We start from the raw sequence: 71,515 nt of genomic DNA on the forward strand, positions 1-71,515 counted from the left end.
TATTAATTCACAGACTTTTATCTGCAGCAAGTCAATTTGATGGAAACAACTCTGATGGGTTATTTCCATCAAATTCTTAGCCGGTAATAGCAGCTTTTGGTCAATTTTTTTTTTTTTTAAGTCAGTAAATAAAGTTGTAACGGCCCAAATTGTACAGGAGAGACTATCTATCAGAGCCTACACCCAAATTGACGCTTCAGCACCATCCTCTCATGCCTAGTACCCAAGTGAGCCTGCTCCTCATTCTCTCACACCTACAACGTCATCGACAAAATGGTACACAGCATCATCTGGATACAGTGCAATTGGAAAGTATTCAGACCCATTCCCTTTTTACACATTTTGTTGCATAACAGCCTTATTCTAAAATGTATTAAATAATTTCCCCCTCAAATCTACACACCATACCCCATAACGACAAAGGAAAAAAAAAAATTTGCAAATTTTATTTAAAAAACTAAAACAGAAATACCTTATTTACATGCAGTTGAAGTCGGAAGTTTACATACACCTTAGCCAAATACATTTAAACTCAGTTTTTCACAATTCCTGTCACGTTCGTCGTATGGTTGAAGAGAGGAGGACCAAGGCGCAGCGTGATATAAATACATTCTTCTATTTATTATAATGAAACGAAGAATACTTAAACAGACTTACAAAAATAACAAACGAATGTGAAGCTATATAATGATAAGTGCAGACACAGGCAACTTACACATAGACAATCACCCACGACATACCCAATGAATATGGCTGCCTAAATATGGTTCCCAATCAGAGACAATGATAAACAGCTGCCTCTAATTGAGAACCAATCTAGGCAGCCATAGACTTACAAACACCTAGACTAGACAAAACCCCATAAACAATACAAAACCCCTAGACATGACAAAAACACCTACATCCCCCATGTCACACCCTGACCTAACTAAAATAATCAAGAAAACAAAGATAACTAAGGCCAGGGCGTGACAATTCCTGACATTTAATCCTAGTAAAAATTCATTGTCTTAGGTCAGTTAGGATCACCACTTTATTTTAAGAATATGAAATGTCAGAATAAATTTCAGCTTTTATTTCTTTCATCACTTTCCCAGAGGGTCAGAAGTTAACATACACGCAATTAGTATTTGGTACGATTGTCTTTAAATTGTTTAACTTGGGTCAAACGTTTCGGGTAGCCTTCCACAAGCTTCCCATAATAAGTTGGGTGAATTTTGGCCAATTCCTCCTGACAGAGCTGGTGTAACTGACTCAGATTTGAAGGCCTCCTTGCTCACACACACTTTTTCGGGTTCTGCCCACAAATTTTCCATAGGATTGAGGTCAGGGCTTTGTGATGGCCACTCCAATACCTTGATTTCGTTGTCCTTAAGCCATTTTCCCACAACTTTGGAAGTATGCTTGGGGTCATTGTCCATTTGGAAGACCCATTTGCGACCAAGCTTTAACTTCCTGACTGGTGTCTTGAGATGTTGCTTCAATATATCCACATAATTTCCCTTCCTCATGACGCCATCTATTTTGTGAAGTGCACCTGTCGCTCCTGCAGCAAAGCACCCCCACAACATGATGCTGCCACCCCTGTGCTTCCCGATTGGGATGGTGTTCTTCAGCTTGCAAGCATTCCCCTTTTTCCTCCAAACATAATGGTCATCATGGCCAAACAGTTCTATTTTTGTTTCATCAGACCAAAGGACATTTCTCCAAAAAGTACCATCTTTGTCCCAATGTGCAGTTGCAAACCGAAGTCTGGCTTTTTTATGGAAGTTTTGGAGCAGTGGCTTCTTCCTTGCTGAGCGACCTTTCAGGTTATGTCGATATAGGATTTGTTTTACTGTGGATATAGATACTTTTGTACCTGTTTCCTCCAGCATATTTACAAGGTCCTTTGCTGTTGTTCTGGGATTGATTTGCGCTTTTCGCACCAAAGTACATTCATCGCTAGTAGACAGAACGCGTCTCCTTCCTGAGCGGTATGACAGCTGCGTGGTCCCATGGTGTTTATACTTGCGTACTATTGTTTGTACAGATGAACGTGGTATCTTCAGGCGTTTGGAAATTGCTCCCAAGGATGAACCAGACTTGTGGAGGTCTGCAATTTTTTTCTCTGAGGTCTTGGCTGATTTCTTTTGATTTTCCCATGATGTCAAGCAAAGAGGCACTGCGTTTGAAGATAGGCCTTTAAATACATCCACAGGTACACCTCCAATTAACTCAAATGATATCAATTAGCCTATCAGAAGCTTCTATAGCCATGACATCATTTTCTGGAATTTTACAAGCTGCTTAAAGGCACAGTCAACTTAGTGTTTGTAAATTTCTGACCCACTGGAATTGTGAAACAGTGAATTATAAGTGAAATAATCTGTCTGTAAACAATTGTTGGAAAAATTACTTGTGGCATGCACAAAGTACATGTCCTAACCGACTTGCCAAAACAAGAAATTTGTGGAGTGGTTGAAAAATGAATTCTAATGATTCCAACCTAAGTGTATGTAAACTTCTGACTTCAACTGTAAGTATTCAGAGCCTTTGCTATGACACTCGAAATTGAGCTCAGGTGCATCCTGTTTCCATTGATCATCCTTGAGATGTATCTACAACTTCATTGGAGTCCCCCTGTGGTAAATTCAATTGATTGTACATGATTTGGAAAGGGACACACTTGTTTATATAAGGTCCCACAGTTGACAGAGCATGTTAGAGCAAAAACCAAGCTGTGAGGTTGAAGGAATTGTCCGTAGAACTCTGAGACAGGATTGTGTCGAGGCACAAATCAGGGGAAGGGTTCCAATAAATGTCTGCAGCATTGAAGGTCCCCAAGAACACAGTGGCTTCCAAATTTCCTAAATGGAAGAAGTATAAAACCCACAAGACGCTTCCTAGAGCTGGCCGCGCAGTCAAACTGAGCAATCGGGGGAGAAGGCCCTTGGTCAGGGAGGGGACCAAGAACCCGATGGTCCCTCTGACAGAGCTCTAGAGTTCCTCTGTGGAGATGGGAGAACCTTCCAGAAGGACAACCATCTCTGCAGCACTACACCAATCGGGCCTTTATGGTAGAGTGGCCAGACGGAAGCCAAGCCTCAATAAAAGGCACATGACAGTCCGCTTGGAGTTTGCCAAAAGGAACCTAAAGTACTTTCCGACCATGAGAAGCAAGATTCTCGGGTCTGATGAAACGAAGATTGAACACTTTGGCTTGAATGTGAAGCGTCACATCTGGAGGACACCTTGCACCATCCCTACGGTGAAGCATGGTGATGGCAGCATCATGCTGTGGGGATGTCAGCGGCAGGGACCCGGGAGACTAGTCAGGTTCGAGCGAAAGATTAACGGAGCAATGTACAGAGAGATCCTTGATGAAAACCTGCTCCAGAGCGCTCAGGACCTCAGACTGGGGCGAAGGTTTCCTTTCCAACAGGACAATGATCCTAAGCACACAGCCAAGACATTGCAGGAGTGGCTTCGAGACAAGTCTCTGAATATCATTGAGTGGCCCAGCCAGAGCCCGGACTTGAATCCGATTGAACATCTCTGGAGAGACCTGATAATATCTGCGCAGTGATGCTCCCCATCCAACCTGACAGAGCTTTAGAGGATCTGCACAGAAGATGTGCCAAACTTGTAGCATCACACCCAAGGAGACTTGAGGCTGTAATCAAAGGTGCTTCTACAATGCACTGAGTAAAGGGTCTGATTACTGTAAATGTGATATTTGCAAACATTTCTAAAAAACACTTTTTTGCTTTGTCATGATGGGGTATTGATGAGGGGGGGAAAAAACTATTTAATCCATTTCAAAATAAGGCTATATCGTAACAACGTGGAAAAAGTCAATGGGTCGGAATACTTTTCCAATGCTCTGTGTACATTTTGAACAGGATTATCTAGTTTGGATGCAATTTCAATGGAATTGATGGAGAAAGAGTGCTCACTTGCTCACTGATTTAAACAACAATATTTAAGTGATATGCCGTTTTAAAACTCCATAGCTGAAAAAAAAAACTAGAAACAAAAGAAGGTAACCCCAAAATGCCAGATGGAGATGTATAAATTAGATATGCATGTAGTCCTTATATTACTGTAGCATAGGCTGCAGCAAATGTAGGTAATAAAATGGAAATACATACCTGACTTTATTGTGCAATCCTGGTGACTTTTTAAATTATTTGTGTATATACAGTATGTCTTTTTTTTTACTGACAAATAAAATCTATCTATCAATAAATCCAACCTGTGCAGCAGCAGTTTGATAAATGGATAGAGACATCTCTTACGAAACAAAAAGTTTAATGACATTCAGAGATTGTCAAGCCAAGCCTTTGATGCTGGGTAAGCCTAAAGTAGGGAGGGATGCGTTTTATTTTTGTCGAGATTGACAGTCTATTTTTTGTGGTGTTGAAAATGCAACCATGATATTGAAATGGTCAAAATCAGTATGTTTTGTTTATTGGTTGTGTTGCACATTGGCATAGAAACATGTTGGTGGAAAATATGCTGCATATATATATATATAGACCTTTAGGTTATTGGTTAGGCTACAGTGAAATGCTTGAGCTTTTAGATAATAATAGCGTAATAGATAGGATAGCCTTTGAATACTGAAGCAGCTCAGATGTAGCCCAATGGCTTCATACTAAGTAGGTAAATCGATTGTAAATAAATGAAAGTGATGGCAATATTTAGCCATCGGTTTTCATTTAAAAAAATGCACCCTTTCTTCCCTTGTTTATAGCATTGCAAACTTTTTAAGCTATGAATATAAAACTATGAAGTTTTCGGTGGTCACAGAGAGACAGATAGAATGAAGACGTTTAGGCCTAGCTGTGTATAGCATAGATTTTCTCTATGTAATGCACACGGTGATCGAACGATGCACTTAGCTGAAAACACATATTGAATGGCATTTTGGTGGGAATTCAGGTATTAAATGTATTGTAAAATTTCACACAAAAAAAGATTATATTGCACACATATACAGTGGGGAGAACAAGTATTGGATACACTGCCGATTTTGCAGGTTTTCCTACTTACAAAGCATGTAGAGGTCTGTAATTTTTTATTATAGGTACACTTCAACTGTGAGAGACGGAATCTAAAACAATAATCCAGAAAATCACATTGTATGATTTTTAAGTAATTAATTTGCATTTTATTGCATTGACATTAGTAGGAAAACCTGCAAAATCGGCAGTGTGTCAAATACTTGTTCTCCCCACTGTATATACATTTTTAAAGTATATCAGGTATTTAAATACTTTGTGATAAAATAAAGAAAATGATATGGCCTCATTTGCATACATTTGCATACATACACTGAGTGTTAAGATGGCAGCCTGTCTCTGCAGGGGGTTTGTTAGAGTTGTTTTGAGCCCTAGGGACTCGTCAGACTGGTCTTTATAGTCATTTGACTCGTTTCTTATCCGTTTATTATTTAGTTTGAGCCTGGTTCAGTATGTTGTTGGAGGATTTGTATGTATTGTACATACCTTTACCTGCTTCAAGAGCCTTAAAATAAAAACTTTGCCCTGCATCTTCTGCTCCCTGCCTCTCTTTGCTCACCAACACCAGCCAGCTTGAACCATCCAGGGCAAGTAAGGGGCCTACCAGCCACTCTTACATGCACAAAAAATGAAATCCCCATTAAAATAAAGTTATCTTTCTTCTCTTTCTTGTGATGTAAGTGTTGAGACGGTGCGTTTAATCCTGACCAAGCGTTATCATTCTTTTAGATGCAACAGAAAGCCAATGTATTCCATTGAGCCTTTTCAGCCATTACTGGAGTGTGTTTGTCAGGTCTTTACAAACGTTTCCGCGGTCCTTACGTCAACGGGGAAAACAAATGGTACAAGCAAGAAAGAGTCGCCAGAGTAAGATTAAATAAATCAATCAGCGAGATTTGAGTGACAAGTGGATTTTGCACCCATCAAACATAGGAAAAAGATGGCTGAAAAGTTGATATCCTCAGGTGGGAACTGATAGTTTACAGTAGCTACTGTATTTATGGATGGATACTATGCTGAAAGAAAGTATTACAATGGCATGTATTATCAAATGGTTGAAAGGCCAATGCTGCTAAAGACAAATTCATTGGTGTAACTTTAGAAAGACTAAAATGAGCCGATGTGTTTGAAATGCCAGGGCCGATTTCTGGTTCCAGTTCGCCCATGAGAAAGAGACAATGTCATAGACCTTGAAGAGGAGACATTGACGTTATATACTGTAAAGTGTTGACAATCTCTGACACCGGTGTTCAAGTCGTTTTCAAGGTGAGATGCTATTGTCTGAGAGTCGGCTGTGTGTGTCTTTGTCTGTGTATGTGCCCGTCTCTCTCTCTCTCTCTCTCTCTCTCTCTCTCTCTCTCTCTCTCTCTCTCTCTCTCTCTCTCTCTCTCTCTCTCTCTCTCTCTCTCTCTCTCTCTGTCTGTCTGTCTGTCTGTCTGTCTGTCTGTCTGTCTGTCTGTCTGTCTGTCTGTCTGTCTGTCTGTCTGTCTGTCTGTCTGTCTGTCTGTCTGTCTGTCTGTCTGTCTGTCTGTCTGTCTGTCTGTCTGTCTCGCCCGCCCGTACGTCCGTCTGTGATTGTACACTCTTAGAACAAAAAGGGGTGATCTAGAACCAAAAAGGATTATTTGTCTCTTTTTCCAAGAGTGTATGTGCATACACTCTCAAAGTGTATGACTGAGAGGGTGGTAGTGCATCACGTCCACCTCTACTGATGCGTTAGCGTGTCAGAGCCCTCACACTCCCATCCAACTCTCGTCTCTGTGACAAGGCTGAGTCACAGAGGCCATAGCCTGTGTCACATCTCTGTCTCTCTCCTATCACAACACAAGCTGCTTCAACATCAGGCCAGCTGCCAGCCATCGCTGCCACACAAGTCACTGTCAAAGACACAGAAACACATAGAAAGAAAGGCAGGTTGAACTCACACAAAGCATCTTAACTGGAAGTCTCTGTTTTCAAGAAGTAAAAAGAATAGTTTCATAATTTACACATCAAAGAAAAAAGTGTAGCTAAACAAATGCATAAACATCTTGACAGCTTTACAAAATGAAATACTAAAGCCACACAATACACATATAAAGTGTTGGTTTCATGAGCTGAAATAAAACATCCTAGACATTTACATATGCACAAAAAGCTTATTTCTCAAAGATTTGGTGCACAAATTTGTTTACATCCCTGTTAGTGAGCATTTCTCCTTTGCTAAGATAATCCATCTGATTAAACAGCATGATCATTACACAGGTGCACCTTGTGATGGGGACAATTAAAGGTCACTCTTAAACGTGCAGTTTTGTCACAAATGCCTCAAGTTTGGAGGGAGCGTGCAATTGACACGCTGACTGCAGGAATGTCCACCAGAACTGTTGCCAGAGAATAGAATCTTAATTTCTCGCACAATTGGTAGGCCGTCATTGTAAATAAGAATTTGTTCTTAACTGACTTGCCTAGTTAAATAAAGGTAAAATTAATAATAGAAACAATTTGGCAGTATGTCCAACCGACCTCACAACCGCTGACCACGTGTAACCACGCCAGCCCAGGACCTCCACATCCGGCTTCTTCATCTGCGGGATCGTCTGAGACCAGCCACTCAGACAGCTGATGAAATTGAGGATTATTTCTGTCTGTAATAAAGCTCTTTTGTGGGGAAAAACTCATTCTGATTGGCTGGGCCTGGCTCCCCACTGGGTAAGCCTGGTTCCCAAGTGGGTGGGACTATGTCCTCCCAGGCCAACCCATGGCCGTACCTATGCCCATTCATGTGAAATCCATAGATTAGGGCCTAATTTATTTCAATTGATTTATTTCCTTATATGAACTGTAACTCGGTAAAACTGTAAATTGTTGCATATTGCGTTTATATTTTTGTTCAGTATATATTGACAAATTATACATACCCTAACTATAAAACATGGGCAAACATCCACCCTGGAGGAAAGTTTATTGTTCTAGAGTAGGCCTGCATCTGTCAATCAACTGATGTCCCGAATCAGCTCATCAACTCAGCCAGGGAAACACAAACAGTGGCCTATTATCAATTTTTACACCTTCCATTATGTCACAATGGATAGGCTAACGGGTAGTCTATTGGAATATAATCAAATAACAAGGGGCCTGGAGCAACCATCAATGGCACTAGATTATCACCAGGTGATGTCTCGTTAAACCATCAATAGAGCTAAATTCACCCACACAGCTGATCTCAATTGCAACCATTATTGGTCACCTCAGTACCGCTCCCTAAAATATGATGTCGGTGTTAAAGCCGATTTATGGTCATTCTGGAATCTGCATTGGCAGTACAGCATTTACTGTGATGCGGCTTCGGCAAAAGTCAGGGCATTCATACGTCATGCTCTTCGAGGAGCAGAACTGTTGTGAAAGAAGTTGTCAAGGCAATGTTTATACAGGATTTACTGCCCCCACCTACCGTCAACCAATCATATATGGAGCTATATGGAGCCTTCCACATTGTTACAAAATTTGTGAGGCGCACAGCGATGCGGTACAGAGCTTTATTTGGCCTCTGGAGGCGCCACAATGGTGTCACACCCTCCCTACAGAGCCTGCGGTCCACATTTCCATATCAAGGATAAAACCAACGTTTACCTTTATGTTAGTCCTGCTTACAACCAAAGTCTTTCAAGATATATTTGCCCTCTGCTTGGTATTGTAATTGGAACAACTTAGTGCGTTTTGAACAGATTATGGGTGATTTCTATTTGACAAGCACTCTGTACAATATTCTTTCATCTACCACGATAAATCTACTGTCGAAATTTACCCAACACTTTGTATAAATGTTAACTAATGTTGGTGTAGCCAACTGGTGGCCCGCGGGCTGAATTTGGCCCATGGGTGGTTTTATTTGTCCCTGATGTTCTGAGCCCCCTGTTTAAAAAAAAACTTTGGGGGGGTCAGAAACAGCAGGAAATCAGTTCCAAGTGATTTTAAATTTGGAAATCTGTTCCCAAGTATTCCCATGCATAATAGAGAGACACGTGATCATATACAAATGTAAGCAAGGTTTGAAATGATGATGTTTTAGTCAAATATATATGTTTCGGCTTCTTTCAGTCAATTTGCAGTCTACAAATTATTTGTAATTATGTTCCAGCCACCCGACCATCCGCTCAAGAAAGACATCGGCCCGTGGCTGAATCTAGTTGATGATCCCTGGTGTAGCCTATTGTTATTATTTTAGTTTTTTCCTATTTATGTTATCCAAAAGTGCCTGGTACAGCCATTTCTTATCAAGATCAGGGGTAAAATATCCCTGCACTGTCCATATTTTAAATGTGTAATTAAATTAAGTCAATTGGGTGTTTTAATTATTAGTGCCAGAAGGACATAGACTGGTATTCAACCCATGCCAAACTGGTAGGCCACTGACCCTAACCACTAGACCACCCCAGGCCACGATTTAACTGAATTTTTACAGGATACACTTGACACTTTTCTGCTGTAACCTAGTGGCTATATAAAACGACTGTTGGTCATGTGTATGGCTGCATTTCAGATACATTTTTGTGCATTTGAATTTTTGCGTAATAGGCCTAGCATTTGAGTGAGCAAGAGTGAAAATGATTTTGATGAGAACAAGCCATGATCCCAATGACTCGACTGCCCACTCATGGATAGAAAGAGAACTGCTCATTTTCAGGGACTCACCAGGCTCATTCGAATTTCCTATGCAGCAGCTAAATTCTCAGCAAAAAAGAGTGATCAAGTTAAGATCCGTACTAGGCATAATCAATGAGTTAGCCAGCTAACTTTGATAAACAACCAAAAATACCTACTGATTTTCAGGAACATTAAGAAAGCCAAACTTCAATGTGTTTTTGGTAGTTGAGTCAATTACAATGCTCATTTCAAGCTATCCTTTCTAAAAAATAAAACAAATATTTCTGAATATTTAGTTAAGTTAGCTGGCTAACTCATCCATTCTGCTTTGTGGTATACCCCTCAGATGTTGCGCCTCTATATTTTTGTGTGACTGTTTTATTGTTGTTGTTATACCTGACAGCCGACCAGGTGTAGAGTGGGGTGAGGGGATGACGGAGATCCGACTCTCGACCACTTGGTGCCCTGTGGTGAGGAAGTTCATGGTCTATCATAGACTCTGTGACAATCAGGGCACCAAAGGATTATTCCCTCTGCGTAACCTTGTTTTACCTCACCTGCTGTCTGCAGTCAAAGAGCAAATGTACTGTAAGGCCCATGACAGAATGATATATAGGATTATAGTACTTAATAACCCAGAGCTTTTTCTGGTCAGGAAAATCTCCAGTCCCTGATAATAAGAGGTGATATTTGGTGAGAGCTGGTTGTCAATAGAGATACAGTCCTTTTTTTTATGAGGACAATATAAAGAGGCCAGGTGTAAAGAGGTCATTCAGGTCATCTACTGTCACCCAGGGTGTCACACACAGAGCTGGCCCTGTCCTGACTCCACTTTGGCAGAAATGCTAAGAATGGACATTTACATTCACAGTTGTGAATGGTGTTTTTTGTTCATTTGTTTGTTTTATCAATTGGACTCAGGCCAGGACCCGCAGAGGGTCTTTGTCATTGGTCAACACCAGTAGGCCTTTGTCATTGGTCAGGGCATGTTCTGTGAACTGTGAAAGAACCTATGAGCATCAGCAACATCATCAGCAGCTCTGCCATTATACTGTGCTAGGGCTACATTTCCTGCAACACGGCAGCTGCATTATCATACTTTACAATACCACAACACAGGGACATGAGCGGGTAAGCCTTCTCTTTCATACCATACAGTACCATACCATACTAACCTACCTTCAATAGGTACCCTACAGTCTTTCTGTTTCACTGAAAACCATGCTGTTCACCTTTGGTTCACCCACCAACCACTGAGTGTGTATCCTGCTATATTGAAAACAGACAGTCCTTCTTGTGGGCAAATTTTGTCATCAAACTTTGGCATTAAAGTCTGGAATTCTCTGGATTTATGGTGCTTTCAAGACAACTGTGAACTTGGGGTGAAAAAACTAGGTTGAATCATCAGGTCAGTGATCTTTAGGTTGGAGCTCTAGAAAGTTCCTGACTTGGAAATCCGAGTTGGATGACCGTTCAAAATGCATTTTCCCAGTCAGAGCTTTTTTTCCCCCCCAAGGTTCCTGAAGTGCGATTTCCCACTTCTTTTTACCTTTATTTAACTTGGCAACTCAGTTATGAACAAATTCTTATTTTCAATGACGGCCCTGGAACTGCCTTGTTCAGGAGCAGAACAACAGATTTTTACCTTGTCAGCTTGGGGATTTGAACTTCCAACCTTTCAGTTATTAGTCCAACACTCTAACCACTAGGCTACCCTGCCACCCCAGGGTAGTCCAACGCTGGATTGACAGCACGGCCAATGTATTCAAACTTTTTTAGCCCATGGTGTTGAATGTTTATCCTTTTAAGATTGGAAAAGAGACCATTAAACCGAGAAATGGATCCACTCCACTAAATAGCAGGCTAGTGATTGCTTTGCAACACTTGCAGTTAGCAACAGACTCCTTCCAAACCACTCATTGTTGAATTTGCGATTTCCGACTTGTTGTGTAATGTTTATGTCCAATGGCCAATGAGCACCAATACGTTTAATCTATAATTTATCTTTATATGACAAAGATTGAAAATTATTTGCCAGTAGATTGTCAACGCGATTCATGATGATGACTGCTTGTCTAGCTTGCTAGCTAAGATTCTGAAAGTATGATGTTGACATGATCAGTCCAGTCAAAGCCACAGTAGATATAATGTGATTTGACATAATTTTATCTGTGGCCAATGACCTTGAGCCTTCTTGGATGGGCACTTCTAATGTAACTCTATGGCAGCATCCAACTTGAATTTTCGAGCTCTCGCCGTAGATTTTGCGGTGACGTAGTGTCCCCATGAGTGACAGAACACTGAGCCAATCATGGCGCAACTAGAGAACATTACCAACCCCCCCTATGCTACATATTTTCTGCTGGCTGCCCCATCACCAAAGAAAGCACTGCACTATGCTGAAACACCTGCATTTTGGAGCTGCCTTACTCATGAAAGCAAAAAAGAAACCATGTTTGTATCTGGCTTCATTATTTTATATTTTTTACATTGTTTGCAAACTGATATGTGACACATGCCAAAATAACATGCAAAACAGGCATCAACCCCCCCAAATATATATATATATTTTTTTTTCGCTAAACAGGTGGGGCTCAAAACAGGTGGGGCAGAGCAGGTCGCCACTGCCCCCTGGCTGCAAGCAGATGTGTGTGTGTGTGTGTTTTTGTGGGAGAGCTGCTCAGTTCTCTCTGGACAAGGTCATCAGGTCTACTCCATGTCTCCACCAGGCATATATCTCTTTATTTATATTTGTGTACTTTATGTGTGTGAGAGTGTCTGTGACCGAGTGAAAGAGAAAATGTAGTGTTTTAGGTTTGGGAGATTTAACCTCAGCTCTTACATTTACATTTACATTTAAGTCATTTAGCAGACGCTCTTATCCAGAGCGACTTACAAGTTGGTGCATTCACCTTATGATGTCCAGTGGAACAACCACTTTACAATAGTGCATCTAACTCTAAGGGGGGGGGGGGGGTTAGAAGGATTACTTTATCCTATCCTAGGTATTCCTTAAAGAGGTGGGGTTTCAGGTGTCTCCGGAAGGTGGTGATTGATTCCGCTGACCTGGTGTCGTGGGGGACGCCAGGTCTCTCACTTGGCTCTGTCTGTTCAGGCCAGGCAGGCCAGGGGAACAGCCCAGGGAACAGGTCTGGGGCTCTGGATGTGGAAACTGGGGCCTGGTGCAACAGAGCAAGGTGACGCCAGACACTACAGAGAGCCTGTTGTTAGGCACTGGGGATAGCAGGGTTATATCCCAAATGGTCCCGTATTCCCTATATAGTGCACTACTTTTGCACAGGGCTTTTGTCAAAAGTACTGTACAACAGGGAACAGGGTGCAATTTGGGACGCAGACCAGGGAGCGCTGGTGGCATAGCTGTGTGTGGTGGGAGCCACTATATCTGGTTCTAGTTAGGAACTCTTTCAGTGGACCCGGGTTGAATTTCATTGTTGTTACCTATGAATAGTCACTTCACCCCCACTTACATGTACAGACTACCTCAACCAGCCTGTACCCCTGCACACTGACTCGGTACCGGTGCCCCCTTTATATAGCCTTGTTATTGTTATTCTTATTGTGTTACTTTTTATTATTACTTTTTATTTTAGCCTACTTGGTAAATGTTTTGTTCTTCTTGAACTGCACTGTTGGTTAAGGGCTTGTAAAGTAAGCATTTCACGGTAAAGTCTACACTTGTTGTATTCGACGCATGTGGCAAATAAAGTTTTATTTGATAACAAGCGGCAGGCGTGAACGCAGCACACACACAGGTGCAGGGAGGAATGACTCATATAGACACACACACATGCACAAGAACACTCTGTTTTCTCTCCCTCTCTCCTTCTCCCTCTCTACCATCTCCACCCACGAACTACGTATATGGTCACATTCTGCGAGCAGTGTGAGCTACAGGGGAGGCAGAGAGGGGAGGCAGAAAGGGCAGGCAGGGGTAGGTGGGAAAGGGGCAGAAAGCTGGGTCTTTGACTAACTTCCTCTCTCACAAAATTCATTTTGAAAGATACATTTTACTCTAAGTTTGAAAATTGGCCTGAAATGTTAGTGCTGCTTTGTTACATAATGTCCATTCTGATTCCGAATGCATCCATCTGGCCTCCAGTGTGTTGGTGTGTGTGTGTGTGTGTGTGTGTGTGTGTGTGTGTGTGTGTGTGTGTGTGTGTGTGTGTGTGTGTGTGTGTGTGTGTGTTCCTTTTGGCTTGGATGCAAGTGTGTGTGTGTGGGCAAGAGCCGGATGGAGAGAGTGGGAAGTAAAAGAAAGCACCATTCAGTTCCACATTCAGTAACACACAGACAGAGAGCCATAGTGTTCCACCAGCACCGGCTGCAATGACACACTCATTGTTGAATCCATGCAGAGCCAGAAACAAACTAAATCTTGGCCAAGCAAACAAGCACAAATGCCATAAACAATGATATACATATCTATGATCAAGCTGACTGCTTATTGGCCACACGGACATTCCATTCAGGCATTTCTCTACAGATGATTGGAGGTAGTAAAAGTATTATGACCACCGTGATGCATGCTGAGGTCAGAGTGCAGGAAAAGGCTATGAGGACGTTGTGAAAACACTCACGCTGCCTCCCCAATATGCTCAACATCTTCGCTATTTCATTCACCGCTGACCAATTGCTGAGCCCTTTTCCAAGTTGTCAAACAGACCATTGAGAAGGGTTTAGTTTAGGCAATAACATGTAACCACACAAAGGAGAAGAGGGAATGGAGTAGGCATGTGGAAAGGAAAAGCACTTGTTGACCGGACTGGAGGGAGGGGAGAGAGGGAGGGATAGAGGGGGGAGCGGCTGGATGGCTTGTTCTTCTCCTACGAATTAGGCCTGTGTACACAGATAGCAGCGGTAGGTAAGGCTTGTCCTGTCTCTCCTCTGAGGATTGTAGACTCACAGGGCCCACCTCCTCCTCTTCTACCACTTTACTACTGGCTGGACACGATACACAGGCCAGGCACAGAACCATCCTACTCAGGTAGAGGAGATGAGAGGATGAAAGGAGGAGAAGGGGAAAGGAGAAGGTGAGAGGGGAAGAGGGGGAAATATAGGCATAAAAGAAGAGCAAAGGGGAGAGGAGGATAGGGGGAAATGAAATTAGGAGGGAACAGGGAGGAAAGGGTAAGAGGAGAGCGGTGGAGGGGAGAGAAGGACAGGAGGAGAGATGTGGGGAGGGGGAAAGAATGTTATCCCTGGGGGCAAAGATATGGACTGATACAGGTGTCTGAATGGGAGCTCAGCAGGGAGAAAATGAAGGGGTGTTGGTGACACACATCTCCCATTCGATCCTAGACACGGGTCAGTTTAGCATTTTTTTCTCTAATGGTTTTGGTTATTAAGCTGATCCTAGATCTTTGCCTAGAGGCAAATTCTACCTTGAGCGTTCCAAACGGGAAGCTCCCTCGTCGCTTACGTAAGAGCAGCTAGATCAATGGCTATAAGCTGGGCCACAAACCAAAGTGTTTGGTCCTGAAGCAAAAATCCCAACATAAAAAAACAACAATTCTGACAGTCTGACTAGGAAATGGTCCTTAAAGCGGCAATCAGCAGTTGAAACGATAACAAAGTGCCCTCCCCACCACAGTTTTGTTCGACGCTGAGGGATAGGGCTGGAGAAATGTAACCACTCTTAAATTCACAGAGCTATGGCTGCAGGGACTGATCACCCATGATATCAAAATATAGTTTTAACCAGTTTGGAGTAAAACAAGCTTATATTTAGGGTTCTGATGAGGTACGAACATTTTACGTAGCTCAAAAAGTTATTATCTTCAAAAATCAATGGGTACATATCAGTGGAGGCTGCTGAGGGGAGGACGGCTCATAATAATGGCTGGAACTGAGTATTATGGCTGGAATGGAGTGAATGGAATGGTAACACGTGTTTGATACCACTCCATTGACTTCATTCCAGCCATTATTATGAGTGGTCCTCCTCTCAGCAGCCTCCACTGGTACATATCATTAATTTATAAATAAATACAAATTATGTAATGACTGCAGATTGCCCCTTTAAGACCACTGCGGTCTACGGCTGGTTATAAATTGTTAATGTGCCCAGATTATATTAGTGACACTGACGTTTAACTCACTGGGTTACAGTATGTTTGTGTAAACAACTTTGCCACCTAGTGGAGAATAGGCACTTGAACAGGATCAATGCCAGCGTCAAATTAGTCCCGTCCACCAGCCGGATACTGTATCTCGCTGTCGAGAGTAATTAGCCTGGGCACAAGGTTAGGATCAAATAGCCTTGGAGAGAGAGAGAGTATAAGGATGATACTCAGATTAGCAATAGGATGACATGTTTAAACAAGTGTGCCCAAAAGAGCTGCTGATATATGCCCCGAATTGCTGACCTGTTAGAAGGCAGCTAGCTGACCCAGCATTGCTCCCTGCCTCCCTCTCTACCCGGCAGGAATGGGACTGCAGAGTCATCACTGTCTTTCTCTCTCTCTGCCCCCTAACCCACCCAACCCCACTCCAGTACACACATGCAACACACATGCGCATAAACACGTGTACAGTACATGCTCATAAAATGTGATTATTTTGTACATCACTTTCATTACAGCTGCTGATTAATTTGCAATGACAATACACCAACATGCATGGTGACATAGCAGTATGAAAAGTACCTTGAACTCTTGAAGTACTCTTCTGAAGGGAGTGGTAAGGTACACATGACATGGTGGAGTGGCTATACTACTATGTGACTAACAGCAACACAATACAAACCTACATACTATTTTCACAGGATTGCATGACAGTGAGTTGTCATAAACACAGTCCTTTGAAATCTCATTCAAATCTCATTTTGGGATTTCCGTTTCATCTTCTTTAAAAAAATGTAAACAGTCAAACGGTATGTGCTTTAAGTTAAGTAACATCCAGTAGTACATCAAGGTGGTCAGAATGACGATTGTGTGTGAATTACTCCGCTAAACCCTCTTATTCTCAATCTCACTCAGGGTCACTGTGGAGATAAAACCGAACCAGATGATATTGATATTGGTCAGGAAATGAAAGAGAAGGGATAACGCAGAAGCAAAAGGCTAAGTCCCAAATGGCACCCTATTCCCTATGTAGTGCACCCACTTTTGACCAGAGCCCCAAGTAATGCACTATATAGGGAATAGGATGCCATTTGGGACACATACACAAGATCTGGATCACTATAAAGCCTGTTTTAATAAGCAGCATAAGAACTGGTACCTGCTTTGAAACTGTTGTGGCAGTGGCTTTCTGTGATGTGGTGGTTGGGGTTATTACAAACAGGCTTTACACAAAAGTCAAGACTAATTTCCCTTCTTTTACAGTCTCAATATTACGAAGTGATGCAATAAACAAAAAAAGTATAAAATAAAAAGGCCTAACACGGTATGATTAAAGAATGTTGTCATGGCATAATTTAGATCATAACATGATAACACTGATGATTCAATGTTATAATTTGATGGCTCGATGTTATGCTGACTAAACATTATGATTGCATCCGACACACCATTCCATAAAGTAGAGGTGAGATTTTGCCCAAATGCCTAAAACAGACTGATGACCAGTCTCGAGAAAATACTTAAAACATTTTGTACAAATGTCTGAAAGATACTGAAGGCCACAAAGAAGCTCATCAAACACCCTCCTAGTGCCTCATGGACTGGACACATCATCTCATCTCACACAGCTTCCTTGTTCCTGCTCCTCCATGTTTGTTTACATCTCCCATCATCATAAACATGGCCCAGACACCACGCCAACACTTCGACCAACCAATGCAGTCGACCAACCAATGCAGTCGTTTCCACCTCTAGCTCTCGTCTAGAGGTGGAAACCAGACAAAGCCTTCCTGAGAGATCAAAGTCAAAGTACTTTCATTCCTGATGTGTGTGTGTGTGTGTTAGAGATCAGAGGTGACACACACGCAAACATGTAAGGGAGTGTGTGTACACACACACACACACACACACACACACACACACACACACACACACACACACACACACACACACACACACACACACACACACACACGCTGAGATCAGAGAGAGGGGCAACATCAATCCATCTGACCATTCTGTCCACAGAGTCTCTCAGTAGCGTTGCGCAGCAGAAGTGTGTGTGCCAACGCCACTCCCTCCAGTCTCCTAAGAAAAATGCTGCTGTCTGCCTCTGACTCAGGTCTGGGCTCACATCTGCATCAGACTGCAGCAGACAGCACTGGTTACATTCAGACTTACTCCTAGGAGCAGAGCACAAGTCTCAAATCACTTTCTATTCCCTGCATAGCGCAATACTTTTCATCAGCGTAATACATCCTATAGTGCACTACTAATGACCAAAGTAAGCAGCTGTGAAAAAAGTGAAAAGATTATGGATATTCGTCATAGTTATCACCTTAATTTAGCTAGAAGGGAGGGTGAGTGACTCATAATGGGGTCATGATGGAAAGGCAGAAGGGTTAGTAGTCCACTGAAGGCTGTGCTCAGCTGCTCGTGGGTGTAAAATCATAACACAAAGCTCCTTGTATCTCAACACTAGGGGTCAGCCATGTTACAGAGGTAAGGACATTAATTCACATCACACAATACAATTTCCCAGCAAGCAGCTCCTCTACTCTGCCTCAGGCCACAAAACAGGCCCCAGCTGGTTTCTCCTCTACTAAGACTCAGGGTCCGTCCCAAAGGCACCCTATTTCCTATGTAGTGCATTATTTTTGACCAGCGCCAATAGGGCAGCGGTGCACTATATAGGGCATAGGGCGCAATTTGGAACACTGACTTGGACACATCCAAGGCTTCTGACTGTATCCATTATCCAACTGTGTCTGCAGGGCTTTAAATTTGTCCAGGCTTTCTTGATGGACGGCGGTTTCCAGCTGTGTGTAGAAAAAGCAGACCTGACCACATCAGAAGAGTACAGAGGAAAGAAGTGAGCCACATCACAGGCAGCAGCCTGAGCGAAAGCACATGGTGCAACTGCTTCACTTCTCTGCAGCGATCCGAACCCCAAACCACAGCTGGAGGAGGGGTGAGAGGAGTGGGAAGGACAGGGCACAGGGTTTGATGCCAAAGAGAGAGAAAAGGGGGGAAACGAGTATCCTGCATTGCACTTCCGTGACCCATCATTGACACTACTTCGATGGACACACTGCCATCAGAGAAGTGAGTTCAGATTATAGCATGACATTCATTAAGGTCAGCCCCATCCAAAACTCCACAACCAAAGAGTCATCATCATGCCCAACCAGCTGGTCAGCCTAGTCTCAGACAATTTAATAAGGGGTGATGACACCAGATGCATGTAAAGGTATCAATGGATGACCCCTGTCTTACTTGAACTCATTTCTGAATAAAAATACAAAAATTTTCAGCATCTCCATCTCATTATACCTTGGGAAGTCAGTCTGTACTCCCTGTCCTTGTGGTCACCCTGAGTACAACCAGACCATGTGAACCACAGCTGGCCTTTACTGGCAGCACACAACCACAACAGAGAGGTGGATGAGAGCCTAGCAACCCTTCAACCAACACACACACACACACTTGTGGACTTCTGAGGCCATTTGACAGGTCAGGCAGGGATCTACTCCACAAAAGGGTTAGAATGCAGGCTAATAAGAACATCTGAATGGAGCGTACTAGTTCCTTTTGAAGTGCCTGGTTCTGGGAAAGTCAGCTGCAAAGACATCCATGTCAATCTTCACAGTATTGTTGTTTCCGATCTTGAGAGACAGAGCGAGAAATGCTGGAAGATCAAAGTTGAAGGACTACTCACGGCATCACTAAGTATCCACAGCAACCTGTAGTGACACGAATGCATACTTTCTTCACTGACTGCAATACACTGTTCGAGTAGTGGAGTGTTGCAAGTGGAGCTTTCCTTGTATTTCCGAGCAATATTAGGGCATCATCTGTACACTACTCATCTATACAATCCTGAATTACATTTATATAGCATATGTAGGGAGATCTTGGCCAATCTAATTTTGCAATGCTGACATAACATCTTGCATCTGGGTACAAAAAAACAAAACCATTATGCACACAGACAGGGAATATCATTGAGGTTTCTTGTAAACTCAAATCTCATCTCACTTTTGGCACACATTTTGGTTTTGAGCAGATGAAACACTGGAAAAGTACCACAGACAGAGGAAATGTGGGCAATAAGCAGTGTGTGTATGGGGGGGGCTTTTTTTGTGTGGAAAGCACCAGCCAGGACAGGTTTCAACTGGCTCCTCATCCAGCTCTAAGGCTGCAAAAACAGTCATAACAACTTACGTCATTCCTTAGGTGGGTGAGAAGCAGGTCAGTGGGATATGCGGCCTTTGATCAGGAGCAGATAACAGTTGATTTGATGATTTAGGATCAGGTTCATACTAAAACATACATTTCACTAGTTCATCCACAAGTCATGGTCTTCAATCTTTTCAATTGCCTAACCCTAAAATAAAAGCACATTTGATCCATTTCATCTCAAACAAAACAAAAACAGTACGTTTCATTCTGCCGATTCATTTAACTAACAGCTGATTTGAGATTTATTCTATGTGGTTAGGGTGCCACTGTGTTCAATTTTGAAAACTACAACAACAGTATTTGAATTGCATTGACTGCCCCCAAGAGGATGTTTTAGGCACTGCTAATTCAGACAGATCCATAATCAGACCTATGCGCGCCATCATTTCTGTTCTCAAAAACTGAATTTGAATTACGTTAAAATCCTGCATGAAAATAAAAACCAGACAGTAATAGACAACACTTGTTCAGTTAACCACAGCAAAAACAAGAACCAGAGTACTTGGGGGTTGAACCTTTATTTTCTCAGCCATTCTGTTGGCTATCCATCCATAATCCACAGGTATAAAAGTCTGTAAAGAGTGCAGTATGCATGTCAAGTGTTCAATAACTGCCATGTCGTTATTTAAAAGTAGTGGCCTCAAGATATTTTGATGCTGTGAGCTATAGGGGTGTAGTCTCACAGGTCACACCCATCTAATACATTTACTCCAAATGCTCTTCCTGGTTTGTTCCGATTGGTTCTTTTCCTGAGGTCAAAGGTCCACGTGCTCTTCTGGACGTTTCACTGTTTCAGACGCCTCCACATTCTCCTCTGAAGGTAACAAAGACAAAACCACAAGCACTTGAAAATAACTGACCAGCGCTGAAAGTCCCACACCCCTCAACTCATGTACTGTACAAGGCAACACAATATCCTTTCGGTGTTAATTTTGTCTTTATGTATAGTGTATGCTGCAAAAGGAATGACCTCATTTTGGACATAGAATTTGAGAAAAACTTCAAACACATACTTGCTTGATCATGCACTGATGTGAAATACAGTGTCAACCAAGAGAACCAAGAGTCATCTGATACAACTGCACCTGCAGTATTTCATAGAGAGTATACTGTTACTGTAGTAGTAACTACAGTGTACTTAACCTACCAAGTCAGAGTGATTTGATTTGGATTTAATTTAATTCATGGTTGTGGTCAACATGACTTATTATGCAGAATGCAGTTACATAAAACAATAATTCAATAACACAAGATAACTAACTACACTCAATTAAAGTGTATTGTCATGTATAAAATGCATTTTAAAATCATCAAATCAACTAGTCAAGACTGTTATTATTGATTACCTGGCTCGGGTATTTTGACACAGACTCCCTCCTGTTCCTCGTACCTGCTGGCACAGATACAGATGTAGCTTCCTTTGTTGTTCACACACTCCTGGTTCTCCGCAGTACACACGGCGTCAGGCTGCTCACACTCATTCACATCTAAACAGAGAACAGATCAACCATCAAATTGGTTTTCAGCACTGTCTGATGACTCAATTTCTGCCAATTATTAAAATTTTGTACATTTATTGAAAGTATTAACTTTCCTCGGTGTACTAATTTCATGACTCTATAACCAAGAATGTATTCAAAATAGCTTCTGAAGTTTTATAATTGTATGTTCGGTAATGGGAAAATATGGTCATTGTTTTCAATTTCCTGAAAAATTTGCTTTGGAGATGAGGTTCAGACAGAGACGTTTTATAAAGCCCTTTTACATCAGCAGTTGGCAAAGTATTTGTATAGTAACAAACAGCACCATCCTCAGTGAATTTCATAAAAAAGTGAAACATTAAAAACAACCTTTTTACATAAAACTATACAAAATATAATCACGTCACCAAATAATTGATTAAAACACACTGTTTTGAAATGAAGGTCTACAGTAGCCCCAACAGCACTCTGTAGGCTAGCACGATGGTGTAGCCGGAGGTCAGCTAGTTTCCGTCCTCCTCTGAGTACACGGACTTCAATACAAAACTTAGGAGGCTCATGGTTCTAGACCCATTCCAAAGACTTGCACAGTAATGTCGGCAACTTCCAGAGGACGTCCTCCAACCTATCGGAGCTCTTGCAGCATGAACTGACATGTCCATCCAATCCAATGTAGCATACGCTACAGCTAGCTAGCACTGCATAAAAAGTGGTGAGTAGTTGACTCAAAGATAGAAAGACAATAGTTCAACAGTTTTGAACAAATGAATTTCTTGAAAAATGAAGGAGAAACAAGAGAGCTAGCTATATATAGTTGTATTTCTTTCATTTTCCCTTTGCTGGCGAATGCAGCTAGCTAGTTTAGCCTACACTGAAACAGAGAGGGATGCTATGTTAATTAGCTAGCTATGGCTATCCAACAGTGGAACTCTTCCAAGTCAAGGTAAGCTTTAAGTTTTATTAATTTAATGCCACCAGGACCCGCTGGTGCAACTGCTGAACTGCATGATTGTAGCAGATTTACTAATGTGTTGGCAATGACATTTGCTAATATGGTGACAACAATGTAGGCTGTGTGTAGCGGTTATGATATGAAGGTGCTGCTTGGAAAGTTTGTCTTCCGCCTGGTCACAGACAGCTGATGTGTTTTGCACTGAAGTCCACAAGTGAAAAAGTGAAGAGGAGAGTACGTAGACGCGAGAAGGAATTATACAAAGCGCAAAATGATCATGCTGTTCGTATGTGGCTGCTATGAAAGTGCTATGTGCTAAGTGCTATGAAAGTATCCATTCCGGCAATTCTGTTGAAAAACATTTCAAACGGAAGCGAACGGAATGGGGATAAATATACCTGAATTTGTCAAAAAGAAACTCTTGTTTGCTAAATTTGAGTATTATGTAGTAGCCTAAACCTATCGATGTTACATTGGGCTGGGTGAATAAAATATGAATGACAGTCATCCAATACGCTGTAATAGAAATAAGGCCATGCTCATAAAACAAATAATCGTCCTCCCTCATTTTAAACGTCACAGACCGTCAAGGAGTTACGAGCATGTCATTAAGCATTCAACAACATCCATGTCATTCCCATTTCATTAAAAGATGCAATATGTTACTTTTTGGGTGACCCGACCAAATTCACATAGAAATGTGAGTTGCAGATCTGTCATTCTCATTGGAAGCAAGTCTATGAAGCGGTAGATCTGTTCCATGTGTGTTATTTCTATGCTTCCTGTTTTTAAATATTTTACTTTCGGTCTTGTACACCAGCTTCAAACAGCTGAAAATACAATATTTTTGGTTATGGAAAAGATATTTCACAGCAGTTTAAATGGTACAACGATTCTCTACACTATACTTGCCCGTCATGTCACAAACTGAAATTAGGCAAACAAATAGAATTTCAGCAACCAGGCAATGGCGGAGCGATTTTTGCATAGTGCATCTTTAAAGCATAAAAAGTATATTTAAGCAAAGTATCTGACTGTTAAAACATGGATCTAGATTTAGCATGTAGAGAAATGTAGGGATAGCATTGCGAGTGGTAATGTACTGTATCGTCCTGCCTTTAAGGTAGTGTCCAGACTATGGACATACCTCCATTGTGGACGAGTTACTCTATGTCCAAGACTATTGCCTCTCTGTTACTGGCCAACAGGGTACACAGGCTGGACAACTGATGGTGGCAACATCAGGGAGGGAAAGAAGGAAGGATAAAATAATGAATAAAATTACAAAGAAGTGATGAAGGGAGGGAGAGAGGAAAGAAAGATACTTCAGGGCCATACTGTAAGGTGAGATGTCCTAGCTCCATGTGTGGGTAACTGCATATGTGGAATGTGACAAAGTGGGCGTTGCGTGAAAGAAAAATGGGCAGATTGGTTGCGACTCAAGACTTTTGCGTGGCTGCTCCCTTGTATGTTAGGAAAAGTAACATGGCACGTTAGGAGAATGAGGTTTAGGTTAGGAAAGGGGTTAGGCTTAGCTAAAATGCTACAAGGAAGCAGCAAGCAAGCGGTTACTTTTCGATACACCTCGTGTTGATCCTCCCACTTGTTTTGCAAAGCCCACTTTCAGACACACTCCACGTACGCAGTTACCCATGACTCCATACCTGCGCAGGTGCCCTCTGTGTCCTGGTACCCAGGAGCACAGCTCTGGCACTTATCAGGCCCTGCCTCAGTACAGCCTGAACACACCTTGTCACAGCCTGCCAGAGAGGAGAACACAGAGGTCAAATGTTAATACTTGTTTAAAGTTTAGTACAAATATCTTAGTCAGTATACATATTTATATTTTCAGTCCCTAATACAATAGCTGTATGCATCCAACAACATAGTAAATATGGTCCTCTCACTAAATAGTAAACCAGCTTTACAGTACCTTTACAGGAGAATGAGCCATCTGTGTTCAGACAGTACTGATCCTCTTTGCAGAGAGGAGGGTCGTTCAAGCACTCGTTCACATCTAGTGTCACACAATGAGAAGCAACAGGAAGAGTGAATTTGATCTTGATGTCAAATTCATGACAGGGAAAGTACTTATTATGCCACGGAAAAGTATAAAAATGTCTCTCTCACCAAGACAGGCCCCCTCGTCATCCTCCCCCCAGCCAGTCTTGCACTTCTCACAGTCCTCATTGGTTAGACCAGTACAGGTCTTGCAGGAGGAATGGCACTCTGTAGTGTATGGGATTGAGTGGGAAAGGTGGTCTGAGATGCATGCCCTGCTCCAAATACACCCCTAGCCTGTCCCCTAGGCACATTGCTTAGATCTGAAAGGAATGGATTTGTGTAAACCATTGTTAAAAAATAACATGCAAACATAATAAACCAAGTACCTGTGCATAGTGAAAATGTGTGGTTCCTAATTTCATTGAAGTATCCGTCGATGCAATCCAGACAGAACTCCCCCTTGTAACCATGGTCACAGTCGCACCTGCCATTACCCCCTCGTGTTCCATCACCATCACACACACCGTTGCCATGGCAAGGCCTCTCGGAACCCCCCACACAGGCTGTCAGACGGAAACAGATGATTCTCATTCACCCATGGCTGGTTGGTATTAGTCAAATAAATGTGGTGTTGGAGGAGTATGTCTTTACCATTGCAATCAGGGCCAAATGTTCCCTTCAAACAGCACACATTGATGGTATCAATGCAGAACCACTTATACAGATCAGGATGCTTCTTTTGCCTGGATTGGAAGAGTGAGATGTCAAATCACAATACACCATTGACTTGCAGCCTGGAAGTTCAGATATTCCACAAGGACAAATATAGTGATAAGGGGTCATGAAATCTGATGTCAATGGCCTATGCTCCAGGAGAAGTAAAAGGTAAGTAAGTAAGTAAGGGGTTTGGCGCTAATGGGACATGTGCTGCCCTCTTGTTCTAGCTGAGCACTCAGGTCAAGTACTCACCTCTTGAACCACCAGGTCTCAAAGTGGTCCTCATGCTCCTCTACCATGTGGTTACAGTCAAAGCTGCTGCTGTCACACAGATTCTCCAGAATCTCAACTAGGCGGATCTCACTGAGGAGAGGGGGAGGAGGGAAAGGGAAGAGACAGAGAAATCAGCTTCTATTGTGCCACTGGGTCAACAGAGAATACGTGGTCTTGGTCAGCATGACAAATAGGTTTAGCAATCACTGATCAGAGCAAACAGATGTGATAAGCAAAGCAACAGTCCAGCATTAGGAGGAATCGTTTGTGTGATGAGTGGTGTATAGGAATCTTACCTCGTCTCATATTTGGAAAGTGCCCTCTCCTCCCAAGCGGTGTTTCCTCCACCAAAGTTCTGTTTTTTTGTTAGGTCCAATCCCTGTTGGTACAGTAGTGTGAGGATGAAGACTAGTTAACCAGACACAGACTATGGCAGTCATTTGATCAATGGTGAAAATGTACTACAGCACTGGTAATCTGGGTGTAAAGAGCACACATATGTTAGCTAGTTATTTGGTCTGGCTCCCACATTATAAACTGGTCTAACGTTAATTGACTCACTAGTATACTGGTGTTATGATGCTCAGTCATATTACATAGCCTACATCAAGGTCAGAAGAGGAGGGCTTAGTTACAGTAATGCATTTCAAGCACAATACACCATCATTGGTTGCCCACTGGTAAATAAAAGCACATCAATTGATTGTTGTTTGAATCAGACCAATTGATAGTACTGCCCAGCTAGCCAAGGCAAATTATGCTCAGAAGAACATTTCAAACTTACCTTAATGAAGTTATCAGCTATCTGTTTGCAGGTATTACATGAGCTTTTTAAGTCTTTTGCATAGGTGCATTGTGAGAGTAAAATAAAACCTAGGCAAAAAAATAGCCACAATAATTGACGGAACGATAGCATTCTGGCTAACTACAGTAACGTTAGTTGGATAGCAGTTGAATGACTCGAAGTTTCACATCATAGCTAACGTTATACCTTAGCCACTTGCCAGCAAACTTCCTATCCCTAAAAACATGCAGCACAAAGTCCAGCCACATATAAAACAATTCATTGGAAGTTAGCTAGCGTTATCTATGCAAAGCATTCGAAAGAAATATGTACATGCAGGTAGAAAGAAATAGCTACTTTTTCGGGACAGGCTGTTGGTACGGTTGTGGCTTGTCGTGATTTGCCATTTTGCCTATCAATCACTGTAAGTACCAATGATATTCTGCCACGCGCGGGACACCCGTCTTCATTCTACCCACGTGGAAAAAGAAATTAACATTTCCATATTCTTGCGCACGCGTCAACTTCCTATATACTTTCACGTCATGGCAGAGAAGAGGACTGCGTCTGGGAAATCACTGTTGTTTTTACTCATTTCGGTGACTCTATTACATTTGTTTATTTGTCCTTTTACAAAAGTTGAAGAGAGTTTCAACTTACAAGCAGTGCATGATATTCTTTATCACAGACTTGATTTTGAAAAGGTAAGACAGAGCTACGCATACAACAGCCAACTAACGTTAACGGTAGCTAGCTAAAAGTTAGCTAACGTTAATCTTTTTTACACATGCATGGTGCAAATGCTTGTTGACAGTGTTACACTATCTTGTTCATCTCTTGATAACGCGTTCTACAACATTACCTGCCCGTAAGTCATATTGTGCCCACCTAAACAATGACAAATAGTTTAGGCTCCCGGGTGGTCTAAGACCCTGCATCTCAGTACAAAAGGCGTCACTGCAGTACCTGGTTCGAATCCAGGCTGCATCACATCCGGCTGTGGTTGGGAGTCTCATAGGGCAGTGCGCAATTGGCACAGCGTCGTCCGGGTTTGGACGGGGTAGGCCATCATTGTAAATAAGAACCTGTTCTTAACTGACTTGCCTAGTTTAAAAAATATACACTGCTCAAAAAAATAAAGGGAGCACTTAAACAACACAATGTAACTCCAAGTCAATCACACGTCTGTGAAATCAAACTGTCCACTTAGGAAGCAACACTGATTGACAATAAATTTCACATGCTGCTGTGCAAATGGAATAGACAACAGGTGGAAATTATAGGCAATTAGCAAGACACCCCCAATAAAGGAGTGGTTCTGCAGGTGGTGACCACAGACCACTTCTCAGTTCCTATGCTTCCTGGCTGATGTTTTGGTCACTTTTGAATGCTGGTGGTGCTTTCACTCTAGTGGTAGCATGAGACAGAGTCTACAACCCACACAAGTGGCTCAGGTAGTGCAGCTCATCCAGGATGGCACATCAATGCGAGCTGTGGCAAGAAGGTTTGCTGTGTCTGTCAGCGTAGTGTTCAGAGCATGGAGGCGCTACCAGGAGACAGGCCAGTACATCAGGAGACGTGGAGGAGGCCGTAGGAGGGCAACAACCCAGCAGCAGGACCGCTACCTCCGCCTTTGTGCAAGGAGGAGCAGGACGAGCACTGCCAGAGCCCTGCAAATTTTTTATTTATTTATTTATTTAACCTTTATTTAACCAGGTAGGCAAATTGAGAACACGTTCTCATTTACAATTGCGACCTGGCCAAGATAAAGCAAAGCAGTTCGACACATACAACAACACATAGTTACACATGGAGTAAAACAAACATATAGTCAATGATACAGTGAAAAAAAAATAAGTCTATATACAATGTGAGCAAGTGAGGTGAGATAAGGGAGGTGAAGGCAAACAAATATATGTATAAATAGATAAAAATATAAAAAGGCCATGGTGGCGAAGTAAATACAACACAGCAAGTAAAATAAAAACTAAAAACACTGGAATGGTTGGTTTGCAGTGGAAGAAAGCGCAAAGTAGAGACAGAAATAATGGGGTGCAAAGGAGCAAAATAAATAAATAAATACAGTAGGGGAAGAGGTAGTTGTTTGGGCTAAATTATAGATGGGCTATGTACAGGTGCAGTAATCTATGAGCTGCTCTGACAGCTGGTGCTTAAAGCTAGTGAGGGAGATAAGTGTTTCCAGTTTCAGAGATTTTTGTAGTTCGTTCCAGTCATTGGCAGCAGAGAACTGGAAGGAGAGGCGGCCAAAGGAAGAATTGGTTTTGGGGGTGACCAGAGAGATAAACCTGCTGGAGCGCGTGCTACAGGTAGGTGTTGCTATGGTGACCAGCGAGCTGAGATAAGGGGGGACTTTACCTAGCAGGGTCTTGTAGATGACCTGGAACCAGTGGGTTTGGCGACGAGTATGAAGCGAGGGCCAGCCAACGAGAGTGTACAGGTCGCAGTGGTGGGTAGTATATGGGGCTTTGGTGACAAAACGGATGGCACTGTGATAGACTGCATCCAATTTATTGAGTAGGGTTTTGGAGGCTATTTTGTAAATGACATCACCGAAGTCGAGGATTGGTAGGATGGTCAGTTTTACAAGGGTATGTTTGGCAGCATGAGTGAAGGATGCTTTGTTGAGGAATAGGAAGCCAATTCTAGATTTAACTTTGGATTGGAGATGTTTGATGTGAGTCTGGAAGGAGAGTTTACAGTCTAACCAGACACCTAGGTATTTGTAGTTGTCCACATATTCTAAGTCAGAGCCGTCCAGAGTAGTGATGTTGGACAGGCGGGCAGGTGCAGGCAGCGATCGGTTGAAGAGCATGCATTTAGTTTTACTTGTATTTAAGAGCAATTGGAGGCCACGGAAGGAGAGTTGTATGGCATTGAAGCTCGCCTGGAGGGTTGTTAACACAGTGTCCAAAGAAGGGCCAGAAGTATACAGAATAGTGTCGTCTGCGTAGAGGTGGATCAGAGAATCACCAGCAGCAAGAGCGACATCATTGATGTATACAGAGAAGAGAGTCGGTCCAAGAATTGAACCCTGTGGCACCCCCATGGAGACTGCCAGAGGCCCGGACAACAGACCCTCCGATTTGACACACTGAACTCGATCAGAGAAGTAGTTGGTGAACCAGGCGAGGCAATCATTAGAGAAACCAAGGCTGTCGAGTCTGCCGATGAGGATGTGGTGATTGACAGAGTCAAAAGCCTTGGCCAGGTCAATGAATACGGCTGCACAGAATTGTTTCCTATCGATGGCGGTTAAGATATCGTTTATGACCTTGAGCGTGGCTGAGGTGCACCCATGACCAGCTCTGAAACCAGATTGCATAGTGGAGAAGGTATGGTGGGATTCGAAATGGTCGGTAATCTGTTTGTTGACTTGGCTTTCGAAGACCTTAGAAAGGCAGGGTAGGATAGATATAGGTCTGTAGCTGTTAGGGTCAAGAGTGTCCCCCCCTTTGAAGAGGGGGATAACCGCAGCTGCTTTCCAATCTTTGGGAATCTCAGACGACACGAAAGAGAGGTTGAAAAGGCTAGTAATAGGGGTGGCAACAATTTCAGCAGATAGTTTTAGAAAGAAAGGGTCCAGATTATCTAGCCCGGCTGATTTGTAAGGGTCCAGATTTTGCAGCTCTTTTAGAACATCAGCTGACTGTATTTGGGAGAAAGAGAAATGGGGAAGGCTTGGGCGAGTAGCAGAGGGGAGGGCAGTGCTGTTGTCCGGGGTAGGGGTAGCCAGGTGGAAAGCATGGCCAGCCGTAGAAAAATGCTTATTGAAATTCTCAATTATAGTGGATTTGTCGGTGGTGACAGTGTTTCCTATCTTCAGAGCAGTTGGAAGCTGGGAGGAGGTGTTCTTATTCTCCATGGACTTTACAGTGTCCCAGAACTTTTTTGAATTTGTGTTGCAGGAAGCAAATTTCTGCTTGAAAAAGCTAGCCTTGGCTTTTCTAACTGCCTGTGTATACTGGTTTCTAGCTTCCCTGAAAAGTTGCATATCACGGGGGCTGTTCGATGCTAATGCAGAACGCCATAGGATGTTTTTCTGTTGGTTAAGGGCAGTCAGGTCAGGAGAGAACCAAGGGCTATATCTGTTCCTGGTTCTAAATTTCTTGAATGGGGCATGCTTATTCAAGATGGTGAGGAAGGCATTTTAAAAAAATGTCCAGGCATCCTCTACTGACGGGATGAGATCAATATCCTTCCAGGATACCTCGGCCAGGTCGATTAGAAAGGCCTGCTCGCTGAAGTGTTTCAGGGAGCGTTTGACAGTGATGAGTGGAGGTCGTTTGACCGCTGACCCATTACGGATGCAGGCAATGAGGCAGTGATCGCTGAGATCTTGGTTGAAAACAGCAGAGGTGTATTTGGAGGGCAAGTTTGTTAGGATGATATCTATGAGGGTACCCATGTTTACGGAATTGGGGTGGTACCTGGTAGGTTCATTGATAATTTGTGTGAGATTGAGGGCATCAAGCTTAGATTGTAGGGTGGCTGGGGTGTTAAGCATGTTCAAATTTAGGTCGCCTAGCAGCACGAGCTCTGAAGATAGATGGGGGGCAATCAGTTCACATATAGTGTCCAGAGCACAGCTGGGGGCAGAGGGTGGTCTATAGCAGGCGGCAACGGTGAGAGACTTGTTTTTAGAGAGGTGGATTTTTAAAAGTAGAAGTTCAAATTGTTTGGGAACAGACCTGGATAGTAAAACAGAACTCTGCAGGCAATCTTTGCAATAGATTACAACACCGCCCCAAAATGACCTCCAGCAGGCCACAAATGTGCATGTGTCTGCTCAAACGGTCAGAAACAGACTCCATGAGGGTGGTATGAGGGCCCGACGTCCACAGGTGGGGGTTGTGCTTACAGCCCAACACCGTGCAGGACGTTTGGCATTTGCCAGAGAACACCAAGATTGGCAAATTCGCCACTGGCGCCCTGTGCTCTTCACAGATGAAAGCAGGTTCACACTGAGCACATGTGACAGACGTGACGGAGTCTGGAGACGCCGTGGAGAACGTTCTGCTGCCTGCAACATCCTCCAGCATGACCGGTTTGGCGGTGGGTCAGTCATGGTGTGGGGTGGCATTTCTTTGGGGGCCGCACAGCCCTCCATGTGCTCGCCAGAGGTAGCCTGACTGCCATTAGGTACCGAGATGAGATCCTCAGACCCCTTGTGAGACCATATGCTGGTGCGGTTGGCCCTGTGTTCCTCCTAATGCAAGACAATGCTAGACCTCATGTGGCTGGAGTGTGTCACCAGTTCTTGCAAGAGGAAGGCATTGATGCTATGGACTGGCCCGCCCGTTCCCCAGACCTGAATCCAATTGAGCACATCTGGGACATCATGTCTCGCTCCATCCACCAACGCCACGTTGCACTACAGACTGTCCGGGAGTTGGCGGATGCTTTAGTCCAGGTCTGGGAGGAGATCCCTCAGGAGACCATCCGCCACATCATCAGGAGCATGCCCAGGCGTTGTAGGGAGGTCATACAGGCACGTGGAGGTCACACACACTACTGAGCCTCATTTTGACTTGTTTTAAGGACATTACATCAAAGTTGGATCAGCCTGTAGTGTGGTTTTCCACTTTAATTTTGAGTGTGACTCCAAATCCAGACCTCCATGGGTTGATAAATTTGATTTCCATTGATAATTTGTGTGATTTTGTTGTCAGCACATTATGTAAAGAAAAAAGTATTTAATAAGAATATTTCATTCATTCAGATCTAGGATGTGTTATTTTAGTGTTCCCTTTATTTTTTTGAGCAGTGTATTTAAATGCCAGAACTCCATTGCTGATGTTGACAGTATCTTCCCACTGTCTCACCAGTATGACCACCATGAATTCCCTGGTGTGGTGCCACGGACATGCCTTGGTGCTGTGTTCATATCAACAGTATGCTCCCCATTGTTCTACCTGCTGTCACTACTGGAGGCTTCTAAATTCTACACACAACTGATGGGTAAGTCCTGCTGCTATTATATGATATCCATAAACAACAGCAGTGCAATAGAGAAGACCTGGGTCCAATAGAATTTTCACTTTTGGGACTACTCAATTGTTTCCATAGTGCCAGACAAACTAAATCAAGTACAGCTTGACAGGTCTGGTACAAATCAGTCCACTTACTCAAATGTATTGATGTGTACCTTTTTGCTATCCAGTGCGAGGTTGCCTGGGAGTGTGTGTGACATTAGCTCTATGGCGCATGCAGAGGGAGGTTCGGAGGCAGTTCGGGTCGACAGTTGCGGGACTGTTCTGTCTCACCTGCGCCTCACAGTTCCATCTCATGTTCTACAGCACGAGACCCCTCCCCAACGTATTTGCACTGCCAATAGGTAAGAGACACTGATATATATTGAAGACATGACTATAGTATAACAATTTATTGGATGAAAATCTTGATGGAAATACTGTTGGAGAAGCCTCATGTAGGATAAAATCTATAATAAAAATGTCCACCAATGTGTTAAAGGTGCTACAGAAAGGATTTTTCTGTTATGTAGTGGATATTGGATCAAGTGGCCAATGTAAAAATCACTCTGCCATTTCCTGGTTGCTACAATTCTACACTGTTTTCTCAATTTCAGTGAGAAAACAAGCACGGCATATTGTAGGGAATCATTGTACCATTTAAATCAATGTGAAATATATTTTCGATAACAAAAAATAAAATTTGTACAGCTGTTTAAAGCTGGTGGACCAAAACTGAAAGTAAGGCTCAATTGCGAGTCTCCCATGTTACATGAAAATGGGATGCGGTGAGGGGGGAGATTTGTTTTGACTGGAGCCTAGTGCTGTTGCAATTAACCTAGCTTACACATACTGTTGGTGAACAATTCTAGGTGTAGCACCTTTAAAATACACTACATGACCAAAAGTATGTGGACAACTGCTCGTTGAACATCTTTTTCCAAATCATGGGTGTTAAGGAGTTGTTTCCCCCCTTTGCTGCTTTAACAGCCTCCACTCTTCTGGGAAGGCTTTCCACTAGATGTTGGGACATTGCTGTGGGGACTTCCATTCAGCCATAAGAGCATTAGTGAGGTAGGGGACTGATGTTGTGCGACTAGGCCTGGCTCGCAGTTGGTGTTCTAATTCATCCCAAAGTGTTCGATGGGGTTGAGGTCAGGGCTCTGCAGGCCAGTCAAGTTCTTCCACGCCGATCTCGACAAACCATTTCGATATTGATCTCGCTTTGTGCACAGGGGCATTGTCATGCTGAAACAGGAAAGGGCCTTCCCCAAACTGTTGGAAGCACAGAATCATCTAGAATGTCCTTGTATGCTGTAGTGTTAAGAACTCCCTTCATGGGAACTAAGGGGCCTAGCCAGAAACATGAAAAACAGCCCCAGACCATTATTCCTCCTTTACCAAACTTTACAGTTGGCACTATGCATTGGTGCAGGTAGTGTTCTCCTGGCATCCGCCAAACCCAGATTCGTCCGTTGGACTGCCAGATGGTGAAGTATGATTCATCACTCCAAAAATCGCGTTTCCACTGCTCCAGGGTCCAATGGCGGCAAGCTTTACACCAATCCAGCCGACGCTTGGCATTGCACATGGTGATCTTAGGCTTGTGTGCGGCTGCTCGGCCAGGGAAACCCATTTCATGAAGCTCCCGACAAAGTTATTGTGCAGACGTTGCCTCCAGAAGCAGTTTGGAACTCTGTAGTGAGGACAGGCAATTTATTTTTATGTGCTTCAGCACTCGGCGGTCCCGTTCTGTGAGCTTGTGTGGCCTACCACTTCGCTGCTGACCTGTTTGTTGCTCCTAGACGTTTCCACTTCACAATAACAGCACTAACAGTTGACCAGAGCAGTTTAGCAGGGCATAAGTTTGATGAACTAACTTGTTGGAAAGAGGCGTCTTATGACGGTACCACGTTGAAAGTCAGTGAGCTCTTCAGTAAGGCAATTCTACTGCCAATGTTTGTCTATGGAAATGGCTGTGTGCTCGATTTTTATACACCTGTCAGCAACGGTTGTGGCTGAAATGGCTGAATCCACTAATTTAAAGGGGTGTCCATATAATTTTGTGTATATAGTCTATTTTAAGTCCTTTCTTCCAGCAGTTTCTCTGATAATCTTATGCAGTTAAATGGTCTGTTCTGTTTTCTTCCTAGTTCTGTTGGCGTTCACTGCATGGATGGGGCAGAGGTATGGGTCCTTCATCTGTCTCTCTGCGCTCGTCATCATCGTGTTTAGATCAGAACTGTGTCTCTACCTGGGTCTTATGCTGCTCATGTCACTACTGAGCAGGAGGCTGGGGATCCTTCAACTGTTCTACTATGCCATTCCTGCAGGTGCTCTGTCATTAGGTAAATCTGTTATCAGCAACACTAACTATGGTCCTGGATAACTACAGAGTGTGCAGGCTTTTGCTCCAGCCCAGCCCAGCACTAACACAGCTGGCTAGGCTATAGTAGTTAGATGAGTCGGGTGTGCTGTAGCTTGCCTGGAACAAATGCATACATACCCTGTAGTTTTTCAGGATTTGAAGTGTTATAAATATATGTGCTCTTTAGATGAATGTCTAATTTTATCTGCTCTCTTTCAGCTTTGACTGTCTGCATTGACTCATTCTTCTGGAATAAGCTGATTTGGCCCGAGGGCCAGGTACTCTGGTACAACACCATCCTGAACAAGAGCTCCAACTGGGGAATATCCTTCACTTCACTAAATGCTTGTTATAAACCCATAACAACAATGCCCACACAGTCAACTAATTAAATCATGCAACGCAGCTTGACACCTGCTTCTCCTTGATCGATTCTGAGTTAGTATCAACGTTTGTGATAATATTACGAAAGTAATGGGGTCATTTTCCACTCATCACGGAGAGCCCACTTTTGATCTGAAAACAACTTGCTATCTTTCCTTGACTTTCTCCCCCAGTAAACCTCCCCCTTTCTGTGGTACTTCTACTCTGCTCTACCCCGTGCCCTGGGCTGCTCAGTGCTGTTCATCCCCCTAGGCCTGCTGGACAGACGGACGCGCACCCTGCTGCTGCCTACTGTAGGATTTATCCTGCTCTACTCTTTCCTGCCCCATAAGGAGCTACGCTTTATCCTCTACACCTTCCCTGTGCTGAATATAGTGGCTGCACGGGGCTGCTCCTTCATGTAAGGAGAGAGAGGCTGTTATTGGCATGAGTGTTGTCTGCTCAGGGAGGTTTAGTATAATGTTGAAAAAACATGGTTAGTGCTTATTGACATTTTTGGCCTTCAGGATGGAGTCACAGTTCAATTGTCTTTCAGGGGACATACGGTGGGCTTAAGTGTGGACAGAGAAACCACATTATTTAATAATGTTGAACCTTTTAATTCTCGGTCCTACAGCCTGAACAACTACCACAAATCTTGGATGTATAAACTTGGCTCCTTAATCGTGGTTGGCCAGTTGGTGACAAATGCTGCATACTCCAGCATATCTCTGTACGTGTCCCATCACAACTACCCTGGAGGCAGGGGGGTGCAGGTACTACATAAACTAGTACCATCTACATCAGGTAAGAGCAGTGATGTAGTGGAGGGTAAACAATGTTTACACACCTTTCTTACTTTTAGCGAGCGTTTCACCACCTTTTGCGGAAAAATGTATTATGTATAGTAGGGAGCATTAACTTACTTTATCAGTGTTTACCCACTTTTTTTTACCACTATATCCCTTGGTAAGAGGTTATACTTTCTTTTTTTTATCAGACAGTAAGGGAAGTATCATGGTTGCAGAAACACTGATTAAAGGCTGTATGTAATCCATTGTTTCTCCTCAGATGTCTCTGTTCATATTGATGTATTTGCTGCCCAAACTGGAGTGTCACGTTTCTTAGAACTGAACAGAAACTGGAGGTTAGTTTGACTAGGTATTCTATTCTGGAATATAACTGTTTCCAACCTTCTAAAGGCATTCTAAGGATTCAGCTTTGTGTTCTATTGTCAGATATGACAAGAGAGAAGACGTTGGCCCTGGACACCCTGATATGAAGACCTACTCCCATGTTCTGATGGAGGCCAATGCCACTCAGATAGCACTACTCAAAGATTCCCACATGCCTTTGGCCTTCATCCAAGGTTACAGCAACATGTTGTTGAATGCCTTTCGGTTTCCTTTCTTCAGTATAAACCTGGGAGACAAACTGGTGTTGCTAGAAAGAGTACCCGACCCTGAGCGTCCCAGTTGAACTGACAGGGATGTCGTTTTTCAGGATTTAGTTTTTTCTTATGACCAAATTGTAAATAACCAAAACTAAATTGCAGTGTATTGAAAACAGAACACTCAATCACTCTTTTGGGCTATAAGTTGGTTGGAGCCAGGTATTGGTAGGGTACACTGATAGGATCACCTGCTTTATTTTTAATATGTAAATGACTAGAACGTGTCTAGCTTGGCCAACTTAGATCTCCATTCACATGCAAAGAAAGTGTGTGTGTATATAGGCCTTTCATTACTTCAACTGAAAATGATCCATTACAATATACTTATCCAATTTTACTCCACCAAACCAGGTAACTTGTTTACTGTCTAACACTTCCTTCAAACAAAGTGGTCAGATAACCCCAGTTCAATAACTGCCATCCTTCAAAACAGTGCATTTATTTTTCTGAAATAAGTTCAAAGATGTCATTATGCTATTGATCCATTTTAATGTGTGTAGTTTCCTATATGAACAAAACTGCTCGTGAGTTTTGGAATAAAACTGCTCGTGAGTTTTGGAATAAAACTGAAGAGGAAACTTGTCCTGGGTGTTGACTTACAAGGAAGTACTTGAGGCACTATTACATGTTTCTAGGGACCACTGTTTACAGAAAGGTTACAGTTAAACATTCCCTGGTGATGTCTGGGTCATGTTTTGTAGGGAGAATACTAAGTGAAACTGGCAGGTGGTGCCTGAACTTTTCTTGCTACAATGTTCACTACCGAACAGGTCCAATTTTGTATACAAAACATAAACCAGGAACAAAGGATTACATAAGAAACCTTTATTTACAAATGACGACAATTTGCATGGTTCCAGTCTGAATGCTTCCACGTTTATCAAATTAAGTTCAGAAATCATTATTTATACATATGTACATTACTTGACAACCCATAATTTAATCCCTTAAATAAGCTTAAAATTGTGCTAGACATTTTCAAATAAATTGCTTCAAACAACATCTTGCATAATATTAACTATTTCAGCAAGTTAAAGCAATTTCTAAATCAACAGTACCATGAGCCACAAATTCACAATGAAATAATTAAATAACAAAACTTAACATCTTTCAGTCACAGCATTTATTTTTGGGCCATGTGTTCATTTAGAAAAAAAACCCAGCATTGTTTCTAAAATTAAGCCATGTAAATTGAAAGACTTGATTTGCACAAGTATTTACAGCATTTGACCTGAATTAGTTTTGGATAAGGCACAAGGAGAGAAGACAACTTTGACATAAAAAAAAAAGACACAGGAACAAATATTCACAACCCCTACTGCTAAATACACCCCTCCCTCCCTGACACGTCACTGAGTTGCTGACTGATGCAAATTCTAAAGTGTTTCAACAGTAGTACACAAAAATGCAATTAACAATTCCAAATGCACTCATGTTTTGAAAATGAACCTCGGTATATCTATTCTCCTTTAGTTACCCCTGAATCCAAAAGGGTCATTTTACAGTTCTATGAATTGGACCTTGATAAGGAGCTCCTCATAAGCAATGGTTTTAATCAGTGCTGATAATAAATTAACGGTAGGTTGACCTTTAGAAAGAGAAGCCCCTCCATGTTTTCTAGTAATGGCATGGGCTGATTCAGAGTGCAGTTCACACTGGCTGTGCTGAACAGAATCTCTGCTGGGACAATGCTGGGAGGGCAGCCCACGTAGCGGACAGCGACTTTGGCAAGGTCAGGCCACAGTAACTTCTTCAGGTTCCAATAGTCCAGTGGATCACAGCTTTGATCAAGTATGTCCTCCTCCAAGTATTCCAGCACTGCCAGCTCAGATGATTTTGGCTTGTCCTCCTGTTTTATCTTGTGTCTGATGTCATCCATGAGTGCCCAGAGGTTGTCCTTGTTGTTTGAGGGAGAGCCATTTGATGACGCTGGGAGCTCTCCACCACATCCGTTGGATAGTGAAGGCTTTGTCTCAATTGAGGTAGAAAGGGACACCTGAAGTTCACTGATGAGGTCTTGTTTGCATTGCTCCGCCTCTTCCTCCGTGAACAAGGAAGCCTTGTACCGCGGGTCCAACATTGTCGCCCAAGTGTACCTGGGGTTGCGTAGGGTTGATGACATCCTACTCACCATCGCTTCCTTCAGAGACTTGAGCATGTTGTCGATGCCCATCGTCTCATCGAAGAGCATGTCTATCTTTCGGTTGAGAATGTGTATCAGTGGTATGACTTGACCCAGACTGGCAGTGCGATTGCTCATCTCCCTGCAGGCCACTTCGAAGGGCTTCAACGCATTGCACACCGACTGCATCACTTCCCATTGGTCGCAACTGATCATTTCCCTGAAGTTGCACTCTATCGACATCTCGTCGACCGCTTTCTTTTGTTCCACCAGACGTTCAAGCATGAAGAAGGATGTCCTCCATTTTGAGGGAACGTCCTGGATGAGGCAATTTTCAGGTAACTGGTAAACCTTCTGCAGTTCGGCCAACTTTTCCTTTGCTTTGTCTGAGCGATACACTCGCTCACAGATCTTCCGAGCGATGCTTAGAAGGTTCTGAACCATCCTCTGACTCTTTATGGCTTCGCTCACAATTAGGTCTATGGTGTGTCCAAAGCACTGCACGATGACATGGTTGTTGTCCTCCAGGACGTTTGCAATGGCATTGTTGTCGGTTACAGTAAATCCTTTCTTCAGCCCTAAGGAGCTGATCCAGGTGTCCCAGAAGTATTCGAGCTGCTTCTGTATATTGAGCATGTCATGGTCACAGTCTATCTGTGACACACTGAGGAGAGCAGAGCAGTGAAAGTCCTCGCCCTGAGGTCTAACACATGATTCATATGAAACCCAGTGGGCGGTAAGAGTCAGAAATTCCCGAGTCTGGCTAGTGACCCAGATGCTTGTTGTGAAATGGACGATACCACTCTCAGCCTCTTTCAGGTGTGTGAGAACAACCTCCTTCACCCTCTCATACATGTCTGGTATGGCAATGCTGGTGAAATATGAAGAGGAGGGTAGAGAATATTGAGGTTGAAGGTACTCCAGTAATCGGTTCAAACCAGTGTTCTCCACTAGGGCTGATGGCTGAAGATCCAGTGCAAGCATTTCGGCAACGAGTGTGGTGATTTTTTTGGCAACCGGATGGTAGTCATCAAATCTTTCACAGTTTTCGTCATACACAGAAGTGTCCATGAGTTCGTGTTTAACGTGAATTTCAGCAGACGGCACATCACCTGAGATAGTACTGTTACTTTCAAGAACATTTCCATGAAATCTCTGCATGTGCCTGAATAAACAACTAGTTCCGAGGTTTGTCGTCTTTTTGCCCCGACTTATTGTGCGGCTACAGTGCAAACAAACCACCTTAGTGGGATCGGAAGGGGAAATAGAAAAATGATTCCACAACTTTGATGTCTTTTTACTGAACACAGAGTTATGTGGCTTTTTCTCTTTGGCAGGGCTGTTGGACAGTTTGGCTGGAACAGCCTCAGCAGCAGAGAGAATAGCGTAGGGATGAGGTGAGGAGTCCTTATCGTTTGTGCTTTTTTGGTTTTTGAGGACATCAGGGTGCCTTCTCATTAGATGCCTCATCAAACAGCTGGTTCCGAAGTCGCCCCGTTTCCCCCGGCTGATGACACAGGGGCAGTATCGACAGAGGGCTTTAAGCTGATCCCCTGGAGAGACAATGAAATGGTGCCACACTTCGGATTTCACCCGTTTCATGATTTTTTTGTTTTGTTGGAAGATTGAACTCGCCGGATCCTCTTTCAGGCCTGAGCCCTCTAGGGACAGATCGCACGGTGAGGAAGGTAAAGGAACATCCTCATCTCGAAGTCCAAAGCAGAGATTGAGGGAGGAATCCTGTTCCAATTGGTTTATTGTGTCAGACTCCTTCACATCCATGCTTTCACCTTCGTTATGGGGCACTTTGTCAGATATTGTTTCTGGGGATGATGGAGCGAAAGGGGATTCTTTTTTAATGTCCACTACTGAGTCCTGATGCAGCTGAGAGCGAGACAATAGCGTTGGTGGGTTTGTATATGGTGGTGGGATGTTGGAGCCCTGTCCATTTTCTTCAATGACAATTTCTCTGTGGGCTCTCCACATATGGCGAATCAGACAGCTAGTGCCCAAGTCCTTTCCATTTTTACCCCTGCTAAATTCATTCATGCAGTGTATGCATACTGCTTTGGAACTGTCAGCAGGTGACAGGTAGAAATGCTTCCACACAGCTGATCTTCTACGGGAACTTGAGTTTTTAGGAGTTGCAGCGAGGCGCTCAGACCCACCTCCATCCATCGCTTCTTCATGGTTGTTGTTGGAATGTGAGGATGAGACTGTGCCAGTGTTGTTTTTGGCACCCTTTTCTAGTTTTGGTAACACTTCTTTGGATGATGATATGTCAGAGCCCTCTGCTGAAGAGGTGGACGGTGAGGAGTTATTTTGTGCGGCGGGAGTAGTAATGCTAGCTGCCAGGCTTCCGTTATTTGAGGGGGATATTAACGATGAGGCAGCAGAAGCAGTCAGAGTATTTGAGGAGAAGTCGCCATCTTGTAAAAGCACAGTGGGGTGAGCCCTTCGTACGTGCCTCATTAAACAACTTGTACTGAGGTCCTTCTCGTTCTTACCTCGACTGAACTCTTTCATACAGTACATACAGATTGCTTTGGTACTATCACGTGGAGATATGCAGAAATGGTTCCAGGCAGGGGATTTCTTCCTGGGATTAGCATTAGCGGGACTTCTCATGGATGACAATAGACTTTGAGTGACAGCATCCATCGCAACATCATAAAGAGTGCTTGTGTACCCACTAAGCATACTACTGTAATCATCTGTATTGTCTCTAGTAACAAAGGGGCCGACAGAACTATCATATGATAACCTTTCATCCTCTTGGGTCTCCTCCTCCATACTGTTTGGATCGTCTTCCTCAATATGTTCAGATGTGTCATTTTCTATCTTGATCTCAGTGTTTAGATTTAGGCTTTTGTTTGAAATGGCTGGAGAAGTAGGCCTAAGAGAGTTCTCTTTGTCACATGCCTCACCTGTTTCATTGACAGACCCATTCATTTTAAATTGTCCATCAACCTGAGAAATAGATAAATTGTCTGGTTCCTCCTCGTGAATTGAAGCCACGGGGGAAGAGTCTTTAGCCAGTGTTTTAGATGGACAGGTCTTTGCATCTGCAGTGTCATGGGGGGTAATGCTGTATGATTTAAACACGTAGCCATCTTGCCCCTCAATTTTTAGACATGTTCCTTTCGCCTCTCTTTTCTTGTTTTCTATGCCATTAGTTTCTGAATCTACGACATCTTCTTCACTCTTAAGAGAGAGGTCTTCCCCTCCATCCATGTTAGCTGACCAAAGTTCTGCGAGAAAATCTAATTCTGATGCAGCTTGACAAAAAAAGTTAATGAGTCATGGGTGTGAGAGCATTTCTCACACCAACGTTTCAGTCTGCTTGTCCAGATCAGAAGGAGCAAGCTTGTAGTCCATTTTCGAATGCACCGAAGTTTCCACCTTTTCTAGTAGGATCTGGAATGAGAGAGAAATTCAATAAACATTGATATTTCATCAAATAGCAGATAAAAACAAGTTGACAGACTAGAAACTGTTTAACATGTCAGGCGGCAACCTAACGGACCTCACATTACCCTTAACAGATGTGTTAGGTTATATTATATATATTAGCCATGCTTAGCAGTACGACAGTGTAGAGCAGGGGTATTCAACTCTTACCCTACGAGCTCCGAAGCCTGCTGGTTCTGTTCTATCTGATAATTAATTGCACCCACCAGGTGTCCAAAGTCTAAAGCAGTCCCTGATTAGAGAGGAAAAACAAAAATGCAGTGGAATGGGCTTTGAGGTCCAGAGTTGAGTTTGTGGAGTGATACTAGCCTACCATTATTTAGGCTGTACCCCACCCAAAACATTTTAATTTAAATGGGTTTCAATGTTGGTGTGCATTGCTTCCAGAAATGAATTTAACTTTGGGGTCCTTTAAGCCCCATCTATGACAAAATGTATAGTCTGACATTAATTTGTGACATTTTCTTAATATTCAATATAGGTATGATGATAATTTAATGTAATTATATCATGAGTATAATTTCCCAATGTAGGATTGACAAATAGCCTAGATCACAATACATTTATCAAATTAATAATCGGTTTCATGGTTGCAACAGTAAGTAAACCTTATTTTATTAGCAACAATGCCTTTAGTTAGCCTATAAATAAAACTGCTTATTACACAGGCACATTGAGTGTTCATTGGGGAATTAATCGTTATTCATGCATGCAGCTACCAGCAAACCACAACAAATGTTTCACCAAGACTGTAGCAACTACAAACATAATCCGATCTCACAGGTGATCGGACCATATCTATGTCTGGAATCTAAACAAAATAGCTACCGCAGTATCATACTCATTTTCTAGCTTGAACGTTATCTAACTGCTAACTAGCTAGTTAGCGTGAAAGCTAGCTAGCTACAGTAGCCTTATTTCCTGATCCAACGTTAGCTAGCTGGCTACTACTTTTCCGGGTAGTTAGCTAACGAGCAAAATCCAGGATTAAGGTGACACATTAATTTGCCTTAAAATAGTAGCTACTTCAAACTCAACTCATAATTTGGAGCCCATTTAGGTAATGCCAAATGCTAGCCAGCCAAGTTAATAACAATGTCAGTGTCAGAGGCTAACAAGGTATCACATTAAACCTAGCTACACAAAAACAAACATATACCACACACTCGGTTTTCTAAAACAGAAATCTGAAACCATAATTTCACAAACCGACTAACTAGCCTTTCAACTACATATATGAAGCAGCCTATTTATTAATTGGGGACAGTGTCTGATACAGTACGAACCCTGGTCGTGCCAGCTAGCTAAACCACACAGGGCATAACCTGTCTAGTGAGACAGAACCAGATCGTGCCCTGGTAATGGAACAGAAGGACCAACCGAATCAGCCCAGAACATTACTCACGACGTTATTTGGAGAGAAAAAAAAGAGACCCCTAGAAATCATATTAGACCAAGATAGTATACATACCTTGAAATTGTGGCTTATGTTTCAGTTACTAAACAGTTAAATACGACACATTTGATTGATCCGGGGGGATTACTTCATTGCTTTGTCTCCTAGCAGTTCACATTCAGTTGAATCGGGTCCACACAGCATCGGACGGAAGGAACACGCTTTATGATGTCACTGGGTTGAAGGGTTTTCCAATATGGCGGCAGGGACAATAAAATACGAAACATTCGTCGATAAAGCAACACTTCTTTAATAGATCAAAACGTGAATATTACTTCTTGACAGACGCCATGGTGCATTCTTAACATTGTGTGCATATGCCATCGCCAATACACAGACACTAATCATTTTTTACCAACGGTGTTGTTTGTTTTCCTCCTGTTATCACTGCTCTTACATTTTAACCTTACCAACGGGGTTTCTTGACCTGAAGGGTCTCTCACAGGGGCACTGAAACCATCACGTTGGGCAAATTATTTACACAACAAAACTCGACACTTATGCATATGAACACATTTCACTTCTATAAGCACAGGCAAAACAAATTGTTATGAAAGGCTTGCTGTATAATAGTCTGAGAACAATGTGAAATCTAAATGTTACAATGTGTGGAATGAGTCTACATTTAGACACTGTCTCAGACAGCATGAAACTCAAATCAAATGTGAATTTGAATTTTAACACAGACCGAACTTTGAACAAATTACTAGGCTACATGTATGTAAATCTTCATGCATGCTTTGAAGCTTCACAGGACAGGGGGCAGATGAGGTAAAAGATGGTGGATAGTTTACTAAACGTGATCTGCATAACATTCCAATACCAACAGACATACGGTTTGTATGCCTCCTCATCTGTATACCTGCAGACACAGACAAAAGTGAGCAGTTCAGTCATCTGCACTCAATACAGCTAGCCTTCAACATATTCTTATAGCCTACATATTCTTACCTCTGTTGATTGATATCCATTGAATTGTGTCCATTTTCTGTTTTAGAAAGATTTGCACAAATATGAAAAGGTAGAGGGTATCATCGTAAAACAATAGGAATTTAGATACCAGGGACAAACCTTAACTTAAATTGAGGAGATCTTTACATTTTTCAGTTAAGTGCCTGCACCTGCTGTCCTTTCAAATCCAAATGTTTCAGTTGGGCAGTTAGGTTACTGCAAGAACTAATGAGGTTCCTCAATGAACCCCACCTCCAATGGGTTCTTGGAATAACCTTTTCCTATGGGTTCTTGGAAGAACCTTTTGGCGACACTTTTCAACCTTTTGGGGACAACAAAGAACCCTAAGGTTCTTTGAAGAACTTTTAGGATCTTAGAAGAACCCTTGTTGAACCCCTCATTTTTAGAGTGTGGCCGTTTGTTAACCATTGTACATTTTTCAAAGGTTCCTGTCGCTGTAAGTGGAGTTTCCCTCTCTCGCGTGCGCATGCTTTCCCACGTGAGCTCATGGTTCCTCCATAATATCTGTCATGCTCACGCAAGAGAGGCAACAGCTGGCTCAGAGGTATTTTTGTTTTTATTATGATCCCCATTAGCTGTTGCGAAGGCAGCAGCTACTTTTCCTGGGGTTCACACAAAACATTAAACATGACACATTACAGAACATTAATAGACAAAAACAGCTCAAGGACAGAACTACATACATTTAAAAACGGAACACAGCCTACATATTAATACGTACACACAAAATATCTAGGTAAAATAGGGAAGAGGCGTTGTGATGTGTTGCTTCATCTTTTTTTAAACCAGGTTTGCTGTTCATTTGAGCAATATGAGATGGAAGGGAGTTCCATGCAATAATGGCTCTATATAATACTGTACGCTATCTTGAATTTGTTCTGGATTTGGGGACTGTGAAAAGACCCCTGGTGGCATGTCTGGTGGGGTAAGTGTGTGCATCAGAGCTGTGTGTAAGTTGACTATGCAAACAAGTTGGAATTGTCAATACATTAATGTTTCTTATAAAAATAAGAAGTGATGCAGTCAGTCTCTCAACAACTCTTAATCAAGAGAGACTGGCATGAATAGTATTTATATTAGCCCTCTGTGTAATGAAGGGCAGCCTGGTGCTCTTGAGCGCCAGAAAGGGAGCCAGAGAAACAAAAATTCCCTGATGCTTCCTTTAGTGGTGTCAACATTCTGTAAGGATCACCGCTGGAGACAAAAAGCAGGTACAGGGAGTGAATATATAATGAAACATGGACATGAAACAGAACAGGACCAGCGTCTGGACAGGAGGAAAATAACGAGATCAATGCTGACACAGGGAACAAACTGAGGAGCAGACAGATATAGAGGGGGTAATCAACAAAGTAATGGAGTCCAGGTGTGTCCAATATTGCGCAGATGCGCGTAATGAAGGGCAGCCTGGCACCCTCTGATTACAATGAAGAGCAAGATGTGCCACTCAGTTCTAGGCCAGCTGCAGATTAACTTGGTCGTTCTTTGCAGCACTTGACCACATGTTTGGACAATAATCAAGATAAGACAAAACTAGAGGCTGCAGGATTTACTTTTTGGAGTGTGATGTCAAAAAAGCAGAGCATCTTTTTAGTATGGACAGACCTCTCCCCATCTTTACAATAATTTAATCTACATTGCCCTCTGTAATTATTGGAACAGTGATGCATTTTTTCTTCTTTTGGCTCTATACTCCAAAAGTTTGGATTTGAAATCAAACAATGACTATGAGGTTAAAGTGCAGACTGTCAGATTTCATTTGAGGGTATTTTCAAAGCATGCAATGCCTACATCAAGCTTGTGACTACAATTTTTTTTGTATACAAATATTCTACCCCCCAAAAATGCTAACCTCCCCTGTTGTTGTAATGCTGAGAGGTTAGCATGTCTTGGGGGTATGATATTTGTGCGTCTGTCTCCCTCATCATTATTCACGACTCATTCAGGATTATCTGAAATCATGGTAGCATCCACATTAATGTAGAAGTGTTTAGAAACATATTTTATTCTTAATTCAAATAAAAGTGGCTTGACACAATACATTATTTACCATTCATTTCTATTGGGAAGAAAATAATCAGAAACATTACCAAAACAAACAGCAAATGCATCCAACACATGTTCAGAGTCACAAGCTTGATGTAGTCATTGCGTGCTATGAATATCGGTCCAAATACTTACATTTTTACTACTTGAATACACATATAAGTGAATTTGTTCCAATAGACTTGGTGCCTTAAAATGGGATGACTATGTACAAAAAGTGCTATAAATTCTTAACAGTTAACCCGATATGGATGAAAAATACCCACATATTAAAACTGACAGTCTGCACTTTTACCTCATAGTCATTGTTTGATTTCAAATCCAAACTTTTGCAGTATAGAGACAAAATAAAAAATAAAGGGTGCTGTATATGTTTTGACCATGACAGTTTACAATCTAAGGTAACACCAAGTAATTTAGTCTACTCAACATATTTAACAGCCACCACATTCATTACCAGATTTAGCTGATGTCTAGAGCTTAGGGAATTATTGTTCCAAATACAATGCTCTTAGTTTTAGAGATGACCAGGACCAGTTTATTACTGGCCACCCATTCCAAAAACTGACTGCAACTCATTGTTAAGGGTTTCAGTGACTTCATTAGCTGTGGTTGCTGACATGTATATGGTTGAATCATCAGCAAACATGGGCACACAGGCTTTGTTTAATAATGCCAGTGGCAGGTCATTGGTAAAAATAGAAAAGAGTAGTGGGTCTATAGAGCTGCCCTGCGGTACACCACACCCTATATGTTTGACATTAGAGAAGCTTGCATTAAACAAAACCCTCTGAGTTCTATTAGATAGATAGCTCTGAATCCACGATATGGCAGAGGTTGAAAAACCATAACACATAAGTTGTCTCAACGACAGGATAAGATCAATAATATCGAAGGCTGCACTAAAATCTAACAGTACAGCTCCCATAATCTTCTCATTATTCATTTCTTTCAACCAATCGTCAGCTATTTGTGTCTGTGCAGTACATGTTGAGTGCCCTTCTCTATTAGCACGCTGAAAGTCTGTTGTCAATTTGTTTACAGAGAAATAGCATTGTATTTTGTCAAACACAATGGTTTCCAACAGTTTGCTTAGAGCTGGCAGCAAGCTGAAATGTCTGCTGTTAGAACCAGTTAAGGCTGCTTTACCACTCTTTGGTAGTGAAATGACTTTGGCTTCCCTCCAGGCCTGAAGACAAACACCTTCCTCTAGACTCAGGTTAAAGATATGCCAGATAGGAGTGGCAATAGAGTCAGCTACCATCCTCAGTAGCTTTCCATCTACAGTAAGTTGTCTATGCCAGGACGTTTGTCACTATTGATGGATTACAATATTTTTTCCACCTCTTCCACACTAACTTTACACAATTCAAACTTACAATGCTTTTCTTTCATTATTAGTTATTTTTATGCATGAACATGATGGCTCACTGTTCATTGTTGGCATTTCCTTCCCAAATTTGCCCACTTTGCCAGTGAAGTATTCACAAAAATAGTGAACATCAAAGGGTTTTGTGATGAATAAGCCATCTGATACGATGAAAGATGGAGTTGAAATTGTCTTTCTGCCCATAATTTCATTTAAAGTACTCTGTTTTTTTTTATATCATTTATCATTTATTATTTTTACATCACTTTATATCATTGATCATTTTGTTGAGTTTACAATTTTTGTTGAGTTCACAATTTGCAGTAAGTCAGCCAGTCAGATGTGCAGCCAGACTTATTAGCCACTCCTTTTGTACCATCTCTTTCAACCATACAGTTTTTCAATTCCTCATCAATCCATGGAGCCTTAACAGTTCTAACAGTCCGTTTCTTAAAAGGTGCATGTTTATCAATAATTGGAAGTTCATCAAGTAAATCCAGAGTCTGGATGCTCCTTATTAATCACACCAGATCAACAGATATTTTGGGGTGTTGCTATAGGCCACCAAGTGCTAACAGTCAGTATCTAAATAACGTGTGTGAAATGCTTGATAGTGTATGTGATGTAAACAGAGGTCTACTTGCTCGGGGGACCTGAATATTGACTGGTTTTCATCAAGCTGTCCGCACAAAAGGAAGTTTCTCACTGTAACCAGTACCTGTAATCTGGTTCAGGTTATTAATCGACCTACCAGGGTGTTTACAAACACTATAATAACAAGATCATCCACATGTATTGATCACATTTTTACTAATACTGTAGAACTTTGTTCGAAAGCTGTATCCGTACCGACTGGATTTAGTGATCACAAAATAGTGGCTACATCTAGAAGAGCCAAAGTTCCAAAAGCTGGGCCTAAAATAGTGTATAAGAGATCATACAAAATATATGTGTATGATGTCACGTCGCTTCAAAGTTTCCATTCAATTGAAAGTTCCAGGACATAAAAACATATTGAACGCAGCCCTGAGGTGCGTTCAGTTCGCTTGAACGTTTGTTACGTTGTGGAACGGTTGTACTGAACGTCATGTTTCCCCAAAATGTTCTTGTATGTTCTTGAACAGATTTTGAGGTATGTTTACTCCCGTTTGGTGGGTGTGTCGAGGTGTGGCTTAATGCCGCGTTCAAAACTGCTGGGAATTTGTAAATCTCAGACTTAAGTGCGTTCATGACAACTGGGAACTCAGAAAAAAACAAGCTAGTTTTGAACGGTCATCCACCTCCGAATTCCTAGTCGGGAACTTGAGCATCTTTCTAGAGCTATGACTTTCCCACCTGAAGATCACTGATGTCATGATTTGACCTAGTTTTTTTTCCAGAGTTCCCAGTTGTCTTGAAAGCACCATAAAGCAATGAGTGGTGTATTTAAAGGGCAGTGGCCATTTTATTTTTTATTTCACCTTTATTTAACCAGGTAGGCAAGTTGAGAACAAGTTCTCATTTACAATTGCGACCTGGCCAAGATAAAGCAAAGCAGTTCGACACATACAACAACACAGAGTTACACATGGAGTAAAACAAACATACAGTCAATAATACAGTTGAAAAATAAGTCTATATACAATGTGAGCAAGTGAGGTGAGATAAGGGAGGTGAAGGCAAAAAAAAGGCCATGGTGGCAAAGTAAATACAATATAGCAAGTGTAACGGATGTGAAATGGCTAGCTAGTTAGCGGTGGTGCGAGCTAGCAGCCTTTCAGTCGGTTACGTCACTTGCTCTGAAACCTAGAAGTAGTGGTTCCCCTTGCTCTGCAAGGGCCGCGGCCTTTGTGGAGCGATGGGTAACGATGCTTCGTGGGCGACCGTTGTTGATGTGTGCAGATGGTCCCTGGTTCGCGCCCAGGTCGGGGCGAGGGGATGCCGTAAAGTTATACTGTTACATTGGTGCCGTGACCCGGATCACTGGTTGCTGCGGAAAAGGAGGAGGTCAAAAGGGGGGTGAATGTACCCGATGTGAAATGGCTAGCTAGTTAGCGGTGGTGCGAACTAGCAGCCTTTCAGTCGGTTACGTCACTTGCTCTGAAACCTAGAAGTAGTGGTTCCCCTTGCTCTGCAAGGGCCGCGGCCTTTGTGGAGCGATGGGTAACGATGCTTCGTGGGCGACCGTTGTTGATGTGTGCAGAGGGTCCCTGGTTCGCGCGAGGGGACGCCGTAAAGTTATACTGTTACACAAGTAAAACACTGGAATGGTTGATTTGCAGTGGAAGAATGTGCAAAGTAGAGATATAAATAATGGGGTGCAAAGGGGCAAAATAAATAAATACAGTAGGGAAAGAGGTAGTTGTTTGGGCTGAATTATAGATGGGCTATGTACAGGTGCAGTAATCTGTGAGCTGCTCTGACAGCTGGTGCTTAAAGCTAGTGAGGGAGATAAGTGTTTCCAGTTTCAGAGATTTTTGTAGTTCGTTCCAGTCATTGGCAACAGAGAACTGGAAGGAGAGGCGGCCAAAGGAAGAATTGGTTTTGGGGGTGACCAGAGAGATATACCTTCTGCAGCGCGTGCTACAGGTGGGTGCTGCTATGGTGACCAGCGAGCTGAGATAAGGGAAGACTTTACCTAGCAGGGTCTTGTAGATGACCTGGAGCCAGTGAGTTTGGCGATGAGTATGAAGCGAGGGCCAGCCAACGAGAGCGTACAGGTCGCAGTGGTGGGTAGTATATGGGGCTTTGGTGACAAAACGGATGGCACTGTGATAGACTGCATCCAATTCATTGAGTAGGGTATTGGAGGCTATTTTGTAAATGACATCACCGAAGTCGAGGATTGGTAGGATGGTCAGTTTTACAAGGGTATGTTTGGCAGCATGAGTGAAGGATGCTTTGTTGCGGAATAGGAAGCCAATTCTAGATTTAACTTTGGATTGGAGATGTTTGATGTGAGTCTGGAAGGAGAGTTTACAGTCTAACCAGACACCTAGGTATTTGTAGTTGTCCACATATTCTAAGTCAGAGCCGTCCAGAGTAGTGATGTTGGACAGGCAGGCAGGTGCAGGCAGCGATCGGTTGAAGAGCATGCCTTTAGTTTTACTTGTATTTAAGAGCAATTGGAGGCCACGGAAGGAGAGTTGTATGGAATTGAAGCCCGCCTGGAGGGTTGTTAACACAGTGTCCAAAAAAAGGGCCAGAAGTATACAGAATGGTGTCGTCTGCATAGAGGTGGATCAGAGACTCACCAGCAGCAAGAGCGACATCATTGATGTATACAGAGAAGAGAGTCGGTCCAAGAATTGAACCCTGTGGCACCCCCATAGAGACTGCCAGAGGCCCGAACAACAGACCCTCCGATATGACACACTGAACTCTATCAGAGAAGTAGTTGGTGAACCAGGCGAGGCAATCATTTGAGAAACCAAGGCTGTCGAGTCTGCCGATGAGGATGTGGTGATTGACAGAGTCGAAAGCCTTGGCCAGGTCAATGAATACGGCTGCACAGTATTGTTTCTTATCGATTGCAGTTAAGATATCGTTTATGACCTTGAGCGTGGCTGAGGTGCACCCATGACCAGCTCTGAAACCAGATTGCATAGCGGAGAAGGTATGGTGGGATTCGAAATGGTCGGTAATCTGTTTGTTGACTTGGCTTTCGAAGACCTTAGAAAGGCAGGGTAGGATAGATATAGGTCTGTAGCTGTTAGGGTCAAGAGTGTCCCCCCCTTTGAAGAGGGGGATGACCGCAGCTGCTTTCCAATCTTTGGGAATCTCAGACGACACGAAAGAGAGGTTGAACAGGCTAGTAATAGGGGTGGCAACAATTTCAGCAGATAATTTTAGAAAGAAAGGGTCCAGATTATCTAGTCCGGCTGATTTGTAGCCATACTGACAGCGTTCCCCAATCCACAACCCGTTTTTCAACTGTTCGTTCAGTACAGCACCGTTTGTTTAATTGAACGTTCCAGAATGTAATAACTTACTGAACGCAGCCCTGGTCTATTTAGTGTCCCCTCAGTACTGATAAGGCATACTTGAGTGGCTCCGTTACCATGCTAAGCTTAAAGGAGCAACTGAACATTTTTGTCTCATCTGTGATATTTTGGCTAAAAGACTCAGGTCACAAAATATTAAATTGAGCAATATACCACATTACTTCTTATTAGTCATACAATCCTTGGTTTATAGGCATTACTAAGCATGCTCATCCATTTTTATTCGTTTTTTTTGTGTAATTAATGCAACAAAAAATATTTATGTTGGCTGGTAAAAAATCAGAGTGGCTGGTAGATGTTTGTATCTACCTGCAACCGTGGCTGGTAGACAAAAAAGTTAGTTGTAGGCCCTGGTAGCAAGGACTGAGAAGTGAGAATGAGATAGTCAGGAGAGAGAGAATACAGTAGACGGCACACGTCAAACGTGTGATCTATGACCCTATGTCATGGTCACGTGTGTATGCCCATATATGGGCATCCTGTCAGGACATCCTGGCGGGAAGCTATCACATGCTCTAGGGAGTGCCTATACATATATGGGCATTCTGTCATTCCTGTTCTCACGCTTTAGAGGGAGTGTTAATTTATGCATATATTTAATCTGTTCCTTTGAAGCTGTCATGATGATTAATGTGTAGGGACCTCGTTGAACTTTGGGATGTGTTTGAACATTTCAAAGAGTATGGCCCCCACCCTGTTTTAGTGACCTTAGGGCTGTTGTCTATGAAACAGGAATGTCCGGGTGTATTGGGGGGGCAGACACATTATAAATAAGCACCAGAACACCACAAGCGCCCAAGAACACTAAACAAGAAATTAAAAATAAACCCAGAACATTAAACCGAAAATTAAACATGTCGCCTAGGCCAATTCTGGGTGTACTTTGTGCCTCGTGTCAAGAACCCAAAGACAAAAGCATCGAGGACATTTTGTGTGAGGCCCCTGAATGTTTTAAAGGAGTTTTGGATATGAGTGATGGACATATGGCTTACATATTCCAACCGGAGGATTCAACTGTGAAGATTTTCACAGACAGCGGCCCCAGCCCCCTTTATCAAACAAAACCCTGGAGTTTTTCTCCTGCGCTGCGTATGAGAGAATGGCTTAAGATACGGCTAGCGCTATGTCAGATCGAACACGCCCTGAGTGGTACATCCCTGCCCGGCTACGCGTTGGAAGAGGAGGTGTGCGAGCGCGATGATTTGAAAGCCATAAGAATCTCTTCAATGGCGTATAGCCCCGACTCCAAAGTGACAATTTTAGCCTGTGAACAATATGATAGTTCAAATGCTACAAAATCAGTTAGTTCATATGTATTTTCCAAAGCCTGCAAGGATGTGAACTATTTTATGCCCGTCTTTAGCTTTAAGTGGGGAGATTATCATATATTCCTGGCCATGATGAAAAAGCTGGACAATCTTTACCAAAATTGTGAACAATTACGCCGCTGGGCGCGTCTATCCTTAAGACATACCCAGGGTCTACAGGCACGACGTTTGATCTATCCATGGAACGAAAACTTTCAGAATGTGGAATGTGCGGGATATCTAGCGAGCAAGAGAGCCTGTCTTGACGACGGTGAATTGGAAACGGATGGATGTCAGGGCTAACCCTATAGCCGGCGCCTTTATCTGTAAGAAAGGAATAGTAAAATTGTTTGTAGTAATTATAGCATGTTTTAAAAGGTCTGTACTAAATATTTTGAATTAAATAAAGGGTTTTAAAATTGTATCTCACCTTTAACGCCTGGAATATCACGCTCCCTCTCTCCCTGTGTGTCTCAGAAAAAAGGCTTTCAGGAAAGACGGGTGTGTGTGCGTGCGCGTGTGTGTGTTTCAAAAACAATGGGTTTTTCAAGGGTGTGTGTCTGCATGGGGTGTTTGAAACCAGGTAGGCACTTTTGTGTCATTAGCACATAAGCCTCTCAAATCCAAATTTATTTACCCCCCAGAGGATGTGGGGGCTCAAAAGTCAAACCCCCACAGCCAGAATATAATCGGTCTAGACAACCCTTAAGGTTTAAAAACAATGTTATTTCTAATCAACACCGTTACTAACGGTTCATTATGCATACTGAGTGTCACCAAAAACAGCAGGTGTTATATCCCCCGAGGATGTAGGAAGCAAAAGGCAATGCCGCCAGCCCTGCATATAATAGGTCTAGACAGCCCCCCTAAGGTTGAAAAACAATGTTTATTTCTAAACAATACCGTTAATATCGGTTCATTTTTGCATTGAGGATGTCGCCCAAAAAACACTAAACTTCCCCATCGCTCTGTAAACATCATTCCATACTTTGTCACAGTCAAGACACAGCGGCCCAGCTGAAAACTCGTTTCCTGCTTTTCTGCAAACCTATACACATGGAGAATTTTTAAGGTGAGGATGTGTGTCACGACTTCCGCCGAAGTCGGCCCCTCTCCTTGTTCGGGTGGTGTTCGGCGGTCGAAGTCACCAGCTTTCTAGTCACCACCGATCCATGTTTCATTTTCGTTTTGTTTTGTCTGTATTACACACACCTGATTTAAATTCCCACGTCATGTTCCTTATTTTACCCTCTGGCTTACCTTTCTGTTCTGTCCGTGATTGTTGGTGTCTTAGTGATTGTTGTAGGTGTTAGTTTTGTATTTTCCTTATTGGAATATTGCTTGTTTGTTTTATTGAGTAAACTCGGTTGTTTTACTCTAAACTGTGTCCTGCGCCTGACTCCGCTACATCTCTGCACCCAATCGCTGACAATGTGAAAGTAATATTTTTGCTTTTGGGTGCGTTAGGTATTTTCTGGGAATTGTTTGATATTTCGAAATTAATGCACTGTTGGGAACTATCTCTCTCTCTCTAATATTAAACCGGTGTTATATATTTACAGATATTCTAAAATGGGTGGACATCGTATTTTCAGGTATGTATTTATGTCAATTGCACGTATTTTTATAAGTTAAAATATATATATTTCGTATAATTATATGTTAATATTATCTAACGTCTATAGGATACCCAGCTGCTACTGGGAATAAATGTTTTGGATAATTTAAACGTCTATAGGACACACATCTGCTACCTGGAATAATGTATTTGGATCATCCAACATTAGATGAGAAATCTAAGGTTCAAACCGAGACCGCGTCTTCTTTACGAAGCCCGTCCCCATCACGCTATTTTCGACGTAAATCCAAAATTAATATATTTATACATTAAAAACAAAAAGTGTGTACCTATTTAAAAACCTAATCTTTTGTTTACATCAGACAGCCCCCCACAACAAGGATACCTGAAGCATTATGGACTCTAACTATGAACGACTTCGGTAACTATATATATATATTATCTATTGTTAATATATTAATCTATCTGAAATGTATTTTAAAATTTGTATACAATATATATTTCATTTTTAGTACCCTATTTTGTATATATTTTTCTTTCAGACTCCTCCCCGGCGTATACCGGCACAGAAGGCCCTACACATCGAGAGGGCGTGTTCGAGGTGGAATTCGGCGCCCAGGACATACCCAGTAAAACACTGAAACCTGATGATTTCAAAGCTTTAAATTACAATTCGGAGGGAGACGATTTGTTGCTGAATGAAGCTGCCAGACAGCTTGATACAGCCAATTTTGAGGAAGAAACAATAATCAATCAGGATATTTTAAAACAGGAGGACACCGAATTTTCCGATATGTCTCTATGTCAATTGTATGTATTTTGTATGATAAAATGTATAAATGTAGTTGAATATTATTGTAGAAAAGGCCCATGGAGTTGGTGGAATCGTCCTTGACTTCATGGCCACTTACTCAGCTGGACCAGGGGGCGCTTTAATTAGGTCGGGTGGAAATGTCCGACAGATCTCAACCCCAATAAAAGGAGGGAATCGCCAACTACCGATCTCGCTGCTTTCTCTTCCTTAACTCTGTCTAATCCAGAAGTTCTGTGCGTCCATGAATCCAAGGAAATCCACCGAATCTGTTACATTTCAGCGGAACTATCTGTTGCGATCGGGAGAGTGGGCCATCAGTTATTGTTTATAGTTATTACCGCGGAGTGCGGCTTGGAGCGCACGCTTCAAATCTATTGTGTAACGTGAATGGTCAATGATCACGGCCCTACGGATCATCACAGGCCAATTAGGCCAACGATATATGGTTAATATGTCATGAAATTACATGTACACATGAAGACACTTGAAAGGGTGAAATATGAAACGTCATTGTTTGCTGAACTGATCGATTCTGATATCAAACTAATGGGGATTATAGATTGAATAACCGATCACTGTATGTATTATTCTTCTAATGATTATGATAAATAGTTTCGAGCATAAATGACTCAAGGATGATTCCTATTGACTTCTTAATGAACTGGATTGTTGAATTCCCTTATGGTAATAATGAATGATTGTTATGATTTGATATTTTTGATTTTGAATTTGATAGGATACATCTTATGAATTTGATTGGATACATGTTATGAATTTGATAGGATACATGTTTTGAATTTGATTGGATACCTGTTATTCTGTTTCCTTTGTTATGTAGCACAGACTACTCAGTAAATATACCACTTTATGGTTAAAGGAATTCCTGCCTCAGTCTCATCCATTCCTCTGTCACCTGTTCACCTTCACTGTCAGTCATCCTACCTGTCCAGCTACCAACACAGATTCCACTAATCTTTCAATTATTAAAAACGTCTAAAGGATACCCAGCTGAGACCGGGAATAATTGATTGGGGGTCATCCAGCATTAACGGTTGTAACTATTGAAGATGCAAAAAGGGGTTTTAAGAAATACATTTGTTTGATTGACAGATATTATTATTTAAAAAATAATAACATTATTATTATCATAATCTTTATTATTATTATGTTACATGCAGTGATGAAAACATTTTAAAGGAGCTCTAATTCAAACATGCAAAGATATATATTTGATACAATTATCCCGTTAAAAACTGTTGTTACAATATCACTTCTCATTGTGTACATTTCAAGGTTTCACAAACATAAAACAAATATCTAATGAATGTTTCTCGGACTAACACACTGTTGAGTTTCCTATTTACTAAAGAACAATCACTGAAATAAAACACAACAAGTTGTAATATAATCTGTATACATGTCATTCTATACTGAAAACAGGTACATTCTGAAAGATTTTGATGTTGATGTGATAACACATTTTCTTAAATTCATCTCGCAATTTAGGATAATACAGCTTATTTTATACTTAAATTGCATTATCTATCTTGTCTCATACCATGCTAATACACTACCAAGCAATGCAAACAGATGTGGAATTAACCCATAACAGGTGTGTGTCTTTTTAGGATCAAGAATTGATCAAGAATACCAATAGGCGTGATCACATGCTCTTCCCTATTACGGCATCATATAATGCACAGTCATATGCAAATCCATAAAACTCTGTCAATAAAACATTGAAAACCTTAACAGGACTACATGCAATGTCATTATTTTCGTCACCATCCATCAATGGTTGAATTGTGTTATTTTTCTTTGTACATGCACCAAGCTTCCAAGGGGCTGGAGCAAGCAAACAGGCTAAATTAAAAATACCCAAATAAAACATATGTGAAAAAATGTGTCCTCGGGCTTTCGCCAGCCAAATCAGTTCTGTTATACTCACAGATAAAATGTTAACAGTTTTAGAAACTTACGAGTGTTTCCTATCCAATACTACCATGCATATGCATATCCTAGCTTCAGGGCCTGCGTAGCAGGTTGTTTACTTTGGGCACCTCAGTCATCCAAACTTCCGAATACTGCCCCCATATCCCTAACAAGTTAATTTGACCAGTTTATTCGACCTGGAATATAATTTTTTGAAGTTTTCGTCCGAGTTCGCCTGGACCGGCGCCAGCGTTTGGACATGTGAACTAAACGTGCTAGCAAAAGTAGCTAATTGGACACTAGTAATGGACATTATCGAACAAAACAACAATTTATTGTGGAACTAGGATTCCTGGCACTGCATTCTGATGAAAGATCATCAAAGGTAAGGGAATATTTATGATGTAATTTTGTATTTCTGTTGACTCCCCAACATGGCGGAGAAATGTTATGTATTTCTGAGCGCCGTCTCAGATTATTGCATGGTATGCTTTTTACGTAATTAAAAAAAAAAAAATCTGACACAGCGGTTGCATTAAAAACAAGTGTATCTTTAATTATATGTAAAACATGTATCTTTCATCAAAGTTTATGATGAGTATTTCTGTTATTTGACGTGGCTCTCTGTAATTACTCCGGATATTTTGGAGTCATTTCTGAACATGGCGCCAATGTAAACCGAGATTTGTGGATATAAATATGCACATTATCGAACAAAACATAAATGTATTGTGTAACATGATGTCCTATGAGTGTCATCTGATGAAGATTATCAAAGGTTAGTGATTCATTTTATCTCTATTTCTGCTTTTGTGACTATCTTTGGCTGGGAAAAATGGCTGTGTGTTTTTTGGATTTGGTGGTGATCTAACATAAATATATGTTGTGTTTTCGCTGTAAAACATTAAACAAATCGGACACGATGGGTAGATTAACAAGATGTTTATCTTTCATTTGCTGTATTGGACTTGTTAATGTGTGAAAGTTAAATATTTCTAAAAAATATTTTTGAATTTCCCGCGCTGCCTTTTCAGCGGAATGTTGGGGGGGGTTCCGCTAGCGGAACGTGTGTCCTAGAAAGGTTAAGTAGAGAATCAATCTTCAGGATGTTGTTATCATATATATCCAATAACGTTCCAACCGGAGCATTCGTTTTTGTCTACAGAGTAATGGAACGCATGGCGATATCATGAGTAATGCGCATAACCAGGAACTAGCATTCTGCCAGACTACTGACTCAAATAGCTGCCATCCGGCCCCACATCACACTAGAGGCTTCATTCCACGTTCTACTGACTGTTGATATCTAGTGGAAGGCGTAGGAAGTGCGAATAGATCCATATCTTACTGGGATGTGAATAGACGATGAGTTTAACATCAACAAGCCCCAGAATTTCCACTTCCTGTTTGGAAGTTTGCCTGCCATATGAGTTCTGTTATACTCACAGACATAATTCAAACAGTTTTAGAAACTTCAGAGTGTTTTCTATCCAATAGTAATAATAATATCCATATATTAGCATCTGGGACAGAGTAGGAGGCAGTTCACTATGGTCACGCAATTCATCCAAAAGTGAAAATGCTGCCCCCTATCCCTAAAAAGTTAATTACTAACACATCGATATGTTTTTTGAAAGTCAGCTTAACATCTTTACTAATACAACTTCAATCATTAGAATAATTTTTGGACACTCTAGAAAACAACATATACTTCGTTTTACACGTATTCAATATTAATTTAAGGTCAATAAAGATTTTTTGCAAAATAATGAAAGCATAATGTACTTCAGGGCGGCCGATAGAGTACACAACTGTTTTGTTGCCATGCATGTGCAGGTAAAACTTTATTATTATTATATTTATATATTTCTGACAAAACAATATTATTAATGTATACAATATGGTTGTTTATTAGACATTCTAACATATAACACAATATCGAGATACAATTATAATTTTTTTTAATAAAAAAATGTATATGCAACACTTGAACAACTGGGAACCCCTTTGCTTTTTGCTTTATAGGTATGCTCTGCTAGTCCTAAATCCAGACATATGTGATTTTTATAAAGGGTATACGTTGTGGGGGAACAAACATATGTGTTCCTGGAAGGTTGAGCTTTCAGAAATGAGGTCAAAATAAATATGCTAGAAGCGATAGAACCAAGGATGTATTTCCCAGAAACTAATAGTGTATATCATTGGTAACTCACGTTATCATGGTTCAATGATAGGTGTTCCATTCTGTGGACTGAGAATAAAAATACTTTGCACACCACACACACTCAGATTATTTTAGAGTTGTAAAACTAATAATAATTTACCAAAATTTGTATAATTGTCTGTAGTTCTTGAAATTAGAGAAAATAAAAGGACATCTAGAGAAAATTTTGTAATTTATACATGAAAAACGTTTTAAAAAATCAATACATTTATTTGTTAACCCCTCGCCAACAACCAATTAAATTGCAGGGCGCCAAATTCAATCAACAGAAATCTCAAAATTCAATTTTCTCAAACATACAAGTATTAGACACCATTTTAAAGATACAATTCTCGTTAATCCAACCACAGTGTCCGACTTCAAAAAAGCTTTTCGGCGAAAGCAGTACATATCATTATGTTAGGTCAGCAACTAGTCACAGAAAGTATACAGCGATTTTCCAACCAAAGAGAGGAGTCACAAAAAGCAGAAATATTAATAAAATGAATCACTAACCTTTGATATTCTTCATCAGATGACACTCCCGGGACAACATGTTACACAATACATGTATGTTTTGTTCGATCAAGTTCATATTTATATCCAAAAACCTCAGTTTACATTTGGCTTTGCCTCCAAAACATTCCGTGAATTTGCACAGAGTCACATCAAATCACAGAAATACTCATAATAAACATTGATAAAAGATACAAGTGTTGTTCACAGATTTAAAGATATACTTCTCCTTAATTAATGCAACCGCTGTGTCAGATTTCAAAAAAACTTTACGGAAAAAGCAAACCATGCAATAATCTGAGTACGGCGCTCAGAGACCAACACAACCCAAGAAGATATCTGCCATGTTGGTGTCAACATAAGTCAGAAATAGCATTATAAATATTCACTTACCTTTGATGATCTTTGTCAGAATGCACTCCCAGGAATCCCAGTTCCACAATAAATGTTTGATTTGTTCCATAAAGTCCATCATTTATGTCCAAATTCCTCCTTGTTGTTCGCGCGTTCAGTACACAATCTAAACTCACGACGCGCGGGCAGGTCCAGGCAAAAGGTCAGGCGAAAAGTCATATTACAGTCTGAAGAAACATGCCAAACGAAGTATAGAAACAAGCTTTAGGATGTTTTTAACATAAATCTTCAATAATGTTCCAACCGGAGAATTCCTTTGTCTTCAGAAAAGCAATGGAACAGAGATCGGTCTCACGTGCACCTCCGTACCTTCAGGCTCTGATCAGGCCCTACACCCAAACAAGGGCACTGCGTTCATCCACCTCTGGCCTGCTCGCCTCCCTACCTCTGAGGAAGTACAGTTCCCGCTCAGCCCAGTCAAAACTGTTCGCTGCTCTGGCACCCCAATGGTGGAACAAACTCCCTCACGACGCCAGGTCAGTTTAGTCAATCAATTTGTAAGTCGCTCTGGATAAGAGCGTCTGCTAAATGACTTAAATGTAAATGTAAATGTAACGTGAACGAGCGTCACGAGCGCAAGGCATTCTGGCAGACCTCTGACTCATTCCCCTCTCATTCGGCACCACTTCACAGTACAAGCATCATACAAGGTTCTAAAGACTGTTGACATCTAGTTGAAGCCTTAGGAAGTGCAACATGACCCATATCCAACTGTATCTTCAATAGGGAATGAGTTGAAAAACGACCAAACTCAGATTTCACACTTCCTGGTTGGATTCTTTCTCAGGTTTTTGCTTGCCATATGAGTTCTGTTATACTCATAGACATCATTCAAACAGTTTTAGAAACTTCAGAGTGTTTTCTATCCAAATCTAATAATGATATGCATATATTAGCAACTGGGACTGAGTAGCAGGTAGTTTACTCTGGGCACACTTTTCATCCAAACGTGAAAATAATGCACCGATCGGAAGTTGGCGATTCCCTCCTTTTATGGGGATGAGATCTGTCTGACATTTTTTGGGGATATAAATATGCACATTATCGAACAAAACATACATGTATTGTGTAACATAATGTTCTATGAGTGTCATCTGATGAAGATCATCAAAGGTTAGTGATTCATTTTATCTATATTTCTGCTTTTTGTGACTCCTCTCTTTGGCTGGAAAAATGTCTGTGTGTTTTTTTGACTTGGCGGTGATCTGACATAATCATATGTTGTGCTTTCGCTGTAAAGCATTTTTTTAATCGGACACGATGGGTAGATTAACAAGATGTTTATCTTTCATTTGCTGTATTGGACTTGTTAATGTGTGAAAGTTACATATATCAAAAAAATATTTTTGAATTTTCCGCGCTGCCTTTTCAGCGGAATGTTGTCGAGGGGTTCCGCTAGCGGACGCCTGCCCTAGAAAGGTTAAATGATCCAAATAATTTATTCCCAGTAGCATCTGGGTATCCTAAAGACGTTAAATAATATTAACATATAATTATATGAAATATATACATTTTAACTTGTAAAAATACGTGCAATTGACATAAATAAATAAATAAAGAACAGGGCTCCGGGCAGCCGAGCGGAAATGGAGGAAAACTCGCCTCCCTGCGGACCTGGCATCCTTTCACTCCCTCCTCTCTACATTCTCCTCTTCTGTCTCTGCTGCTAAAGCCAATTTCTACCACTCTAAATTCCAAGCATCTGCCTCTAACCCTAGGAAGCTCTTTGCCACCTTCTCCTCCCTCCTGAATCCTCCTCCCCCTCCTCCCCCCTCCTCCCTCTCTGCTGATGACTTCGTCAACCATTTTGAAAAGAAGGTCGACGACATCCGATCCTCGTTTGCTAAGTCAAATGACACAGCTGGTTCTGCTCACACTGCCCTACCCTGTGCTTTGACCTCTTTCTCCCCTCTCTCTCCAGATGAAATCTCGCGTCTTGTGACGGCCGGCCGCCCAACAACCTGCCCGCTTGACCCTATCCCCTCCTCTCTTCTCCAGACCATTTCCGGGGACCTTCTCCCTTACCTCACCTCGCTCATCAACTCATCCTTGACCGCTGGCTACGTCCCTTCCGTCTTCAAGAGAGCGAGAGTTGCACCCCTTCTGAAAAAACCTACACTCGATCCCTCCGATGTCAACAACTACAGACCAGTATCCCTTCTTTCTTTTCTCTCCAAAACTCTTGAACGTGCCGTCCTTGGCCAGCTCTCCTGCTATCTCTCTCAGAATGACCTTCTTGATCCAAATCAGTCAGGTTTCAAGACTAGTCATTCAACTGAGACTGCTCTTCTCTGTGTCACGGAGGCGCTCCGCACTGCTAAAGCTAACTCTCTCTCCTCTGCTCTCATCCTTCTAGACCTATCGGCTGCCTTTGATACTGTGAACCATCAGATCCTCCTCTCCACCCTCTACGAGCTGGGCATCTCCGGCGCGGCCCACGCTTGGATTGCGTCCTACCTGACAGGTCGCTCCTACCAGGTGGCGTGGCGAGAATCTGTCTCCGCACCACGTGCTCTCACCACTGGTGTCCCCCAGGGCTCTGTTCTAGGCCCTCTCCTATTCTCGCTATACACCAAGTCACTTGGCTCTGTCATATCCTCACATGGTCTCTCCTATCATTGCTATGCAGACGACACACAATTAATCTTCTCCTTTCCCCCCTCTGATAACCAGGTGGTGAATCGCATCTCTGCATGTCTGGCAGACATATCAGTGTGGATGACGGATCACCACCTCAAGCTGAACCTCGGCAAGACGGAGCTGCTCTTCCTCCCGGGGAAGGACTGCCCGTTCCATGATCTCGCCATCACGGTTGACAACTCCATTGTGTCCTCCTCCCAGAGTGCTAAGAACCTTGGCGTGATCCTGGACAACACCCTGTCGTTCTCAACTAACATCAAGGCGGTGACCCGTTCCTGTAGGTTCATGCTCTACAACATTCGCAGAGTACGACCCTGCCTCACGCAGGAAGCGGCGCAGGTCCTAATCCAGGCACTTGTCATCTCCCGTCTGGATTACTGCAACTCGCTGTTGGCTGGGCTCCCTGCCTGTGCCATTAAACCCCTACAACTCATCCAGAACGCCGCAGCCCGTCTGGTGTTCAACTTTCCCAAGTTCTCTCACGTCACCCCGCTCCTCCGCTCTCTCCACTGGCTTCCAGTTGAAGCTCGCATCCGCTACAAGACCATGGTGCTTGCCTACGGAGCTGTGAGGGGAACGGCACCTCCGTACCTTCAGGCTCTGATCAGGCCCTACACCCAAACAAGGGCACTGCGTTCATCCACCTCTGGCCTGCTCGCCTCCCTACCTCTGAGGAAGTACAGTTCCCGCTCAGCCCAGTCAAAACTGTTCGCTGCTCTGGCACCCCAATGGTGGAACAAACTCCCTCACGACGCCAGGTCAGCGGAGTCAATCACCACCTTCCGGAGACACCTGAAACCCCACCTCTTTAAGGAATACCTAGGATAGGATAAAGTAATCCTTCTAACCCCCCCCCCCCTTAAAAGAGTTAGATGCACTATTGTAAAGTGGTTGTTCCACTGGATATCATAAGGTGAATGCACCAATTTGTAAGTCGCTCTGGATAAGAGCGTCTGCTAAATGACTTAAATGTAAATGTAAATAAATACATACCTGAAATATCGATGTCCACCCATTTTAGAATATCTGTAAAAACATATATAACACCGGTTTAATATTAGAGAGAGAGAGATAGTTCCCAACAGTGCATTAATTTCGTAATATCAAACAATTCCCAGAAAATATCTAACGCACACAAAAGCGAAAATATAACTTTCACATCCTCACCTTCAAAATTCTCCATGTGTATAGGTATGCAGAAAAGCAGGAAACGAGTTTTCAGCTGGGCCTCTGTGTCCTGACTGTGACAAAGTATGGAATGATGTTTACAGAGCGATGGGGAAGTTTAGTGTTTTTTGGGCGACATCCTCAATGCAAAAATGAAACGATAATAACAGTGTTGATTAGAAATAACATTGTTTTTAAACATAAGGGTTGTCTAGACCGATTATATTCTGGCTGTGGGGGTTTGACTTTTGAGCCCCCACATCCTCTGGGGGGGAAATACATTTGGATTTGAGAGGCTTATGTGCTAATGACACGAAAGTGCCTACCTGGTTTCAAACACCCCATGCAGACACACACCCTCGAAAAACCCATTGTGTTTGAAACACACACACATACACGCCCGTCTTTCCTGAAAGCCTTTTTTCTGAGACACACAGGGAGAGAGGGAGCGTGATATTCCAGGCGATACAATTTTAAAACCCTTTATTTAATTCTACATATTTAGTACAGACCTTTTAAAACATGCTATAATTACTACAAACAATTTCACTATTCCTTTCTTACAGATAAAGGCGCCGGCTATAGGGTTAGCCCTGACATCCATCCGTTTCCAATTCACCGTCGTCAAGACAGGCTCTCTTGCTCGCTAGATATCCCGCACATTCCACGTTCTGTAAGTTTTCGTTCCATGGATAGATCAAACGTCGTGCCTGTAGACCCTGGGTATGTCTTAAGGATAGACGCGCCCAGCGGCGTAATTGTTCACAATTTTGGAAAAGATTGTCCAGCTTTTTCATCATGGCCAGGAATATATGATAATCTCCCCACTTAAAGCTAAAGACGGGCATAAAATAGTTCACATCCCTGCAGGCTTTGGAAAATATATATGAACTAACTGATTTTGTAGCATTTGAACTATCATATTGTTCACAGGCTAAAATTGTCACTTTGGAGTCGGGGCTATACGCCATTGAAGAGATTCTTATGGCTTTCAAATCATCCAACGCGTAGCCGGGCAGGGATGTACCACTCAGGGCGTGTTCGATCTGACATAGCGTTGCCGCATCTTAAGCCATTCTCTCATACGCAGCGCAGGAGAAAAACTCCCGGGTTTTGTTTGATAAAGGGTGCTGGGGCCGCTGTCTGTGAAAATCTTCACAGTTGAATCCTCCAGTTGGAATATGTAAGCCATATGTCCATCACTCATATCCAAAACTCCTTTAAAACATTCAGGGGCCTCACACAAAATGTCCTTGATGCTTTTGTCATTGGGTTCTTGACACGAGGCACAAAGTACACCCAGAATTGGCCTAGGTGACATGTTTAATTTTTGGTTTAATGTTCTGGGTTTATTTTTAATTTCTTGTTTAGTGTTCTGGGGCGCTTGTGGTGTTCTGGGGCTTATTTATAATGCGTCTGCCCCCCCCAATACCCCCGGACATTCCTGTTTCATAGACAACAGCCCTAAGGTCACTAAAACAGGGTGGGGGCCATACTATTTGAAATGTTCAAACACATCCCCCCAGTTCAACGAGGTCCCTACACATCAATCATCATGACAGCTTCAAAGGAACAGATGAAATATATGCCTAAATTAACACTCCCTCTAAAGCGTGAGAACAGAAACGACAGTATGCCCATATATGGGCATACACAGGTGACCCATGACATAGGGTCATAAATCACCCGTTTGACGTGTGCCGTCTACTGTATTCTCTCTGTCAGGTGTCATACATACGCTCACTGTCACTCCCCAAGGCAGGATAGCACGGGTATGTCGTGAAAATTCTCAACACGGGACACTCAGTCAATTTTAAATTAATATTTCTTTATTAACAGCAAGCTGGAGAGGTCACCGTCTAACTTAGATGCATAAAGTACCAGTCTGAAGTGAGCTCCACTGGGGCAGTTCCGTTAGTTCTCTTATATGCTGCTTACACCGACAAGTTATATTTGCATGATTTAGCTTATTCATTATTCATAATTAATTAATCATTAACATTTAGTTCATGTATGTGACCGACCAATACCTCACGAGGCTTCTTCTCTCCAAGCTGAGACTTTGAAGCTGAGATATCTTTCGTTCTCAAAACAAGGTTCTGGGCGTACTGCCAAATTGCAGATACTGATAGTGAGGATTCCTCCCAGGCACGATCAATTAGTCACTTGCATTAACCCAGTCTAATATATTATTAGAAAAGCACAAACATCCACATTTCCATCACCGGTATCCGCTACAATTTGCCCCAACTAGCTTTAGAGGTTCCAGAACAACTGTTGCATCACTAGGAGGCATCCAAATATTGCTGTTGCCAACTTCTATGGAAGCTGGAATAACAACAATCAAGTTAGGAGGGGTAAACTGTAAATAGTGCAAAACACTTCCAGAGCCATTCTAATAGTGACAGTATCAACGCATCAACACACAGGTTAAATACGTCACAACTCACTGAATTTGATATTACAAACATAATACAATTTGGACTGTAAATCATGGACAGAATTGCTTGAATTAATGCATCATAGTATACCCCTCAGGAAAACTCTAGGCTCTGGTTACATCCTATAGCTAGGGCCAGGAGTTTTGAGGCACGTTTTGAGATACTGTGCTTTTACTGGTATTTTCAGCACTGTCAGGGCTGAAAGTAAGGTGGTACGGTCCAGCAAGTTGTCCCACCCATATAAATAGTGGGGGTACACCATACCGGTAAAACATGAGCCTATCACAATTAATACAACATGCTGTCACGTCCTGACCATAGTTCTTATGTGTGTTGCTTGTTTTAGTGTTGGTCAGGACGTGAGCTGGGTGGGCATTCTATGTTGTGGGTCTAGTTTGTCTGTTTCTGTGTTCGGCCTAATATGGTTCTCAATCAGAGGCAGCTGTCAATCATTGTCCCTGATTGAGAATCATATATAGGTGGCTTGTTTTGTGTTGGGGATTTGTGGGTGGTTGTTTCCTGTCTTTGTGTTTTCTATGCACCAGCTAGGACTGTATCGGTTTGCCACATTTATTATTTTGTATTTGTTAAGTGTTCACGTTTATTCGTTCGTATTAAACATGTTGAGCACTGGCTACGCTGCGTGTTGGTCCGATCCCTGCTACACTCTCTCTTCTTGTGAAGAGAGGGAAGGCTGCCGTTACACATGCCCAAAAAACTATAGGCTATTACACAATTATTTAACATTACTACATGTCAGCCGCATGAACAATTTGAGAATTGAATGGAAACCAGGTGGTATATGCTCCAAATTGCATTGTGGTTTCGAGGAGAACAATTACATTTTGTCAGAGATGAGTGGCCGTGACGCTCGCTGACAAGGCAGAGATTACGTGTGGACCACAGTGGATGCATCAATTCAGGCTATAAGTCTAGGCCTAACAGGGTTGCCATGTTCACGATTTTACCGAAAATTGGGCTACTGTGAAAACGATATTGAGGGTGAAAATGTATTGGTCGCGGGTTGCAGGTTTTTGAGCAACTTATAAGTTGCACAACAGCCGCCATGGCGTTTCTCTTAAAAAAAATTGTATTTCACTGTGACCTGCTGCTGATGACTATCAGGCAGTGAGGCAGGCTGTTGCTGAGTGAGTGGTTGGGAGGGCCGGAAGGGTGTTTGCGGTGTGATTCATGCCTGAATTAAGCCTTGTGAAGCTACTGATACCTCTCACCAAGTCACCTACCATCTTGCGAGAGCCATCAAATACCACCATGAATTAACATGGGCTGTCAATGGAGACATGGAGACAAAGTTTTATTCTATGGCTTCAAACTGCTGAAACGTTCACTTCACGTGACACGTACACATCATGTAGGCGTAGTGTTCACGTCGTGTAATGTGGCACTGACACGTCACGTGTCAGTTTGCTTGTAAGTTTATTACTAAAGATCTCACCATGAACGCCTGACAAACGTCGACATGGCATCTACATGTACATGATTTTGTTTAAAAAGAATCCCTGCCAGGGTAATCAAATTTCATTTGTCTATTTAGCTAAAATAGGCCTATCACCTCAATACAAAATGTATTAGACTAGTTGATTTGCAGCCAGCCACCATTACTGTGTAGATATGCCTATTTCTCATATCAATACGGACACAAGGGCTTCTTTGTTGGAGGTTGCCCTATCCAGAAATAAGAGGTAGCCTAGGTCTCTAGTGGCGCATTCAAAACCACTCGGAACTCTGCAATCTCTGACTTCCGACGTCAGTGCATTTAAGACAACTGGGAACTCGGGGAAAAAAACTAGCTCAGACTGGGAAAAATAGTTTCGAATGGTCATCCAACTCAGAGTTCCAAATCAGAAACTCTGGCATCTTTCTCTGACCTGAAAATCACTGATGTTATGATTTGACCACATTTTTCCCCCAGAGTTCCCAGTACCGGTTTAACAGACACAATCTATCACGTTTCAGGTAGGACCCAGATGCAGACAGTGTCAAAGAAACAAAAGTTTATTTCTAATACAGGGTCAGGCAAACGACAGGTCAAAGGCAGGCAGTGGTCAGTAATCCAGAGAAGGTGCAAAGGGTCCAGAACGGCAGGCAGTCTCAGGGTCAGGGCAGGCAGGAGTCAATAATCCAGTGAGGTGGGGCAAGGTATAGAACGGCAGGCAGGGTCAGGGTAGGCAGAATGGTGAAAACCGGGAAGGACTAGGAAACAGGAGCAAGGAACAGACAGGCGCACGGGAACAACCACTGGTCGGTTTCACAAACAAAACGAACTGGCAACCGACAAACAGATAACACAGGTATAAATACACAGGGGATAATGGGGAAGATGGGCGACACCTGGAGGGGGGGTAAAGAGAAGCACAAAGACGTGTGACACAATCACTGTCACCATGCAATCCTTAGGCTATACATTTCTGTGGATATGTCTTATGGTTAGAAGCAGGCCTTGAATTGAGGGGGTATGTGAGGATATAGGCCTAACCCTTGTTATTTAGACAGGCAAAAAGCATATGCTACCCCTTGTTTGCTTATCCTTAGAAAAAACAATGGTCCAGATTATATGAAGCGATCTAGGCTATAACAATGATTAACTCCACGATTATTTCCACATAGTCTACTAGCCCATCGTAGGTCTTGCTCAGCCTCAACATCACAGGAAAAATGTGGTTGTTTTATTAAATGCTCTCTAATTTAGAATATTAGTGGTAGGCTATGCATACAGCAAAATACCAAAAAGATGGAATCGGTATGGGTATATCCATAGACCAAACAGCTATACAGATACACTTTTTTATTTAGGAGAATCACATTGAATCAGGCTATTGATTTCAGTGTAGTTGCGTTCTTACACATAAGCTTAGCCTTAACGGAACCGAAAACATCCCAGCCTATTTTGATCACAGATCATGATGAAGCCTGAGCATTTCAGCAGTTTGTCATTGATTTAGCCCACAATCGCCTACAGATTTGATACAAATGAAGATCTATGTTAAATCTGGATTTGACAAATAGCCTGACTAGGATGTTATGTTTGTTCCCAATTAGGCTAAATGTAGTACTATTAATACACTTTTAATGTTTTCCTATTCATTTGCATAAGCTAACCATTGCGATTAATGACATTTACTATCTTCTGTTTTTTATGAATAAACAGGCATCGGGAATTTAAAAAAATTATAATTAATAACACACAGTAATGTTACCTACCTTACAGTTCTCAAAGTCAGCTAATTTCCACTTCATTCATATGCAAATACATTTGATTCATACACTGGCTTGTCTGGCTGGCATGTTTTCATTTTAAAACGGGCCTTCCCTTATCTACACTGAAATAATATATCAGTAGTCCTCTATTATGATTTAAAAAAAATCATAGCTCATTAGTACACCCTTGTGGTTGAATATATATCTATTTTAGGTCCTAGGGTACAACAATTAATAATGTAGAACTAGCAAATACCATCAAGGGATAAGTTCAAATGTACAATAATGAACACCTTGTGAAACAGTTGTTGAAACCAATCTGGCAATATTTAAGATTTAAATATAAACGTCTGTATTTTTTTGTACGCGTGTCAATTTACTTTCACAGATTTGTTGTACACTCACATGGCAATCAAAAACTGAAATACTGAATTCTGGTGTGTGGAATAGAGAGGAGGTGGGTGCTGTGTGGGTGGGAGGTTTTGCCTGTCACTTGTTCTCAACAGGCAGCCAGTCTCAGAAGGGGGACTCGGAAGAGGGAGACTGCGAAGTCCAGGCACTGATGCTCTCTTTGTTCCGAGTGTTCGTAGTGCTAGTCTGTGCATCTGTATATCACACAATATGTGCCCAGTATGATAGTTTTCTTGCTCTTTCTTAGAAGCTAATGACAACATGACAATAACAATAGCTGTAGATACCTGTCTGTAATTTGTGAGAGAAACTCCAGGGTGGTGTCATGACCAGTGGAGTCATACACCTTAACAGTACCTACCAGGAAGTTGAGGTTACTTAACGTGACCCAGTAGTTGGCCAGTGTTGCTACTGCTGACAGCATGGCGATGCCGCCCACCACGAGGAGACAAATGCAAAGAGTTATCATCTGAGATTTTTATATTCACCTTAACAGATGGGGACCCCAGCTAGGAGCAAAAGAGCAGCAAGGTTTCCCAGGTCTCACCCTCCTTTTGTCCTTCTTCCAAGCCAAGTCATTCACCCGGATGTCAAAGCACTTGGTCCCCTTCTTGATTCTCCTCCGGTGGCTCTCCTTCTGTTTCTCCTGCGCCTTGTCCATGTTCAGTCTCACCTTGATTGATAATAGAAATTAATGCAATTATATTTCATATTCTTACTAATACATCTCTTATATATCTCTTGAAGGGCCATAAAATAAATTAACAGCGGACAATCATTTTTACCGGGTCAATAACCTCCACATGCTTCTCAGTCCATGCCTGAAGATGGTACTCGAAGGCGTTCTGATCTGGTTTGACAACTTCCACCACATCAGGTGGGGTTTCAGTGATCTCAGTGATTTCAGTTATAAAAAATAACAATAGACAAACAATCCTAAGTTAATCAAAAATTCTTATACTACAGTATATGCAAAAATTGTATATACAATTGCGTTGTTTACCTCAGTAAACAGCTGCGGCTCCCGCCCCTACACCAGGCGATAGGGTGAGTACTCTGGAGGCCTGGACACTGCTGTTGTGTGCAAAGAGAATTACCTTCAGGTTGTCCT

General features: G+C 42.2%; 3 protein-coding genes and 3 long non-coding RNA genes across 13 annotated transcripts in view; 2 read left to right on the forward strand and 4 right to left on the reverse strand.

Annotated features, from left to right (window-relative positions):
* Positions 1–20,456: 20,456 nt before the first annotated feature.
* On the reverse strand, positions 20,457–26,626 carry creld2 (cysteine-rich with EGF-like domains 2). 5 transcript variants are annotated; one of them, XM_071386542.1, is made up of 11 exons: positions 26,169–26,552; positions 25,681–25,763; positions 25,364–25,474; positions 25,046–25,137; positions 24,781–24,957; positions 24,521–24,619; positions 24,324–24,407; positions 24,055–24,150; positions 21,304–21,444; positions 20,971–21,042; positions 20,457–20,771 (listed from the first exon to the last, which is right to left on the reverse strand). In XM_071386542.1, exons 1-11 carry the CDS (start codon positions 26,298–26,300, stop codon positions 20,713–20,715), a joined length of 1,146 nt encoding a protein of 381 aa, XP_071242643.1. In that variant the 5' UTR covers positions 26,301–26,552; the 3' UTR covers positions 20,457–20,712. The 5 variants fall into 5 exon arrangements, 4 of the variants coding, with proteins under 4 accessions (XP_071242643.1, XP_071242644.1, XP_071242645.1 ...); XR_011673000.1 differs by having other exon boundaries at positions 20,632–20,771; positions 21,348–21,444; XM_071386543.1 differs by lacking the exon at positions 20,971–21,042 and having other exon boundaries at positions 26,169–26,626.
* A 52-nt stretch (positions 26,627–26,678) lies between these two features.
* alg12 (ALG12 alpha-1,6-mannosyltransferase) lies at positions 26,679–36,924 on the forward strand. 2 transcript variants are annotated; one of them, XM_071386541.1, is made up of 9 exons: positions 26,679–26,872; positions 32,015–32,147; positions 32,350–32,523; positions 34,312–34,506; positions 34,746–34,848; positions 35,086–35,310; positions 35,527–35,696; positions 35,961–36,036; positions 36,128–36,924. In XM_071386541.1, the coding sequence occupies exons 1-9, from the start codon at positions 26,714–26,716 to the stop codon at positions 36,366–36,368; spliced, it is 1,476 nt and encodes a 491-aa protein (XP_071242642.1). In that variant the 5' UTR covers positions 26,679–26,713; the 3' UTR covers positions 36,369–36,924. The 2 variants fall into 2 exon arrangements, with proteins under 2 accessions (XP_071242642.1, XP_071242641.1); XM_071386540.1 differs by lacking the exon at positions 26,679–26,872 and adding an exon at positions 28,201–28,495.
* Positions 36,925–37,152: 228 nt separating this feature from the next.
* Positions 37,153–43,546, reverse strand: zbed4 (zinc finger, BED-type containing 4). Of its 2 annotated transcripts, XM_071386539.1 has the most exons (3): positions 43,407–43,529; positions 42,086–42,167; positions 37,153–41,881 (listed from the first exon to the last, which is right to left on the reverse strand). In XM_071386539.1, the coding sequence occupies exon 3, from the start codon at positions 41,696–41,698 to the stop codon at positions 37,898–37,900; it is 3,801 nt and encodes a 1,266-aa protein (XP_071242640.1). In that variant the 5' UTR covers positions 41,699–41,881; positions 42,086–42,167; positions 43,407–43,529; the 3' UTR covers positions 37,153–37,897. The 2 variants fall into 2 exon arrangements, with proteins under 2 accessions (XP_071242640.1, XP_071242638.1); XM_071386537.1 differs by lacking the exon at positions 42,086–42,167 and having other exon boundaries at positions 43,407–43,546.
* Positions 43,547–43,617: 71 nt separating this feature from the next.
* On the reverse strand, positions 43,618–44,462 carry LOC139565899 (uncharacterized). Its single transcript, XR_011673001.1, has 2 exons — positions 44,343–44,462; positions 43,618–44,253 (listed from the first exon to the last, which is right to left on the reverse strand). It is a non-coding gene; the product is annotated as an uncharacterized lncRNA (long non-coding RNA).
* Positions 44,463–53,877: 9,415 nt separating this feature from the next.
* LOC139565966 (uncharacterized) lies at positions 53,878–56,363 on the forward strand. The gene is made up of 4 exons (XR_011673019.1): positions 53,878–54,526; positions 54,631–54,663; positions 55,014–55,068; positions 55,190–56,363. It is a non-coding gene; the product is annotated as an uncharacterized lncRNA (long non-coding RNA).
* A 12,409-nt stretch (positions 56,364–68,772) lies between these two features.
* The window catches only part of LOC139565858 (uncharacterized), a 3,434-nt gene continuing 691 nt past the window's right edge, over positions 68,773–71,515 (reverse strand). Inside the window, exons 2-3 of one of the 2 annotated variants that reach the window (XR_011672989.1) lie at positions 71,408–71,478; positions 68,773–71,077 (exon numbers count right to left, since the gene is read on the reverse strand). This is a non-coding gene — a long non-coding RNA (uncharacterized lncRNA). Of the gene's footprint in view, positions 71,078–71,407 lie in introns of both variants that reach the window. The other variant, XR_011672988.1, reaches the window with a different exon arrangement.

This window comes from Salvelinus alpinus, chromosome 37 (assembly GCF_045679555.1).
Source record: "Salvelinus alpinus chromosome 37, SLU_Salpinus.1, whole genome shotgun sequence".
Classification (NCBI taxonomy): domain Eukaryota; kingdom Metazoa; phylum Chordata; class Actinopteri; order Salmoniformes; family Salmonidae; genus Salvelinus; species Salvelinus alpinus.

Bases quoted from the DNA above. Each gene is read 5' to 3' on its own strand.
- zbed4 (XM_071386537.1), bottom strand. From the start codon at position 41,698: ATGGATGGAGGGGAAGACCTCTCTCTTAAGAGTGAAGAAGATGTCGTA.
- alg12 (XM_071386540.1), top strand. From the start codon at position 28,316: ATGAGCTGCTCTGACAGCTGGTGCTTAAAGCTAGTGAGGGAGATAAGT. The intron at 28,496-32,014 runs GTAGGTGTTGCT...CTGTCTCACCAG, and splicing joins TGCTGGAGCGCGTGCTACAG to TATGACCACCATGAATTCCC. The intron at 36,037-36,127 runs GTTAGTTTGACT...TTCTATTGTCAG, and splicing joins GAACTGAACAGAAACTGGAG to ATATGACAAGAGAGAAGACG.
- creld2 (XM_071386542.1), bottom strand. From the start codon at position 26,300: ATGCTATCGTTCCGTCAATTATTGTGGCTATTTTTTTGCCTAGGTTTT. The intron at 25,138-25,363 runs GTGAGTACTTGA...CTTCCAATCCAG, and splicing joins GAGACCTGGTGGTTCAAGAG to GCAAAAGAAGCATCCTGATC. The intron at 24,620-24,780 runs GTACTTGGTTTA...CATACACTACAG, and splicing joins CACATTTTCACTATGCACAG to AGTGCCATTCCTCCTGCAAG.